The sequence below is a fragment of the Peromyscus eremicus genome, chromosome 2, assembly GCF_949786415.1.
Source record: "Peromyscus eremicus chromosome 2, PerEre_H2_v1, whole genome shotgun sequence".
NCBI lineage: Eukaryota > Metazoa > Chordata > Mammalia > Rodentia > Cricetidae > Peromyscus > Peromyscus eremicus.
In genome coordinates, this window is record NC_081417.1 from 93,934,765 (window position 1) to 94,006,853 (window position 72,089).

General features: G+C 36.6%; 1 long non-coding RNA gene across 1 annotated transcript; it reads left to right on the forward strand.

The window, feature by feature from the left end:
* Window positions 1-12,034: 12,034 nt before the first annotated feature.
* On the forward strand, window positions 12,035-51,089 carry LOC131903729 (uncharacterized). The gene is made up of 5 exons (XR_009377575.1): window positions 12,035-12,102; window positions 28,729-28,844; window positions 31,452-31,511; window positions 47,146-47,261; window positions 50,735-51,089. It is a non-coding gene; the product is annotated as an uncharacterized LOC131903729 (long non-coding RNA).
* Window positions 51,090-72,089: the final 21,000 nt, after the last annotated feature.

Sequence of the window (72,089 nt, forward strand, 5' to 3'; positions counted from 1 at the left end):
TTATGAATAATATATTTTATATTCAATTCATTATAAGAAGAGTTTTTATTTACATAAAATCTTAATAATAGAGGATAGCTTCAATCAAGATACTCATATATATATATATATGAAATTTTCAAAGGATAAAGAAATTTTAAAGAAAACATGTTCTCCATTCCTCCACCCCATTTTTCCATCTTTCCCTATGTCTTTTCCTTCCTTTTCATAGAGCTATTCCTCCAAATAATGTACAATTAATAGTGAAATACAGTAAGAAATAAACACAAAATACTATGTTTTTGAAAGCATCACAATAAGCAGGAAAACACTGTTTTATCAAGAAAAACTTGAAGTGCAAAGCGCTGATCACATAGATTTTCTGGGAATCAGTGATCCATGAGAATAAAATAACGCATGCTGCATCTAGTTCAGCGTAATCAAAGAACTAAAAGTGGGATGATGTGCGGAGCGTGGGAGACCATGGAACACTGAGTCCTAAAGGGATGTCTCCATCCATCCCTCCATGGAGGGCTCAGGCAACATGATGTCTTAGGAAGTTGAAAGATTGTGAGAGTGAAGTGGGATGGAAGACACCAAAGAAACAATGCTGTATAAACACAGTTGGACCTGCATATACATGAACCAACAGAGACTATGGCAGCATACACAGGGCCTGTATGTATGTATGTATGTGTGTATGTATGTATGTATGTATGTATGTATGTATGTACGGGCCTGATGGAGTCCCAGTGCTGAGAGGAGAAATGGACAGTAGCCCCTATCTCCAACACAGAGGCTATCTCCAATTGACAGCAATTCACAAATGAAAAAATTAGTTTTCTCCAAGGGAAAATTTACCAAGTGGGTTTACAAACCACTCTTAAGGCCAGGTCCCATGCCTAACAGTAGATGGCCAATACAAAACAAACCCAAAGATACATTTGGACTTTTTGGTCTCAATGCTTTGTGTGGGTACTTTTTTTTTTTTTTTAATACTTCGGGTCATTTGCTTACATATATGATGGTTTCTGAACTTGTCTTCACAAGGGATTTCTGTGTTTGCCAATGTATGTCTCTGTGTCTGTGTGTCTCGAGCTTTCGCTTTAGCCTTTTGTTTTTCTGTTCATTCATTTGTTTTGTCCTATTCAGATTTGTTATTTTTTATATCACATCTTGTTTTACTATTATTTTTTTTTCTTTTTAGTCTGTTATTTTTAGATGTTTTCTCAGGAGAGGAAGAGCAAGAAATGGTGTGGATTTGGATGGTCAGACAGGTGGAGGGGATCTGAAAGAAATTAGGGGAGGAAAAAACATAATCAGAATATAGTGTTTGAAAAATTTTTCGATTAAAAAAATGGGAGCAAAATGGTTTTGAAAATAGCTTTCAAATGCACTTCTAAACTAATATATATACATATATATATGTATATATATATATATGTATGTATATTCTAAGAAATTTTGTTTTTAGCTCCTGTGTGAGGAGAGTTCAGCAGGTTCCTGAAAACAGAGCAGTTGGGAGAGATCTGAAGCAGTCAGCGAATCCTTTCTAAACTGATAGCTGCCTAGAAGACAGGGGGCCTTTATTCAAAGGGACGCTAGTGTTAAACACAATGAAATTGGATGTTTCAGAAAATTGAGACATTAGTGAAATGTTCTATGCAAAAATATTCAGTTATGGCAAGTAAACATTTTGAAAATTGAAATATGAATATAGATCTATTCAGTCTATTTCTAGAACCCTTTCTCTAGTTCAAATCCAAACTTCCATTCCTTTCAGAATTCTATTTCTACACAATACACATCAAGTTTATTAAATTGTTTTGCAATTGTGGTAGTCCAGAATAATTTTATCATCTTTATCAGTCTGAAAAATGCACTTCGCACTTTATAAATAGTTTTTCACAGGTAGACTTCACACTTAGATCGCTACTCCAAGGGAGTTGGCATATGGTACCACGTTAAAAATTCACATACTGCTTAAAATAGCAAGAAATTAGTCTGTATTTCAATTAAAATCACTTAAAATGCAGGATATTAAACCAAGTAAATATGAAGATTTAGTTAAATATATTGAATACAGTTGAATTATATACTTTACATGCTCTAAATTTTATATCATGGATAATTACGTGTTTTTTTCTGGCATTTTTAACCATATATCACCATGTTAAAAACATCTTACTTTTTTCTTTAGTGGTAAAGATGTTTTTCTGAAACTGCCACCATTTTAAGAATTTTGTTAGCACAGGAAACACACTTTGATTTTGCTGCAATATCAAGAATTCATTTAACACCAGGTTTCCCTTGCAAAAGCAGAATCATCAGTTCAATATTACTCAAGTTTTCAACATAGCACTTGACTCTAGCCAATCACTTCCTGACCCAATCATACTTTTATTATCGTAAAATGGGGCAAACACATTTCCACAAAGCCTCAGTACAGAGTGAGAGTTTTTGCAGTGTGATCTAGACTCCACACTAATTTCTGTTCACTCAATTCTGCCACAGGAGACCAGGGAATACTAACACTAATGAGGGACCATTCTTTGTCTCTTTCTTTTCTAATCCAAGAAAATAACATGTTATTTATTTCATATAAGATTCTTTGGTTCTGTGTAGTCTCATATATGTATCACAAAGGTGTGGGAAAAAGATTTTATATCATACATAATGTTTTATTTATAGTGGTTAGGTATTTTCCTGGTGGAAGATAACTTCACCTCTCTTGTTTTCAAAGAAAAGGTTAACCACATACATGAATCCAAAGGTTACTCACATATTTAAACCATATAAAATTATTTACTCTGTATTTATCATTTCAAGGGACATTACTATTTTCCAGGTTTATAGGCAAACAACTTAAACATTTTTGTGTCTTCCATCTCTTTTTTCCTTCAAATCCAGTAAACCACCTAATCACTCCAGTTCACCATCACTGTTTTAAACTGGCCTTTACTTGGTCTCAACACCTTACTGTGGGCTGATTCAATTATCTCCAGTGACATCAGGTTTATGTAATACCTACAACTAAATCCTCTCACTAACCTGTGTATTCCATATAAATCTGCACATGTCTAATGAAGCCTGTTTTTCAGAAAGCCTTCCCTTAAGGAAAAGTCTTTTTCCAAACTTATGTGTGTGTTCTTTCTTCTACAGACTGACAAATACACAGACACTGAAGTGTCTCCACACAAAGCTACTTACAGTCATTGCTGTGTGCTGAGTTATACTTTCATAGCACTGGTATCATCTTGTACGTTTCTGTCTGGATCTTATTAATTTCAGAACTCACTAGCTATTACTTTTTTAGGACTTGAGTTTCTAACTTATGTTTGAGTGCATGCATGTATATATGTTTACCATCTGCATGTCTCATATCCATGGAGGCCAAAAGAGCATCTGAGACCCTCAGGAACTGGAGTTACAGGCAGTTGTGAGCTGCCATGTGGGTGCTGGGAACCTGACTCAGATCTTCTGCAAAAACAGCAAGTTCTGAGCCATATCTTCAGCCTGTATTATTGATTGTTGATTCCAAAGAACGTATCACCTTGTCTATAGAAAGTTCTTCAAATATAGTCTGAATTTACCACTTCTGATATTGTATTGTAAAAGAGACTAAAAGTGAAATCATAATTTCCTCACCATCATGTATCAATCTGTAGTAATTCGTGTTATACACACTGAGCATTTTCTGTCCCCAGGAAAGAGTGTTTTTTAAATATTCTTATCCAAATACATCACAGGAATAATTCTAATTAGCAAAGAATGCAAATTGACAAAAGTCTGGGAAAATAAATGGGACCAGCTAACATTAATCTTCCTGAAGAAAATACTGACATTTGTCAAACATAGTATTCTTTGCACAAAATGGCAAGCACAAATATTGCTGTCACTTTCTCAATAATGGCTTTAAAGGACCTTCTGCAGGTTCACGAAACAAAGCTGAGATATGGAGTAGACATACAAATGTTCTCTCAGGAATGCTGAGCTTTTCAATACGATGGGACAGAAAGTAGCAAAGATAATTGAATAACCCCTATTAAAAACATCTCTTTTGTATCAATGGCATGGTAAGACCTCATGCCATTGGTCACATTGTATAACAACAGTCATACAAAGAGGAAGCATATAGATGTGTTTGAACAAGTTGTGTAGCTCTCTACTATGTTTATTTCTTTGGTTACCACTGAAAACACTCTCATGAAATAAAATGCTGGGTACTTATATATGTTAACATTAGTTAAGCACAAGAAACATATATTCCTTAAGAGCTAAGTGATTTTATGTGGCAGAGTGCACTGTTCATTAAATTTACTTTTACTAGTTTGTGTTCACAGTCACATATCCTGATTTTCTTTTCTTAGTGATAGCATTTGTCAATGAAGGCCACACTGTATTGCCTCCTTTCTTTATACGTCTATAATTGTTTGCAATGATAAATGCCAGGTAAAGTATCTGATTGACAGACTTATACATCATGTGAGATAGATTAAGGTTTTGGAACACAGTAAGTGGATGAATTGAACTCTTATTTTAATTCATTTTTCTTCTTAAAATTTGATGATGGATGATATATCATCAGTTTATTAAGTCACAGTATTGGCAGTGTTGCAATTTGGTGTGTGTTTCATCTGCATAATTTGTGACTCACAATTAATCACAAATGGCAAGATAAAATTTTTAGTAATAAGATTTAGGGGCACAGTTGTTCTATAGGCTTCAAAAGATACATGAGCATTGAAATGTATTGCTCAATTCAAGTTGGCATAATGGGGAGGGAGGCAGAACAGTCTGTCTTAGCCATCATCATCCACAAAACATGAAACCTAAACCACAATAACTGTAGCATAAACATAGCAGAGACTTTGTCTGTCTTACGAAAGTTAATGAGGTACTTAGCTGAACAAGGAAGCTTTAAAGCATTTAAATACTATCACAAGTAACTTAGATGATATTCACCATCATTAGTCTGCAATTCTAAGAATATACGCTTTCTTATTCTACATGATAATATAAAGATACAAAATGATAAAGAAAATATATTTTCAATAAAATCAAGTCTTTCAAAAATATGAGAATATTTTAAAATTATCAAGCACTTTAGTATCTTATTGCTTCAGAAAGCTGAAAATGGTTTTACCCAAGAGAATAAAGTACTTCACAATTTGTTATAAGAGATCTTTATTATAGACATGTTGGCTGTAATAGCTAAACTTGGCTGTCAAGTTGAGCACATCTGGAATCAATTAAAACCCAAGCATCTAGGCTTGCCTATCAAGGAGTTTCTTGACTGAGTCATTTGAAGTGAAAATATCCACCCAAAATCTGCAACACATCTTTGGATGGCAGCCCATGTGAAAGGATATGCAAGGTGAAAGCTTTTGCCATTTCCCTACTCGCCCTCACCATCACTAGCAAGTTCATGGATCCTGCTCCTGAGTCATCTCTTCCCTGGTCTTAGAACTTAGTTATTTGGGATGCCTATGTAAACTGAAGACAGTCAGCTCTCTAGAAACTCGTTGGGACTCCACTGACAGATGTAGGTATTGCCAAGGCATACAGTTTCATGGACTAAACAACTGCCAGATCCTTGACCTATCTATCAGAAGAGAGCCATTATTTGACAACTTAGGCCACAGCCTGTAAGCCACTCTAATAACCCTCATATATATAAAATCAAGCACTTTGCTGTCCTATCACTTCAAAAAGCTGAAAACTCTAATTGTCTATGTGTGTGTACATATATATATATGTGTGTGTGTGTGTGTGTGTGTGTGTGTGTGTGTGCCTGTGTGTAAACATATATGTATATAATAAATATGTAGTTATATGTATATTCACTATATCAGTTCTAATCCCTTAGAAAACTCTAATACAGTGCTTTATAACTGTGATATCAGCACTCAGGAGGCAGAGGCCGAGGCAGAAGAATCTTTATGAACTCAAGGCCAGGCCAGGGAAAATATAAAACCCTCTTTCAAAACTCAAACAAACAAACAAATAAAATTGTGTAAATTAAAATTGAAAGAAGATAAAGTTTAGTCAATGACTGTTATAAAGGAGTAATAAAAGTTGCCAAAGTTTCCCTGTTTTGTTTTTTGAAATGTATATTTATTTGACATGTAGTAATCGTGTTTGAGGCTCAGTATAGCGTTTCAATGACCAGCAGGTGTGGTGCATTTTTCATTGTAGATATTTTCAGTTTGAGGGTATGTTCGTAATGGAGTTAAATTCAAAAGCAAAATGCCTTAACAGTACACAATGAAAATGTGGAAACTTTGAAAATAAATGGGTAGTCACTAATTTACTCCAAGTAAAAGGCTCTTTTCTATTAATTTTGAATTTAAAAATCCCAAAAGATAACTTTATTCCTATTAAAGTTTTGCTACTTTTGTTGTTTTATCACATAACTCAAGTTGTTATTCTAAGTTTCAAATATGGCTCCTACTGGGATTTGAATAGCAATCATCACTCCCAGATCCTTGGTCACTGGTTATGTCAGGAACTCTTAATGTGGTTTCAACTTTCTCAACTGCTCTGCTCACCATTGCATGTCCTGTGGACTAATTTTCAACAAACCAGAACTTCATCTTCCATTTCTTTAAGTCAAATATTGCATATACTAAGAAATTAACCAGAAATACACCTTTTCAAAAATAGCTTTCCACTATAGCCAGAAAAAGCTCATCATTGTTGTGTTTATAACTGGGGATGGACCAGGCATGTTTTCCTGTTCTTGTTGTACTTAGTTTGCATGTGAAGGTGCATCTTATCTCTTCTAATAATTGTTAAGCTCCTTAGGAAGAATTAACATCTAATTAATAGTTATTTCTTCCCAAAGCCTCCAGCATGTCCTCACAGCAGGATGCTCAAATGTGTAAATGATGAAAACATAGCATATCATTCATTTATTCAGAGCAAGTGCCAGAAAACCAAGAAAAAAAGTGGCACATTTACTCACATGTTAATATAAATAAAGTCAAAGAATATAAGCTCTATCTTTGGCTTCAATATATTTTCCTAAAACAAAGCCATCCTATAATTACTGAACATGAAGGGCTGTTTGTTATAGAAACCTTAAATGCTGGCAAATTAATCCCTCTCAGCCTCAGCTCATTCACATACAAAATATAATTATACTCTACTTATCATTCATTGCAAAGGGTAAACTCCAACTACAGAGGATTTCAGTGTCATGCCTGATATGTAAAGGTATCTTGCAGGAGCTTATGGGGGGCCAATAATGTGAACACTATTTGTTTTCTTTAAAGAAAAGATTGTGTCAACAATAGTATTCTCACAGTTGGAAATTTTAATTCTATATCAGATATGGCCTGGTAAGGAGATCACATTTGGCTTTTTATAATAGTGTGTTTTATACAAATATCTGTCTCTGTATCTGAGTTAGCATAATACTTTAACTGACTTTTTTTTATAAATTTTTAAACTATGGGCTCTAATTTGAAAATTCATAGGATATAATTTACTACTTGGACTTTCTGTTTCATAGGATGCCTTTGATATGAAAAAAAAATGTGATGAGGCAGGTTCAGACTCAAACTCCAAGTGAGTTTATATGTTTTCCTTGTCTTTGTGAAAGAACAGATATACAAAAAGATCTCTTTAGCGAAATGAACATATTTTTCTGTAGAAATAGGAATTTCCTCTCAGCAGTACATTGTACTAAACTGAATATTTTGGTCTCTTGGATCTGTTACTGTTTGGCTTAACTACTATACAGGAATCTCTTTGAGTTCCCCTTTCCATCATCAGTGTTTGTCTTCTGGTGTTGGGGACATAACCAAGTGACTGAAGATGAGATAAATTTGGTTTTTCTGCCCACCAATCTATAACGAAAAGAACACTACATTTTAGGGAACCAAATTCACTCCATTAGAAGGAAGAATCTCCTTGGTTGACTTCAAATTTAGGGTCTACAGCATCTTTCCTGTATTTAATAATTCTGGAGTGAAGCCTCAGGTCTAACTTTGCATTACATTTAAGCACATTTGAGGCCATTTCTGCTATTTCAGCTGAGCTACTTGGTAATAGCCAATGAATTCAGTAGAACAAAAATTAATTGAAAAGAACTCCATCAAATATTAAGTCTAAACTCTCTGGAGTACAGGGGGAATTTCATTCATTCGTTTACCCAGTTGCTCATTCAGGCAACAAAGCTGATCAAACACGTGATTCGAATATATACACTGAAAACGTGATGGGTACTATTTATTTTCTCAAAGCTTTCATGGATTAAGAGGGAATTGGAGTGAATATAAACTATACTGTTATATTATAGATGCTATAATGTGGCAGGGAAAGGACAGGGAAAATAGAAACAGAGAAAAGTGTGATCCAAATGCTCTTAGTTGTTAGCTATATATAGAATCTGGACTCCAGTATAATTATTCTCATCTGAGGTGGGAAGGAAGTGCATCCTGAGCTAAAATGATTGCAAAGAAACAAGCTTCCTGACTAAGGAATGCACGTCTGCATTTCTTGGCAGGAGGAATGGCAAAATATGTAGACTCAAGCAGAGGTTTGACTGTAGTAGATGCTTAATGAATACTTGCAGACTGAATCTCTAAATGGATAATTAGCAAAAAAAAAAAAAATAGCTGATGGTGCCTAAATGATGGTGCTAATTACAGACACTAATAAACACATGCATTTTGAAGTAATTTATAATTATAGTTAGGAAGAAAAGTCTTGTATTGAATTTGCTTGACAAGTGTGGTGAAGATGAGAAAGAGAAACAGTGGCTTTGTCCTTAGAAACTTCCTTTCCACCCTAGCCAGCAGGGTCCCAGTCTTGCCTTTGGTCAGTGTGACCTTGGCCAGGTTACTCGACCTTGCTAAATGTGTTTGCTGCTGGCTAACTGAGAATGAAGGGAAGTTAGCCTTTTGAAATATGTAGTAGCAAACCTAGAATTTAGTAAGTACTCTGTTAATGTTAACACTTACAATAACTATTGATATGTATTATCCAACTAGAAGAGCTTTTAAATAGCAAATAAGACTACAGAATAGCTGGTAGCTATAACCTGGAAAAAGTAACTCCAATATAATTGTTATTATAAGTGATCCCAGTGGAGTAATCAGTTCATGTAATTTTTATCCCATATGTTTATGTCAACGAAATGGAACATGGCCAAAGAGTTTCAAATAACTGTGTAAAATTGCTTCTGTTATGTAAAATTAGTCGAGGGCTTGCTCCAGCATCTGTTCTATCTACACACAGGCTGCAAACCCTATTAAACAGACTTATAACCATATAATCAGGTTGTTTTCACATATTACCTTGTGTTATCACAATGAACGACTTACAAATAATCATGACTTCCTTAAAGTATTATTGATATGTGGTTCTCCCAGTATGAGAATTACAGCCTAGTAATAGATCTGGTATTTGAGATATTACATGATCTGTTATCGAAATGCTATTTAAATGTAACATTACAAGCTATTACAAAAACAACACACATTTTGATTCACTTGGCGTCTACTGAAACTACTCATTTGCACTGCTCATGCGCTCACAGCGGTTGATATGACCTTCATAAGTTCCATTTCCTCACACAGGCAATTCTCCTATAAATAAATGCACTGTGTTCACAAATGGCAAAGGGCATTATTGCATATACATCACAGCATAGTAATTATTTCTGCAGTAAAAATAAAAAAATCAACATCCAAATGGTTTAAAGACTTACAATCAAAATTACAGACCATGGTAGTAAACCTTGCTTTGGAGGCACACCCTGGACTGTTTACCCAAAATGACCTGCATCCTCCTTTACATCCTTATCATTGTAAAATTCCACGCAAAACCTTAATCATATTCAAGGGAGGCTTTCAAATCCCCTGTGTAATTTATTATTTTGTTTTAATTTCATTTGACTTGAAGGAAATTTTTAAATTTATTTCTTTTATTATTTGAAATTAAAAGATAACTATACCATTTCCCCCTTTCTCTTGCCTTCTTTCAAGTCCTGTCATATATACCTCCTTGCTCTCTTTCAAATTCATGGCACCCTTTTTGCTCAATTGTTTAAATATATTAACTATTAAGTATACTATATTCATAGTAATATATAGTAATATAACATATAATTATAATATGTAATTATTAGTATATCTATATTTCTAAAAAGAAAAATATACCCTGCTCTGTCTCTATACAGTTACTTTTATGTATGTTTTCATCAATGGCCATTTACTATTGGATAACCAATTGGTGTGCACTTCCCAGGGGAAACTTATTTCTCCTGTTTGCTGCATTCCTTAGTTGGTTATAGTTTTTCCAACAGGACTTTCCCTGGTTTATTTTAACATGTCTAGTGTTGAAAAATATTTTTGAAGAAGAAGACAGATGGAATTCACTATTGCTGAAAGGGCTTTTGGTCTACAGCCTTTGGTATAAATTACAAGGATCTATCAGTTTTAAGGTTATTGTACAACCAATTTTTAATAAATTTAATTTTTTCTTTTTTTACTTAAGAATACTTTGTAAGCTGAAAATTATAATCATATTTTGTATGAATACCTCCAAAGAAAATATGAACTAAAATATAATTCTATGTGTTGGGGACATTATATGCAACATAGCTAAAATTCAATGTAATTTTATACATACCATTTGATTAAAAACAAATAATTTTATAAATGTTTATAATGTTTCTAAGGTTCTCACTCAGGATATTAGTCTGTAGTCTTATACGCTGTTGGTTCCTTGACTTTTACCCTATCCCTTCCATCCATGCATGCTCAATGCAGATATATCTGAAGTCCAAGTTAGGTTCTCTAGGCACCCTCATTCTTCCTATTCTAGAAATTAACCCATGAAGGTTTGATTACCTCACATTGGGTTGAAGTAACTGAAAAATATCAGTGAAAGAAAATGAGTAGAAGAAGAAGTATCTTTGCCACTGAGTTTGGCATAATAATAAACATGTTAATACCAATGCTCATATAGTATCTGAAAACAAAGATAATCCCAAAAGAGTGGTGGGTATTTGACACTCAAACTAAAGAGAACTTCTTGGAAGATTGAAAATGACTTGATTTTTGCCTTTAGGCCATAATCTCTGAGATGGAACAGAATTATGTCTTTAAGGTGGGAAAATAATTGCAAGAAAGGGCATTTCTTAAGGTGAATATTTATGAAAACACAGCACATTCTCCAGAGCAGGTTGTCTCACAGACTCATTTGCATCTGATTTATTCACATGATGCATGTCACCAGTTCTAAACTTAGGACTAAATTAAGTGTTTTATGTTTTAAGACATTTAACATTGACATTACTATTGTTCTATGGTTGTTATTGTTGTTTTCTGTCTTAGGAGCAGAGAAACAAATTCTCCAATGTTTTATAAATTATTACTCCATGGTCAAAACCAGTCCTTGCCCCTGGCCAGAACCTAGCAAAGTTGATCAAGTTTGGTTTATAGGCTTCAATGGAGGAAAATGGTTCTTGTATGACAGACGTTTCCTACAGAGACTCAACAAACACATGTCTACTTACTCCAGAAAGGAAGCCCATGACAGACCAAAATACTGACACCACTAAAGTCCAATTTTGTGAACCAATAAATATTACTGGACTTTCTTATAGGAATATGTGTGAGGGGTTACTTAAAGGAGCAGAATTTGCAAAGACACCGGTATAACTCAAAGCCCTTCCCAGCACAGATGACAGCTCTTGAGAGCTGGAGACCTGGAGCACACTGTGTAGCCTGCAGGCAGCTCAACAGGTTGGAGAAGGTCCTCACCTGGTAGCTCAATGGGTCTGATTCTCTTACAGGCACTTAGGCGAGTCTCTGCCTCTTTGAGGCTGTCACAGGAAACTCTGCTTATCTGAGACTTCTTGGCAGCTTTCCTCTCTGAGCTTGACGTGCAGCAATCTTTACTGTTTATATACCCTTGGGGAGCAAGAGCCCTAGAGAATTTGGTCAGTTTTAGGGACATCCTGAAGGTATTTTCAGTTGTTTACTTCCTGTGTTACGGAGCTTCCATGTAGGATGGAATGTTTCAGTCATCCTAGGAACTGCTACAAAACAATGGTCTCCTTGGTTAATGTGTGGCCTTCTAGTAAACGGTTGTTAGAAAGGACTTAAGGTACTGTTGACTTGTTTGTGTTTTGTCTTGAGCCATCATAATCATACAGTGGTCTGGGTGATCCTGATCTTCTATCACATGGCTTGTGCTCCTTAGGACATCACGCCCTAAATTTGAGAGTGTGTTGTTAGGGAGTAGCCTTGAATACCCACCTTTCTTTATCTGCAACAGCCCACTGCCTTTCTTCACAGAGAAGATAGTTATACTTGCCTAACAGTAAAGCCCTGTGAGCAGTCTCTTTAAAGTGTGCTCTGAACATGGTCACTTATCAAAGTTTCCTAGATACAATACTCATCTGATTCAACATTATTGACTATATGGATTTCTGCTTCTAGTAAGTTTCTGATCATCTGTGTGTTATCACTACTCAGCAGATACCATGGTCTTTTCCAATACAAATCAGATCATAAAACTCTCCCATGCAAAGATAGCTTCCCATAACCTCTAGGCCAGGATCCAAAATCTTTACTATTATCTCACTCTTAGCTACTTCTCAGACATGTTCCACCACTGGACAAGCCATATACTTGTTTAAACCTTGATCAAGAGCACTTTCCAGAATATTGTTGGGATCTAACATGATGGGGAAGACTTCCTTCAATATTGCTCTGCCTCTTCTCCTTCCACCAAGCTCCCACTTTAAATAGTCTTTTTCACTAATGTATTTGCACTTTTTAGCTCTGTGTTTTTTATTATCTGTTCCTCTCCAGAAAAGTAACTTCACTGAGATGTGGAGCTGTAGTTAATTGGCTATCATTGTAGCTCAATGCTGAGTATATTTTCTAGGAGATAGTAATAGTAATTCGTTGTAAATTCTATATTTACTACAAATTCAGTTACTAGCCATACAAACTTAAGTTAATTCTATGATAAGCTGGTTTCATATATGAAAATTAGTATCTTCTGTAGTCAAAGTTTTTATTAAATATTGAGTATTTTATTTCCTTTCTACACTTAAGAACTCAGGATTACCGAGCATCAGGAGAATTTATCCCCATTCTGAAACAGACAAACTTGAGTAATTAACATTGCACTACATGAAGTGTATTTCATCTATAAATTTACTCACGATTTAATATAACAATGCTATTCACAATCTACTACCTGCATTTTATGAAATAATACATCTAGCATAAAGATATATCAGACAAAATTTTATGGAGGTATGTCCCTGTATTCTTTTTCTTTTTCTTTTTTTTATTTGATTTAATATAAGTTAGAGCCATCTGACAAGAGGAAATCTGAATTGAGAAAATGTATCTGTAAGATTGGCCTGTACATAGTGGCAACCAGCCTGGACTGCAGTTGAGGGCCATATCTGAGTCTGCAGCCCTAATACAGCCAGGGTTTATGCTGTTTCCTGTGGCTACTGATACCTTTGAAGGCCACACCAATGTCAGGGTTCTGGGCCACCACCTGGGGCCATGTTGGTGTCCACAAGTTATGCTGCCACTTAAGCTGTGTTGATCTGAGTGACCTGTGCTGCCACCTGGGGCCATGGTGACATCTGAACCAGTCTGCTGCTGAGGATCATGTCTAGGTCCATAGTCCTACCATAGCTGAAGTCTGTGTTGATGTCTGTGGTCCATGTTGCCACCAAAGGCCCTAGAGATGCCCAGAATCTAGATTGCAACCTGTGGTCATGTTGATGTCCTCAAGGTAGTGCTGTCACCAGAGCCATGCTGATGTGAGTGGTCTGCACTGCAACAAGAGGCCATGGTGTTGTCTGGGCCCAGGATGCTGCCAAAGGTCATGTCTGGGTATAGGCCCTACAATAGCCTGGGTCTGAGTTGATGTCCATGTCTCCTGTTACCAAAGATGGCTATGCAGATGCCCAGAATCTGGTCAGCCATCTGAGATCACATTGATGTTTGAGGGCCATGCTGCCACTGGGACCATGGTGATATCTGGGATGAGCTGCTACCGAGGACTGTGTCAAGGTCTGTGGTCCTGTTGCAGCTGGGGTCTGTGTTGATGTCTATGGCCCACGTTACTAAAGAGGGTCATAGGAACTGTATGAGCTGAGCTGGCCCCTCATAATATCTCATAATATGTGTGTGTGTGTGTGTGTGTGTGTGTGTGTGTGTGTGTGTGTGTGATTGGCCTATAGGAATCCTGGTGCAGAGAGAGGGAAGTCCTTACTAACCCTCATCCTTAATCAATAAGCTATCTGCAACTGACAACCACTTGCAAAGGAAAAGTTAATTGTCTTCAATGGAGTATTATTGGGTATATTAAGAACACTGAAAAAATAGGCCCCATACCCAGCAGTAGATATCCAACACGAAATGAACTTAATGATATTTTTGTAGACTTGTTTCATATGGATTTGCTTTGGCATTGCTTTGCCTTATTGGTCTTTAGCTTGTATATTGTGGTTCTGATTTTGTGTTTTCATTGTGTACATGCTTGTGTGTATGTTTTTTTATATATTGTTTTGTTCTGTTTTATAATGGTTTGTTTTGTTGTTGTTTGCCTTTTGGTTTGATTTCCTAAGAGAGAGAGAAAATCAAAGGGCATGGAGTTAAGGGGGTTAGAAGGTGGGAATGATCTGGGAGGATTTGGGAGAGAGGAAATCATGATCAGAATATATTGTACAAAAGCATATTTTTACAATTAAAAAGTGAATAAGATTTAAAAAAAGAGTGGCCTATAGGAAAGTCAGTGTACATTGTTTTGATTAACAGTTTATTTGAGAGCACTCAGCTCATCATGGTTGGTGTTACTTCTGGGCAGTTGGGTCTCAGGTATATGAAAGTAGACTGAGCAATTGATGATGAGCAGTGTTCCTTCTTGGTCTCCTCATTTATTGCCTCCTGGTTCCTGCCTTGGGTTCCTATGCTGACTTCCTTTTGTAGTAGACTGTCACCTGGACATGTAAGATGAAGTAAACCCTTTTTTCCCCAATTTACTTTTAGTCATGGTGGTTTATCACAGCATTAGAAATTCTAATTAAGACAAATTAGAAGGAACAGTACCAACCCACTGTCTTCACTGGGACTCTAGTCAAATCAAACCCCAGTGACAACTAGACCTGGTAGCCATTGGGAAATAATTGTGAGAAGCCTGATCTCAGTCTGAGATGAGAAATGGCTCCTTTCAAAAGCAGGCAAGGTTGGTCCAAGGTCTGACTGCCCCTGAAGTGAGTATCTGTTGGAGTTAGCTGCAGTTTTGGTGGAACATAACTAGGTGGAGTTCATGTAAGAGTTCCTGGTACAAAAGTGATTTGAATGTTGTTGTAGCAGCCAGCTACTGTTCCAGCTTCCAGGAACAAATTGTGTCTTGGTGCCCTTCCAACATCTGAACATGTGCTTCCTGATCTTGCCTTGGCAAGAAGCAAATCAGCAACTAACCTGGTTGGGGACCCTTTTGAAGAGTGTAGGTCTCCTGGCACTCCAAGTTTAATAAGTCCTTCTTGATTGATTATATCCTAGTCTCATTTGCAAAAATACATCCAACCAGAGTGATCTGCTTTCCAAATAGTGGGGTACACACAGCTTTTTTGTCAGTCTGTCTCCAAGTAGGAGTCTTGATCTTAGCCAGCTCCCATTTAAAGTGAGGGGTCTGATTCCTGTGTATCCCCTTGCTTCTTTTTGAATATCTCTATCCCACCAAAGTCCTGCTGAGCAAAGCAGCTAGTCTCTGACAGACAGTTAAAATCAATTAGCATAGCTGATGCTCTTAGGTCTCAGAAGTTAGATGTGTAGAATGAATGAAATCAATTCTTCTTCCACCCTTGATGCTGAAATGTTACTCTTTGCTTCAATTTCCTTTCATGGAAAATTGCCCAACTGAAGGTTTCTTGAACAAAATGACATTTACTAGAAGGCTTTCTGACCAAACTCTGTCCACTAACTAGGATATTGGATATAGATCTGTACTGTTCCCTCATCTGTCTTCTAGCTTTCTATCAAATGTCACTTGACCCAAAACAATGTCTTACTGCCTTGTTCTATGGCCATTATCCTTTTGGGCTGGTGGTAGCCATACCATGTGCAGTAAGTATGCCATAGATCCTATGAATTGCTATGCTGTTCTAAATCCCAGCAGGTATATGGTGGTCACATAATAGGGAATGTGATGGGACACAGTGATGTTATGAGCTCCATGCTATGAGGTGGCTTCTCTTCTAAACAGAGGATCCAGAAGAGGGTTATGAATTTTGTAAGCTAAGGTCAAAGTTATACAACAGTGGTGGTGATGCAAGACTGTATTCTTGAGACACACATGCTCCTTCTCCTTCAAAGACATAGGATTTTTCTTGGAGCTTTATTTTTCACAATCTAAGGCTAGGGTGACAATGAAGGATAATAATTGGTTGAATGTGAGTCCATGAGAACCACCTTCAGAGACTATGAGGTTTCTGTTCCCAGTACAATTATTTCTATGGTAATGATTTGGTATGAGAGACTGACAAGAAAACTAATATTTCCCAAATTGTTATAGAATTTATAATCTCTCTCATCTGGTTTCATTTGTAAAGGAATTATGTTTTTGCATTAAACATGTGTTAAATTTGTTTTCATGACTCAAGTCTGGTGACTTTCCAGATACTTTGCTATGGTTCTCTCTAAAAATTCATTTCTGATTAGTGTTGTACATGACACAGAGGATAGGTTCTTTAAGCATCACCAGGTGATGGGTCTATGAGTGCATTGTGTGTAGTGTTATTGGACCGGCTGTTGTTTCCTGGAGCTAATATTAAGATTGATCAGTCTTTTGGGAGGCTATTTCTAACGAGGATTTCAAGTGAAGGTGTTTTGTTTTGGGAAGGCCAGTGTGAAGTATACTCCACCAATATTTGTTCTGTCATTTCCCTCAGGAGATTGACAGGCTTATCTTAATGTTCCTCTTTAACCAAGAGATCAGGTATTTTGTAAGACCTACCAATAAACTACCCAATGACAAAGACCAGTTTTCAGATAGGACCTAACAGGGGCCAATGCCCATTAACCATCTAACAGATATATGAAAGGTCACTTACAGGAGTCTTCTTAAAGAAGGGAATGGGAATCATAGAATTAGGCATAGTGAACAATCTGGTCAGGGAGACCCTAATTTTTTTTTTTAATGATGATAAACTATACATTGCAAAAAAGCAATTTCTTCAGCAAATGGTACTGGACAGCCGGGAAGGTAAATGTGGAGGAATGAGTCTAGAACCTTATCTCTCTTGGATCAAAATTTAACCCCCAAAGTATCAAGTATCTGAATTTAAGACTTCATATTCTGAAGCAGCTATAAGAAAAAGCAGAGAGTGCACTTATAGGTAAGGACTTTCAAAATATGGTTCTGATTGCACAGGAATTGAGATGGACAGATAATTTATGAGTAGTACCACATAAACCTAAAAAGCTTCTGCACACGTAAGGACACCATCAATAAAATAAAGAAGCAACTTACAGATTGGTAGAAAACGAATATTCATCAATTATATCTCTGACAAAGTTTTGGTGTCTAAAATATACAAAGCACTCAGAAAAATAAATATTAAGAAAATATATACATTTATTATACTAAAAAGTTTAAATAGAATTATGCTATACAGTATGTTAATGCTTTACCTAAAGGCCATAGACTATCAAATAAATAAATAAAAATAGCCAAGTGCCAAATATGAATTACTTTTTTTTTGAATTTTTGATCATATGTGTCCTAAAGACCTCCATAATATACTATGCTAATGCAATTGTTCTTTGCTTTTTCAGAACTTGATGGTAAGACTGAGTTGCTAAGGAGATCATATACTTGGGTCATAGGACATGGGGAAATAAATCTGGTGATGATTTGAAAGCTTTATCCTTTCTCAGTGCTGGAAGGTGCTATGCATGCTAGTTGTTGGGAAAAGTAATCAAAAGCTTTAACGAGCTTTGAAACTTATGAGCATATTTACAATGGGCCTCCCAAGATATTTCTAGTAATGCATGTGTGTTAAGGGAGTAACCAATCACTTTCAGCTTATATTTAAAGCCCACCCCACAAGAAGGAACTGTTGCCAAAAACTGTCAACTCTGACAATAACTGGTGTGAGAATAGATCATAGGCTCTATAGGAAACTGTATTATTTGTTACTATTCCTCTATTACTCTAGTAAACATAGATTAAAATTGCCTTTAAAAACTTAACCATAGTTGAGTGCATCTCACAGTCTTTAACAGAGAAGCATCTGTTTCAGTAGACGCTAATACAGAAGCTCACAAATGATCAATTTATAGAAAATAAGAGACTGTGGAGTGGTCAGTATAGTATAAATGAGGCATCTATAGCATAGTTCTTCCTCCCAAGGCACATTTTTCATGGAAGTGGTGTTGGGAAGATTGTAAGAGCCAGATGTATGGAAGACTGTTGCAAAACACTGTTTCATGAGTATGAATGGCCCATTGCACATATAAACTCACAGAGGCCTTGACTGCATGAAGATTTATAGAAGATCAAGCCCCAAAGTTCATAGCATGGGGGGGCTTACAAAGTCCCTCCCCTATATGAGGATATTTACAATTAATGGTTAGGGCAGAAAGAGTACATTTTCTTCAAGATTATAACTCCTGCTAGGCTACTTATTTTTCAGTGGACAATCCTCCTCCCATGAGCTTACTAGTAGCACAAAGTGGTCTCAGTGGGTTTAAAAGAATATATAAAACCAGGATGTAAAAATGGTAAGAGGAGTTGGAAAGGGGGAAGTGTAAGATGGGTTTAAGCAAACATATTATATGCATCTATGAAATTTTCAGACAATTAAAAAAAAACTTCAACTAAAACCAATAATGAATTAACCAGGGGAATCTACAACTTAAATTCCTTGTAAATTTTGGATCACAGAGGAACTGCACTGTGAGGCAGAAAACGCCAGGAAAAACTGAATGATCAGGCTAGGCAATATGCCATTTAATCCTTCAAGAGCTATTGGTCTTCTGCAATCAAATTGTGGGGCAGGGCTATAAAACATGTTGATTATTTAGGATCTAATTATCTGAATTATTAATCATTCTTTCCCCTCACCCCCCAAGTACTATTCTGCTGCCAATTCTCTCAAAAATAGCTCTAATTCTATTAATCTCTTTGCCAGATTCTGGGAAAAGAATTACAGAGACACTGAAATCGCAATCAATCTATCCAACTACCTCTTATCCACCTAGTAAGAGATTTGGTGGAAATAAGGGAAAAGTGATGTCTTAATGCGATTTGGGAAATAACTGTGGATTTCATTTATGTCTGCTCAACCTGACTAATAGGCGAGTACACATAACAATTGTCTGTAATGCAATACTGAGTAAAACCTGCTGATTTTCCCCAGGGACACTGTAACTGTTCATTACTTTACACTGCAGTATAAATTGGCCCAGTGGGGAGGCAGGCATAGATTGAAGGGAGCTGAGAACTAAATTACATAGCTAATGCTACAGGGAAATCCCCCACACTTGAAGCCCTGGAAATAAAGTTCTGATACTTATATTCAACATGTACATATTTCATTTATGTCAAATACAAATCTCTGATCCTCCCAGCTCCCTCACCTAGTTATGTGTTAGGAGAAACTAGAACCAGGCATAGAATTATCTGGAATATAGCTTGGAAGTAAATAAACTGAACATCATAAAGCAACTATGGTCCAGAAAATATTCATCTTTTTAATAGAAATTTACAGTTTGTTATATATTTAGAGATGCAGCAAAGATAAATTAAAAATATCTACAAGAACTGTCTTATATTTGCACCACAGACATACCAGTGAATACCTGTATGACTTGTTATACATTCATTGTTCCCATCATGGAGTCATTTTCATAGCTGAGTGATGAACATGATACCAGCACACGCATTTCTTGTGCAGTCTTCTAAGATGTGAATGTCCCTGTTAGTAACCAGGGTATGAAAGCTCTATCTTTGCTACATAGCATCTTTGTTATTGTTATTACACTGTCATAATTCTGACCTCAGTTCTTCTACTTTGGGAGAAGGGACTAAGAGCAAAGGGAATATAAAAGTATTAAAATTGGCATAGTTTTAAAACTGTAACTATTAAAAACCATAACAAGCCCAGCTTTAATACTATTTACAAGGATCAATTAGCAACAGGTAAAAATGTTAACAACAATTGAACTTGGAAATACTTTTCATTATTCTAACATGTCTTGAGTTTGAAAGTATTTGAGGATATACAAGTTCTCTTCCAGATAATTTGTTGTTGTTGTTGTTGTTGTTGTTGCTGGAGAGTAAGGAAGTATAAGCCCCAGTTACTCTTTGTGATGTTGTGAATTAATTGTGTGTATATGCGTGTGTATGTATGAAGATCATTGAGTCAGAATAGGACATTTGTTGTCTCCTTTTATCACTCTCTGTCATATGTCCCTTAGAAAGAATATTTCATTAAACCTAGAGCTAGGCTGGTGTCTAGTAAGCCACAGCAGATCACCTATTTGTGTTTTCCACTACCCTGGGGTTACAATTACTAAGACCCTGAGCATAAAATGGACAAAGTGAGCTGAACCCAAGAAGCCATCACTGTCTGCTTCCTAGTTTTGGTCACCTTGTGACCAACTACCTTACACCCCTGATTTCTTGACTTCCTGTCATGATAGAGGTATCTGCAAACAAATAAATCCTTTCTCCATCCCTTATCTCTCCTACCCCTTTCTTTCTATCTTCTTTTTAAGTTGGACTAAAAATAAGTCGTTTATCAAATCAACAAGGAAAGTAAGTAATACAGGGCATAATGGGAAGCAATTAGTTCTACCTGATTGTAACCTTGCTTTAGACAGATTTTAGAAGTGAGATGGGATATGGTCTAATTTTGAAAGTGTTTAAAAATATGTAGGCACATAGATAAGTGAAAAGCTATCCCATGCTGTGAGAATATTAGAAAGAACAAGATATGTTTAGTATTATTAAAATTCTTCAGTGTTTCCACACTGAGACCTTGCAGAAATAAGAAATGTTTGAACAAGAAAATATAAAAGAATTCATAGGGTTAAATCTCCAAGGGTCTTGTGTACCCTTAAAGGAACATTTAGAAGTTCGAATCCTTGCAAGTGAAACAATGCCATTAGATTATTTTATAGTATTATTCTTTTAAAATTACATTTAGTTGAAAATGTATTCCTGTTGCACACAGCAGAATCTGGCACAATGCCTATGTGTGTGTTTCTCAGAAGGCTGAGGAATGTGATCACCTGCCCAGTCCTCCTTGTCTCCTCCACTTGGGTGCTAGCTGTGTCCTTGGCGGTCAGTTCAAACATTCACAAGTCTGTGTTCTCACTTCTAAAAAGATTATGTTCTCAAATATTCTTTTAAGATTCATTGAGGTAACACATATTAAATATTTAGAGAAAGTATTAGATAAATATTCATTATTAATGTGGTTATTATATAGTATTATTTCCTCTAACCAATAATATGTGTTTGTTAAATTGTAATTTCTCATATAGTGTGTTGATTTATTTTCTTTTTAATAATATAACCCTTTGCTTTTATAAGTTAATAACCGGTAAGCTAAATATGACACTACAAGTAATAATGTACTTTGTAGTACTCTTACAGGAAATCAAAGTAAAAGATGAAATAAATCTACAAAAATCAGCTTCATATTTGCATCCCCCACAAACTAAGAAACACTAAGGAGAATATTGATAAGTCCTTAACAATGTTAAAATGATTAGTCAAAACTTCCCTCAACTAAATTTTCAAATTAAATTAATTTGAAGCTTATGATTAATGCAATAATTGAAAATCCATCTTCTTCTGTTTATATATATATATGAATATTCATTTATTCTGAACATTATTCTAAAATCTTATTAAATAGGTAATTGCTAATTAGTTCATATTTACTTCATTAAAGACCCTCCTTCACCTAACTCCTGTCTTTAATTTATATACATGCAGAACCATCCAAAGTCTACTGACTCACTTCTGCTTAATGCAATTTCTATTCTGCTCAAAACCTAAGGAAAAACATTGATTCCTGTTTCCTTTAATCCAGAGATTTAATTTAGGTATTACATAAAAAACCACAGTTTAATTCAATATTAATAATCAATTTGTCACCCTACTTCACACCCATCTTCTCTTCTCTTGTTGATGCCCATTGACCACTCTGTTTTTTGATGAGTTCATCATATACAGCATATCTGAGATATATTAATATGGTATTAAAATATTGTTAATTGGGCAAGTAAATACAAACATCTCTTGAATGAATTATGAACAGAAAAGAGACTGAGAAACATTGGCTTTAGATAAATTAAGAGGAAGAAATCCTCCCTCTCTTCCTTTACCTCCTGTATACCTTTAATGTGATACTCAGTTTAATTAGCAGAATAAAAATTACATGTGTCCTACTGACATATGAGCATATGTAACATAGACCTATCTTAATTTCTCTAAAGTTTGATTCAAATTTTACCCTAATATATTTAATTCTAAGACTAATATTTTGTATCTTATTTGTTCCATATGTAATTTTTTAAAAAAATTTTGCAGTTGGGAGGATGAAGTAGGGTAAGCATGGGAGGATTTATCCAAAATATATTACATACACATATGAAATTCTTAAGGAATAAATAAAATATATTCTAAAACAAATAAGACAAAATTAATTATTTCCCATAAATGTAGACCTAGAAAGAACATAGTATACTATACTATATTCAGCACTAAAATGGGATTGTTAAAAATGTTCAAATTTGAGCCAGAGATGCATATAATCACTCTAGGTTGGAAAAAAGAAATACAAAGGAATCTAATATTCCTAAGATACTCAAGTTTATTGCTGCACTATTGACAACAGCAGAGATGTAAAACCTAGATCTAATGATTGATGAGTAGAACAAGAACATCTGGTATTGGCACTCAGTGGAGGTTTATTCCACTGTAAAGAAGAATGAAATCATGGCAGATTTGATCAGGTTATGATCAAGCCAGATTCAGAAAAGAATTGCACTTTTTCTCTCACACACAAGTCTGGGGTGACAATTACATGCACACACATACACACATATTTGTCTACCCAAGGCAATGAAACCATGCATGGGTTTCAAAGAAAAGAAGTGTTTCCCACATAATGTGACTCTCTTTGAGACCATAGGAAACTCACTTTCAATGAAATGAGATGAGAATATAGAGCTTACAAGGTACTTCATTTATTTTATTTAGTTTCTTGATATAAATTAAAGGAATAAAATATATATATTCTTGTCAGAATAACACAATTTACTCCTTTCAAGTACTAATATGTGCTTTTTTTTCTTTGAAACCCATGCATGGTTTCATTACCTAGGGTTGGAGGAGCAGGCTGCCTGTATTCACTTTACCCCCACACAGGCATGCTTATCCCACAATACTTATGTCCCACTTCCACACAGCAAATTAAGTAACCAGACCTCAGAAACTACTAAGGAAAATGTCTTGAAAAAGCAAACTGTAGTTTAAGCCCTTCACATTAATACATAAATGTGCATTTTCACAGTCAGAGAAACAAACATACACTGACATACATGTTCAAAAAGGGGAGATGGTTATACAAACAAGGAAATCACCAGAGGACGGTACATTCTTTTCCTATTTGTACCAGCTTTTATTTTCATATTACTTATTATGTGTGTATATGTGCATTTTCAGAAAAAAATACACAGGGAGACTAAGCTGCTAAAGGATAAGCATGTATTTACATAACAGTTGAAATATCAAGTTATAATTTAAGTTGATATAATTTAGAAACTTAGTTAATTTAAATTATGTAAAACTATAAAGTTCAGAATTGTTTTTAAGTGGGCAAAACTCACACATATTAGAGTCGCCAAGGCAGAAGCCTGACACTGTCATATATTGGTCAGGCTGTAGCTGTAGATAAGCCCAAACTTTGTTTATTACCTATGGGAGTATAAACTGGTAAGAGTTTTGTAATTCCTGAAAACACTAACCCCACACTGCCCATATTATCCAATAAGTCTCATATTTAGTATTTACTTAAGAAAATCCTGCACAAGGATGTATAAAAGCTTCACATTATCAAAACATAGTAGAAAACACTAATTCTCTTAATATTTGGATAGAAAAAATAATCTGTGGCATGGGCTATCAAAAACTGCTCCACATCAAAAAAGTGAGTCACAAAACCACAAAAAGACAGTGAACATGAGTGAACACTTTTAGTAAAGCCTAATTTGAAAAGCATCCAAACTGTGATTTCATGTATATTGTGTTTTGGAAAGAAAAACTCTGGAGATAGGAAAAGATGTTGGAGAGAGAGGAGGATAAATAAGCAGGACTATAGCAGACTTTAGGGTGGTAAAATACTCTATATGACTATGAAATACAGACACATATCATTATATATGGATCTAAAGCCCCAGAATGGTTTTTGGCACAATGCCCAAAGTGACCCATGATGTACATAATGTATTAATGTAGGCTTATCAATAATAAACAAGTGAATCTCTGTGGTGAGGTTCATTGACAGCAGGGGGTTGTGTATGATGGGGCAGGCTGTAGATGAAATCTCTATACTTATGGTGCTGTTTTGCAAGGAAACAAACTACTTTTAAAATTAAATCACCTTTTAAAGCATGAATCAACAAAAGATAAAAGGAGAAATAGGTGGGGAGGTGAAGGGAAGGGAGGGGAAGGGAGGGGAGCAGAGGAGAGGAGAGGAGAAGAAGGGGGAGGGGAGAAGAGGGGAGGGGAGGGGAGGAGAGGAGAGGAGAGGGGAGAAAAGTAAAGAAAAAACAAAAAAGAAAATGAAGTTACTAGCCAGGGTTTCAAAGAAGAGCATAGTTACACATTTCTGTCAAGTCTTATTTTAGATCCCATTTCTTAGCCTATTAGTGTAAATGCCAAATACATGCTTAAGTGACTCTTTAGACTTTTTGAGAGAATGTTCAAATTTTCATACATATTTTTATGTAGTGTAAAACTCTGGCAAAGATATAATTAAGAATTATTAGATGCATTCTTAATTTTGATTATTTTAGATCTCAGTCTATACTGTTTCAAAATTATGTATTTGCTCAGAAATTATGCTAATTTAACAGTTGGCATGGTGATAGTCCTGAAGTGATGCTTTAGGCTAAGTGCAGTTCTAAATTTAGACCATCCTTATGTCAACAGTCAACAATGAGGAAAAATACTAAGCAGTGCTTAAGGAGCATTGAAGTCTCAAAGTTGTATGGTATTATAGCCTTTTGTCATTTGGAATATCAAACTAGGCTAATAAAATATTTCTATGAAACATCTCATCTTCAAAACAATAGTCTTCCACATCTGTATAAGGAAACAGCTATATGTTTCATGTCAAGTTCATATCCCTAGTCCTGACAGAGACACTAGTTGGTTTTATATAGAAGCATAAGGGGACCCTGTACCTGACTGAAGTAAACTAAAACTTGATTTTTTCCCTTACTGTCTGAAGGAGGGTTGACAGGTCAATGAGAGGATTTTCATAGTCAAGTGCATGTTGATCTCACCTTGCATGTCACATGTGAAACCTGATAGCAATGTCAAAACCCACTGTTGACTAACCCAATGTCATCGCCTCTCCTCTAGGAACCATTAGAAGAGCAGTCACTTGTCTAAATGACAGTGGAGAGTTTCACTTTTTCTCAAAATCTATTAACCACAAAGGTAAACTTTCATGACTTGGAAGAGAGAAAATAAAAACAGATAAATAATATTGCATTCAGAATGACAAGACAAGGTTGGAAACAAAGTCACCACAGCAAAGTCTGTAAAACTGATGAATTTACTGATTAAGTAAAGGAAATAAAGGCAGCTGGTATAAGTTATTTTTTATCATTCCTTGATTATATGGTTTTGAATAGTCTCAAGGAATCATATTAGTATAACCAAAGAAAACAGCAACTGGACACACTGAAGAAATCAACAGATCACTGACTACAACATCACAGTCTTGCCTTTGTGCCTCAGGGAACATCAAAGGGAGGGAGGGAGAGAGAGAGAGAGAGAGAGAGAGAGAGAGAGAGAGAGAGAGAGAGAGAGAGAGAGAGAGAGCGCCTGAATACCAGAAGTGCCTACATAAACAAGACCAGAACAATGGCATATCAATGGAAGCATGGAAAACTCCCAGGCTCCTAGCCTAGGAAGAAACAAAAACAAACAAACAAAACAAAACAAAACAAAAACAGGCAATGAATCTAATGACTGCTGGGAGAAGGAGAATTAGCCTTTCCCAAGATTAGTCCCCATATTGGTTATCAAGTGCTGAGCAGTCAGCCTTGAAACTATACACTCAACAACAACAAAACAGGGTCAGCAGGTGGTATTTGCACATATTTGTACGAACACATACATACACACAAACACATATGTCCTATCTATGTAAATACAGTTATTTAAAAAAAGAGGCTATTAACATGAAAGTAGAGGAACCTTTGGAGGAGTTGAAAGGAGGGTAACTAGGAGGAACTCAGGGGAGGACAGGAAAGGGTAAATGGCATAATTCTGTTTTAATTAATAACATTTAAAAATTGTAAAAAGCTGCATTTTACAAATAATTTCGTTAAGTTTAACAAAATATAAATCGACATCAATTATCAACTCAGAGTAAGACTTTTGCATGGAGACCATTCCTTAAAGGATTGTTTTATCTGATATTCCATAAGTAAGATCTAATGTATGCATGTGTTCCTCAAATACACACATGTAGAAGTATATGTAGTTAGACAAGTACAAAAGAGCATTCTAGTCTGGTGATGATCTTTAGTGATGTAAAATCAATTATGTTAAAATAATCTCTGATTAAGGAAAACTCTTGGATATTTTAATGTAAGTGGTTTTTAAATAGATATTCACTAAAATATATAGATGTAGCTGATATAAGTGCTTCAGCTGTCTTGCTCTTTCCAGGTTCTATAGCCCTTGTCACAAAATTACTTACAATTTACAAACAGGCAGTGACTTGCCTGTGTTGGTGGCTTTATTGTGTGTTTCTTCTGCCTTTTTTTTTTTTACTCCTTCCTCAAAGCAGCTAGGATCCCTGAAATAATTTGGTAGTGTTAAGTCTCTCAGCATCAAGCTTGTGGGCTGGATACTGATTATCACATTCTCTGCTCATTCCTTAGAAGTTCATCCCATGACCTTTGGAGTCAGCATGCCATATAAGGCCTTTCACTATGCTCACCTAGGAGCAAAGAGCTGATGATTCCTGATGAAAGCATCTTAGAGGAATTCACTTCATATGATATGTAATCGCATCTTAGTGACTATCAGTGACTCTACACATCCATTCACTAGAAACCAAAGGGAAGCTGGACAGCTGGATTTTCAGCTGATGGTAGTTCATCCTCCATGTCTAAAAGTGCCATTATCCTTAGCAGTTCATCTTGACTCTTTCGTCTGATAACATCTTGATTTTTTGTTCCCTTTTACATACTATATGTCAGGGGAAGAAAAATGGCTACATATTTTATTTGAGTATTAGTGTTTTTTTGTTTCTTGCCTAATTACTGGCATCTAATCATTAGCCTTGGGTAGGTTACATATTACTTATATTATTATAAACACTTGGGTAGGTTACATATTATTTCATTGATTTAGAGCTCCCTTCTGAGTTCATAGATGGTAGACCATTTTGGTAATGACAGAGATAATGTCAAATGATCACAAGATGCTGGGAAATTTCCGTGCACAAAACATGTTAGTATGAGGTTCATTCATATTAGCAGTCACAGTGTGTTCTGACTATAAAGTTGCTCAACAGCTTGATGCTAAACATTAATATTAAACTAAATTAAACACAAGAACATAGATCAAGGACTAACAAATTGCCATTGATGGTCCATATCTTCCTGGTGCCTGTGCTATACCAACACCATGCTAATAATGGATTGAAGGCATTGATACTAATATGCAGCATAACCTGTCTATTTGCTACATTAACTAAAATACCAACTCTGTAGTATTAGTCATAAATTTTCCAATCCCTGCTTAAAATAATCTGTAAACTATGAATTTACATTAGAAGGAGAGAATATATATATATTTCTGTCAAATAACCCTTAGAAAAGCAACCAGGTTCATGTTGATAAATGTTCTGTATTAATTAGCACATTTATACAATTTATAAAGCATAGTAACCCTTTAGGCAAGTATTGATGAGGTACCATTATGTAGTTTCTCCATTTAATTCATTCTTTAAATCAAGGTCATACTATAATAATTATCAAACAGAATGAATTTATCATATCACCCCATTACTCAAAGTTACATATCATAAATATAATTAAAATAAAGAATCAAGTTTAGTCCTCTTAGTTTCTTACTTTTGATACTGTTCTCTACATTTCCAACATTTATATGCAATAGCAGTCATATTGCACAACAAAGAACACTGTAACAGATCAGACGGACCCAAATCTCTCTAAGGACACATGATAAAGGGTAAAAACTTGTTCAGTACTGTTAACAATGTTAATTCACTAGATTTTTAGTGTAAGCAGCCTTTATTTCATGAGGATGTTCAAGTATGTGTGTGCTTCATTTCTTTCTGTGTTTGTGCAAATGTGTATTAATGAACACAATAAGGCAGGACAATTGGACCTTTGACTAATAGCTAAGAGACCTTTCTGTGATGCCTGGATGCCTAAAAGTTTTTATGTGTCCTTTATTTGACAGCTGTTTTTAATTATATTACCACTGTGCAGTAATTTGACTTCAGCTGAGGACCACTTCAACTACCACTGATGCTGAAGCCCCAACACCTGCTTCCTGTACCTTCTTCAGCCAGAACAGTTAGTGGCATCTTGAACAGCTTTGAAAGACTCTACTGTAGATGTGGCAAGCCTTAGTGGTGAGCTTTTGATGTCTTTTCCCACTCAACTTTCTCTAGTGACTAGCAAAAGGCATAACTGATATAAAGCAAGCTTTGTGATTTCTTCATGTCTGTGAGTAGTGCTGAAAACAAGATGGAATGAGAAATTGAATACATAGGAGGCTACAACCGGTACAAGCTTACTATATTCCCTTTCCAGCCATATAAACCAGCTTTCCTCAGCCTTGATCTGTTGGTCCTGGAAGCTTCACCTATATATTTCTTCCTAGTGTTACATTATTCCTCATAAAGGGCTTCAGAAAGATTATTGATCTCTGTCTCATGGTATTTATTTCACATAGAATAGGTTGAGCTGGCCATACTAAGAAAAAAAGGAAACCTTAGCTTCCATACTCAGGCCCCTGAGAGTAACACATACAAAGACAAAGAAAAGTGGCTTGGAGGCTGGGCTAGGTTACAAGATGCTTGGATCTGTAAACTTTTGGTTTCTACACAAGTACAAGGGCGATAAAGAAATCTAGAGCCTGGCTCAGAAAAGAAATGGTGGATATTACAATTGAGAGAATGAAAAAAATGGTGAGAAGCAATGGAGGTTAAGACCAAAGAAATGAAAAATACTATGAAGAACCAAGACACTGAGCAATGGTTATGGACAGAGGTTCACAGTGTTACAAGTTAAAAAGCTCATACTTAACACTCAGGTCCAATTATACTGGTTACTGTGAAGATCCAGGATGCCTGACAGGTTGGGACTAATGTTCTCCGCCAGGAACAGGGCTTCTGGCCTGAAGGATTATAACGTGTTCTGACATGAGTACATAGAGCTACATGTCTGTAGCTTTGAGATCTCTGAGCAAAAAGGCTGTAGTTTCCAGGTACTAGCACTAAGACGATGCTGGGGTCTGAAAATCCAGCCTACAAGCCTAGGGCATTTAAAACCTCAAGGGTGACAATTCTGATGATGTTATTCCTGACATTTCTCCAACTAGAGAAAAAGAGAATACTGGTCAACCCTTTGTGAAAAGTTTACATCTATGCACATACACTGTTCAAATATTACCACATAATTTCAGCACTTCAAAGATTGTAACGAAATTCCCCTTTGTGGGGGTAGTTTATTGAGTAGCTTATTTTTTGGCTTTTGTTCTCCTTCTTACCACTTATCTTGAGGAGATCAGCTGTTATTTATTGAAGACACTAGAGTGGTCCACACAGGGAAGATATGAGCCCACCTCTTAGCATCTCATCATTCTTGTTGCCTAGCTTGGAATCGGATAGTTCAGGCCCTGTAAGACTTCAGATCACCACAACCCAGCAAATCCTTGATTATGAGCTTTAAAGAAAACATGAGACAGAATTGTCCATCTACTCAGGGCCCAAATTGTTCACTAACTAAAAGTGTGAAGTCAATCAATGTTTATTGCTGCCTTTAAGACTCCAATTTTGTTGGTAATGTACTATACAGCACTTAGGTTAAAAACAAAATATGTATTTTATAATTCCACTGGAGGGCCAGAATTCTATTTTACCTTCTTTTATGGAAACTTTTCTTCTGTGAAAATCCAACAAATTACAATTTCAGTTACATAAAATACTCTAACTAGCAGGAAACTAACTGTATATATTTTATGCCCATATTTTCCATATCTCTAGTTCTCTGCATTTGTAGCTTGCTTGTACAACCAGAGTAGTTCACAAAGATCAGGCCATCATATATAGCCAAAGAATACATCAGGATGCCCACCCCATAATTTGGCTTTGGTAGTTATTCTTACAGTATACATTTAAAGGCAAGGAGAGATTGGTGCGTAGTGAGAGCCTTACACTTCACAGCACTCAATATGAAAACAATAAAAATTGTTAAATCATCCTTTAAACATCTACAGCTTCTTAATCACATTAAACAGAAAGAACTGAACAAAAATTATTTTTACTGTATGATAAAATAGGGAAGAATCACTGCTTATCTGATTTAAACAAAGATATATCCTTAAATTAAACCACTGTCCCAAAAATAATGAATATGAAGTATGTATGTATGAAAACACAGGATGCTGTCCAGGATTCTCTCTGGTGCAATGTCAATGCCAACTGCAGTTCACAAACTATTTACCTAACTTTGTCAGTGACTGGTTAACAGTGTGTTTGAAGACTAAGTTGGCCACAGTTTTAAACAGTAAAACATTTGTTAGGAAGTTTGTCTTGAAAGTTGCTCAGTCTTTGCAAGCTTCAATTTCTACTATACACTACTGGTTCTTGTTTCTAGCCCCACCCTAAGGAATAAACTAGAAATAGTGTGTCAGCCACTAGCTTATGACATAGTTGATTGTAGAAGAGTAAATATTTTCAATAATAATATTTCATTATCTATATTGTTCTTTAGAAGAAAGTTGACAGTCGACACTTATGATTAAGATAGACTTGATAATACAAATTTGCCAGTTCTTTTATGGAATTAACTTCGTAATATTTTATCCATAACCATTCTTCACATTTCCATATAAGCAGTGATGGTAACCTGGTAACCTGGATATCTTCTTTTTTTGTTGTTGTTTTTTTGAGACAGGGCCAGCTTCAAACTCACAGAGATCCACATAGCTCTGCTTCCTAAGTGCTGGGATTAAAGGTGTGGGTCACCACTGCCCTGCAACCTGGATATCTTTTGATGAATACTGGTTTGGAAGGTGGTATCCAAAATCTTGTAGTTTTTACAAAACAGACTAAATTTGTCTTCACAGGGAGAGAATTTCTTGCCCCAATTTAAAATAATAAAATTGTCTTTCAACTCCATTTTAATGAAATGTACTGAAATAGTAAAATTTTTCTTAAAAAGAAGATTTTGATTCTGACTTTCTGGTGTCTGCTGTCCATGAGAGTGGGCTTGGGAAACAAGAGTGGCTTAGGAAACCATACTGAAGTTGGCAATATTATCACCAAATATGGCTCCAAAGCAAAGCTTTGGATGGGAACAATTTACCGGTGACTTTGTTGTGTTTGAATATTCAAATAGTTGAGAAATGAATTTCATTTTATTATACTGATCCTTGCTTTCTTAGTGATCATGGTACAGTAGGATCACAGGTAAGTGTAGTAGCTACAGTGTCATATGGGTGACTAAGCTGAGAATTATTACATGTTAAGAAAACCAGAGGAACATACAGAAAAGTATCTTCAGTGATACGAATAGAGAGAGTATGAAAGTTTTTGCTTAGCATGTGCAAGGCCCTGAGTTCAATTACCAACATGCTACCCTCCCTGCAAAAGAAGAAAACTATACATATCCTGTGAGCATCACATATAGTCACACATTTATAGATAAATGAGTTCCAGATGAAATTATATAAAAAAAGATTCGTGATGCAAGTCAACAATGCATATAGATAAGATTCTTTAAAGTATACTTAATTTAGCCATAACCTTGATCTGTCTTCAGCACAATTTTAGACAGTTGAGTACATAATTAAGGCATGTATTTTTGATAGCCAATATTCATTTAAGGACATATTTTTATGTGTGATGTGTGTGTATGATATGCATGTATATGTGGGTAAGTACAGTTTTGGTCCTTGTTCTCCACCTTGTTGGAGACAGGAACTCTTTCACTATTGTTGGTTGCTGCTGTGTGCCCGGTTTGGTGACTCAGAAGCCTCCCATTCCCACTTGTCCTTCTTTGATGTATCATATCCATGGCAAATGGTACAGTTTATTGGAAAGATGTTGAAAAAGAAAAAAAAAAGAATTGAAGCCAAATAGGAATGGAAATGCATTACCAGCCTAGGAAGATGGCTTAGCAGGTAAAGGTGTTACCTGCTGTTGCAAGCCTGGTAACCTTAGTTTGCTATCAGATTGATGGAGATAACACAGAGTAGTTCTCTGATCTGTTGTGACATGTGCACGTACACACACACACACACACACACACACACACACACATACACACTTACATTATTTCAAAAATTTTGAAAGAAAATCAATTCTTGCCTTAATAAATAATCTGAATAAATCAAATAACTTATCTATGATTTATTTAGATTTTTTGAAAGAATTGTGATTAAGCTCTTTTCCTCGATCCTTCTCTGACTTCTCTCCCATGTCCCCTCTCTCTCCTCTCTTTGCCCTTTTTCTTCTCACATCCCTCTCTCTTCTCTTCTTTACCCTCTCTTTCCTCTACATTGTCTCTCATCTTTCCTTTTCCCCATATCTCCCTTCAAAAACTAATTTAAATAAATAAAATGGTATTAAAATCATACAGGTCATTGTTCCTGTGAAGACTGCACAAGATATCCTATATAAACAAACATATACACGGCCAAATGTTATAACTCTTCATCGTGTCCCTCAAAGAGTAAGATTATTTATACTCCAGGCACACACATGCACCCAGTCTTCTTGCTGCTAAATTTTTGGCAATGCTTTATTAGATGAGCCTTGAACCATGTATATTAGTGACTAAACAAGTTACTGATCTTTAGCAGAAACCACTGAAGTGGTTACATTTTAATGTTTTATAAAAATTAAATCAGTCCCAAGAAGCCAAGTGAGAGTGACTTTCTAGAAAGACATGTTGGTGAACATGTCTTCTGTATGTGGTTTTGTGTTATTTCCTATTTGCTGTTACTCTTACATATAGAAAAAATTCATAGATTTAGCAAAATTTTAAAGGCAACAATTATCCTTAAAAGCAGTGTGTAGAGTTATTGGATTTGAAACAAATCATAAACTAATAAATTAATGACAGTGAAGCCATGAAAGCAAGTGTGTCTACTTTTTGTATTTTCTCTAATTATTTAGTAGGAAGTAAGAGGCAACAGAAATGGTTTCAGCTAAGGTTAGAAGTGTGAAAAGTAAGCTTAATTAAGAGGTAGGTATTAAATATACAAGGAAAGACTATATCAGTGTATTAAAAAGAAGACACTGTAAAAACTAGAAAGAATAATGGACAAAACTCACAGTGCAAATACAATCTATGGGAAGAAAACGTACATGCAGGAGGCATTCCAGGTCACACAACTCCAAGATAAGTGATTTTTTCAAAATAGCTTTATTGAGTTAAAATTCTAAGATTAATCATGAAGATAATTCTAGATCTGATTATACACACCTGTAATCACAACATTTAGGAGGTTGAGGAAGGGGGGTCAGAAGTTTATTGTCATACTTGGCAACTGTAGATTTTGCCTAGAAAGCGAAAGAAAATAAAAAAGGATGGGGGGAAAAAGAGCTTATCTTAGAGCAAGTCACTAAGGAGCACATAATGTTCTAATTCATCCCTGTCAGTACAGTCACCGAGAAGATGCCACCACACAGCTATTCATATAACAATTGCCAATCTCACTGTCAGCTAAAGCAGACCAGATCTCTACTCAGGCTTCACTGTGTCACCAAGTGAGGCCAGGGTCAAGCTATTCATGAGGTGGAGACTCTTGCTTCAGGTGACTCTCCATCTTGCAGGAATATGATCAGATTAGGCTAACTGCTTTATAGCCATGCAGGACTAACACTCACAGGAAGCAGAGGATTTTAAGGGCAGGATTGAAGGGCCTTGGAAAATTATTACTTGATTCCACTGAAAGTAGCAATGCCTGATGATCCCTTACATGGGGTTCCTAAGACATCCTTAAAACTGACTTAAGTGTTTCACCAATTACTGCTTCCTTGAATAATAAGATGGTGATTAAGCCAGTAGAATGAGAATCTTACCTTAATACAGAGAGTAACCAGTAACTCCACTCCATTATTTTTCTTTTTGTTTACAGAAATTTAGACTTTATTTTCTTTTTATTCCAGCTCCTCCCATGTACCACTCCCTCCTTGCTCTCTTTCAAATACATGGCTTCTTTTTCTTTGTTTTTGCATGTGCATGCATGCTTGTGTGTGTATGTGTGTATGCAAATGTGCATTGTGTGTTTTTACTAAATATATAAATACAACCTGTTTTATCCTTATAATTTTTTTGTATGTATATGTTTTCTGGGCTGAACATTTACTAATCTGAACCAGATATGCTTCAGATATAAATAGAAGGAATCCCTCTCCTAAGAAAGCATGATTTTGAATGAAAATCATTCAGCTCTAATCAATCAAACCTTATTAAAAAGGTATTTTAAAATTTTCCTATCTATCTTATATTTGTAAGTTTAAGGTTTTATATCTAACTTATCTTTTATTATAACTAAGGAAAATTGTAAGTATCTAGTCTTTAACCACATCAAAGACCTCAGAAGGATATACTACTACCTGAGAAATGGAGAAGGATATAAGCAACTTTTAGGAGTCTTGTAGGGTAGACAGAGACAGCTGGCAGCCTGGACAGTCATTCAAAGTTCTCTTGTAAAGTTGGGGCATCTGTCTTCAGCCCACAGGCCTAGAGTCTCTTATTCACTTTTCTCTGTGTCCTGTAGAATGTCTGGCAGTTTTCTCTGCAAAGTAGGAACCTGAAGGACCATTTTGTCAAGCAAAGTTTAGTGGTCACCTTTGTATGGGTCCTGCATGTCCAGTTGATCAGGCAGTCCAGGCAAGAACAGTTTCTTGCCCAAATGGCTATTTTTGTCAAGGTGAAGATAAACTCCGTATGGAGTGTCTTCGATGCCCATCCTCCTCTCTGAAGTAAATCGGTGCTGTCAGGAGCAGACATGTCTCACTGTCCAGAAAGTCTAAATTTTTAAAACATTTTAAATGCCATATTCTGTAGGTCTTTGAAGTGTTTGAAGACTACCTATCTATCTGAAATATAACTATGTATACCTAGAAGACTTAACTAACATGGCTACAAATATGATTATCATAGATGACTAATTATTAATCTATTTTTTAATTATCCATTATAATTTTAAATGAGTTATATAAACATAATACCTCAAACAAGAATAGAAATATATATACAGTATAACAAAATTAAGTTTAAACTTGTATCAATAAACTAAAATCTATAGCTATGTAAAACATTTTAAACAAGTTGTTACTCTTTAAAAGTAGGTTCATTAATCTACCCTTTCATCCTATCATATCTAAACTATCCCCTTTTTTTCTTTAGAAAGAGATTGTATTTATAATCAACCTGCTTTAAATAAAAATATTGGTTTTTCTCTGTCCCACACCAGAGGGCTCTTCTGATTTGGGACACAAGAATCTCTTAACCATTTTTTTTTTTTGAGCAATATGTCTGGGTTTTATAAGATAGATAGGATCTCTTCTTTAATATTGTAACTGTAATTCTTGCTTGATAATTGTTTTGTTATATGTAATTTTACTATGTTAAAGTTAAAACCTTCCTTTTTAAGAAAAGAAAAGGGGAAGTGCTGTGGGATGGTCTGTATGTCAAGTGTGTTGCTGATTGGTCAGTAAATAAATCACTGATTGGCCATTGGCTAGGCAGGAAGTATAGGCGGGACAAGGAAAAGAATTCTGGGAAGTGGAAGGCTGAGGGGGAGACACTGCCAGCCGCCATCAGGACAAGGAAGATGTAAGGTACCAGTAAGCCATGAGCCATGTGGCAAAGTAAAGATTAATAGAAATGGGCTAAATATAAGAGTAAGAGCTAGACAATAACAGGCCTGAGCTAATGGCCAAGCAGTTTAAATAATGTAAAAAAAAAAAAAAATTTTCAAAACATACCATATTCAATAACATCACAGTGCACTATGTTCACACTCAAAAGTTGAATTTATTGTAAATGAAGTTTTTAATTTGGCTTTTGCTATTTTCCCTTCTTCATGGCTAATATGTCCCATGCCTGACAACCATGACTCATGGATCTTTCCTCATGATCCTCAGATCTCAATGGCTAATATGTTCCTTAACCTGACCTTACAAATGTGGTACATGGTTCTTTATTTATGATAATAATTATAGAAAGTATGATGTCATTTTACCAAGAAGTTATATTTTTACATTTCAGCTGAAAACAACTGTTTACAGTTAATAGTAAATATAGTAATGTAAAAACTTCATATAAAAACTAATGGAAGAAAATCAATTTAGGTCTTGAAGCATTTGGTAATTCATGTTATTAGTTAATAAATCAATGCTGCATAGTTTTCAATTTAAACTGAAAGACAATAGAGGCAAGGGAGACACATGGGGTGCCTGGTCCCCAAGACAAGTAGCTCAGAGTGCAACCACCATAAGCTGAACCCTAAAGAGAGGTGCTAGTGTGCACTGTTTACACATACTAATCTGCACCAGACTGCCAGCAACACTGCAGTTTAGTGTAGCTTCAAGACTCCATTAAGTGAATCTAGATAATTTTGCTTTTTTCAACTTTTGAAACATTTATATTGTGAATATATCATTATTCTTATTTATTGAGTTTCAACGATTAGTTAATGACATCTCCTAAAGCAGAAAGGGGAATAAATGAGAAAGAACCTAGGAAAGACAAATGACTAAGTTAAGTAGATTGTTTTTTATTAAAACTACAGGCAGGTTGAAATATACTGTGCTTGTTTTAAAAGGCAATGGGAATAAAGAAAGCACAATAATGGTGTAATTATAAATCTTTTAATTTACTTAGTGGCTAAAAGCATTAAATTTATTAATGCAGAAAGAGTGCTCATATCTGCCTCAAGATTAATACATTAACATTTCATAGCTGTGTAATTTAAATAATTGTAAAGAGAAAAAAAATACTATAACAGTGGTTTATTTTTCTAGATGACCCACTGGCCTTGGACAATTAAGCAGGACAAAAAAAAAAAAAAAGGCTTTGAGGGAGTTTTACACAGAGTCTGTTCTTTCTTGACTATAACATTTAAAATACACATTTTACACACACACACACACACACACACACACACACACACACACACACACTTGTTTTCTCTGCCATGTAGGCTTGCTTTTGTTGTTTTACACTTATTTATTTTTTATTTACTGCATGGTATATGTTTGTGAGACTGTGTGGAGGTGGGGATTGAACTCAGTCCTCACGCTTGGTGGCATTTGCTCTCACCTGTTGACCTGTCAGCCCTGCTGTAGTCTCCTCCACTATCGCCATCACCATCCGGCACACATCTAATATTTGTTATGACTTGTCAGTTAAATGCTGTGTTCCAATCCCCCACATCACGGAAGGATCTAAAGAATATAACAGAGGAACACGGTTCCATCCCTTGTCTTATTCCTAGGACTAGGAACTGCGCTCACCACACACCGGTTCTCCTTAGTAGTATTTGCAGGAACAAAGACAGAAGAAAGGAAGGGAAATAGGCAAAGAAAGAAATCATTGCTAAGAGTGGATATTACAGGCATGTGGCCCAAAGCAGAATGAGACTCCTAAGTGCCTGTGGATGTGAGTCCCTACATCTCCTGAGCCTTGCTGTATGAGAAGGAACTATAGCCTCTGGTTGGATCCTTCCTCTAAACACTTCTTGCTTCACTTGATCCCCACAGTGTATATTTCTGAAGATGTACTTTATACTGGGAAGATGTATATGAGGACTTGTGGAGAAACTCAAGGATGGCACTAAGCTAGGCTATGTGGACTATATTAGCCCTGCATATTCAGAAAACTGTCTAGGAAGAGAACAATGGTATAGTTTACTACAGGGGTGGACTGAAGCTAAGAAGGGGTTGAAGCATGCCTAAACCCCCATATTTTCTCATCCTGAGAGCAGCAGAAGTTTAACTGCTTCCCTAGCAGACAGGCTTCCTTGGGCACAGATGTGCTCTAGTGCATGTAGCAATGATAAGCTCATGCACCTCCAAGGCTACAGTGACTGGTTGCTCTTTATCTGACTGCTGAAACATCCCTAGCTAGACTTCCTTCCTTTTCTTTCTTTTTTCTTTCCTTTTTTTTTTCAGGTATATTTGTTTATTTAAAGTTTTTTTTCCCTTTCATTTTACATACTGCCCAATGTTCCCCCTCCCTCCTCTTCCCTGCTCCCCTCCACATCCCCCCATCTCACCCCCACCCACTCCTAAAAGAGGGTAAGGCCTCCTTTGGGTATTCAACATAGGCTGGCATACCATGTTGGTTCGGACTCAAGCCCCTCCCCCCTGCATCAAGGCTGAGTAAGGCATGACATCATTGGAATGGGTACTAAAAAAGCCAGTTTGTGTACTTGGGATGACTCCTGGTCCAATTGCCATGGGACTTACAAACAGATTAAGTCACAGATCTGTCACCCTCATTCAAAGGGCCTAGTGCAGTCCCATGCCAGCTTCCCAGCTGTCAGTCCAGAGTCTGTGGCTCCCACTAGCTTGGGTCAGCTGTCTCCGTGATTTTTTCCCATCATGATCTTTCCCCCCTTGCTCTTATAGTCCCTCCTCCCACTCTTCAACTGAACTCCAGGAGCTTGGCCAAGTGCTTGGCTGTGGGTCTCTGCCTCTGCTTCCATCGGTTGCTGGATGTGGGATCTATGATGACAGTTAGGGTGGTCACCTATCTGAGTACAGGAGAAGGCTAGTCCAAACACCCTATCCACCAATGCTATGAGTCTTAGCTTGGGATATCCTTGTAGGTTCCTGGGGATTTCCCTAGCACCAGATTTCTCCGTAACCCCATAATGGCTCACTCTGTCAAGATATCTCTTTTCATTGTTCTCCCTCTCTGTCCCTCCCTGAACTCAGCCATCTCAAGCCCTCATGTTCCTACCTCCCATCCTTTACTCCTCCCTCCCAGTTTACTCAGAAGATCTCAACTCTTTCTCCTTGCTGGGGCAATCCATGCACATGCCTCTCAGGATCCTCCACTTTACCTAGCTTCTCTGAGGTTATGGGCTATTTTCTTGCCTCAACCAATAACCACATGGATCTAACTGGCCATTCTTCCAGCTGGCCTCTGACAGAGTTTCCTTTGTGTTCCATATCTTGTATTCACTGCTGCTCAGGAGCCTCCTTAATCCTCAGCTGTTCTTGCCCCCCAGCTGTTTACCATCTCATCATCTATCCATCTATCTGGGATTTGAGATAAAAACCTCCTTGTAATAAAGCAACCAACCATTAGAATCTCTATGACAAGTGAGCTCTATGTTGAAATTCTAGGACTTGTTTCTTAGACCTGAATGAAGTTCTGTGAGATCCTCACTAACCAGTTTCCTACAAGCCCTTTGTGATTTTGATTCTCATGATACTGAACTCAACTGTTGTGTGGGTAATGCTCGGTATCCTGTCTATGTACTGCTTGCTAACATTTAATTTTCTACCAGACATTTTTTTTTTTTTTTTTTTTTTTTTTTTTTTAGTTCCTACCCAAATCACATAAACTAAAAAGGAATCACACTGGGCCTAGGAAAGTGACACATTTCTGTAGCCACAGTTAGTTGGGAAGCTGGGATAGGACAGCAAGATGAATGAGACCTGGAGCCCACTAGGTGGCGCAGGGAGATTGTGGTAGTTTGAATGTAATTGACCCTGATAATCTCATAGGGAGTGGCACTATAAGGAGGTGTGGTCTTGTTGAAGTAGGTGTGGCCTTGTTGGAGGAAGTGTGTCACTGTGAGGTCTTTGGGCTTTGAGGTCTCCTATGCTCAAGCTACTCCCAGTGAGACAGACCATTTCCTGTTGCCTGCAAGATGTAGGACTCTTAGCTACTTCTCCAGCACTATATCTGCCTTCATGGACCCATGTTCCACAATGATGATAATGGACTGAACCTCTGAACTATATGTGAGCCACTCAAATTAAATGTTTTCCTTTATAAGAGTCACTGTGGTCATGGTGTCTCTTCACAGCAATAGAAACCATAAGACAGAAGTAGGTACCAGGGATTGGGGTATTGTTGTGATATTCCTGACCATGTTTTTGTTTGGAGGCATTTGGACTTTGGTGCTTTAGATTAGAAAAGCTGTTGAATACTTTAAGCACTCCTTAATGGGCCATATTACTAGAAACATGGAAGACGATGGTGCTGAGAATGATTTGAACTGGGGTATCTGGCTCAAGAAGTTTCAGAGGAGAAGAATTTTAGTATGTTGCCTAGAGATCATTCTTGTGATATTTTCATGAAGAAAGTGGCTGCTTTTTGCCCTTGTCCAAAGACTCTACCTGAGGCAAAGGTAAGGAGATTTGTATTAATTCCATTGACAGAGGAAATCTCAAAACAGCTTAGTTTTGACTCTGTTGTGCAGTTATTACTGGTCACACTTCTAGAGATTTACAATGAAAAGGAGTAAAAAAATGTAAAAGTTGAGGGAAAAAGGAACACCAGGAAGTAGAATGGAGGTAAATCCTGTGTTCAAGGAAATAAACAGATTAAGAAATTGACTAAAGGGAGTGGTGACCTCAGGGCATAATCCCACACAGCTAATTGTCCAACTAGTGAAAAGGAATCAAATAAAAGTTTAGAGCAATGTGTGGTGGTACATGACTCTACTCCCAGCACTGGGAAGACAGAAGCTGGTGGATCTCTGAATTTGAGGCCAATCTGGTCTATAGAGCAAGTTGGAAAAGCCAAGATTTTTAGGCAGGGAAGGTAATGATCTAAAATAGAAAGCTGGTGAAGATCTAATTGTAAGATGTCTGAGTTCAAGGCCAGCTTGGTTTACAGATCCATTTTCAGGACAGCCAAACTTAGATAGTGAAGGTAATCAGTGAAAACAGGAAGCTGGTGAGGGCATAATTTCCAACCTCAGAAAGCAGCAGATCTTGGCAGCTTCCACCACATGATACTGGCTTTAGAGTCAGGGATAGAAGAAACAGGTTGTGGGATTTGCCCCATCAACTAAGGAAAACAGCTGAAACCAGGCATGTGGCAGGGGTGTCCCTGAATAGAGGCCTGAAGAGGCCATTGCATGAAACTGTGAAGCTGAAGCCTGATTTGTTCTGGAGACCCTAAGATGTTGGCAATGCCAGAGCTGTGAGATATTAGCTGAGAAAAGCTGCTAACAGGGAGTAGAATTTGCCAAAGAGAAAGAAGTGTGTTGCAACCAACAAAGCTGAAAAGAGTTGGAGATCTGAACAGTGGTTTGACATCAAACATGGAAAAAGAGAGTTTAGAGTTTTCCCAGCTTATTTTTTTGTCTTGCTTTGGTTCAGTAATTCCTCACTCTGCTCCCTTCCCTACGTTATGCAACAGTAATGTATATCCTGTGTCATTATATGTTGGAAATCTGTGATCTATTTTTTGATTTTGATTTTATAGGGGATTATAGTTAAGAGATTGTTCGCATCTCAGCAGAGACTTTGAACTTTGGATTTTAAACATTGTTGAGACTGTGATAGACTAAGGGGACTTTTGAAGTTGGGCTAAATGCATTTTGCATTATGATATTGTTACAAGCTTATGGAGGCCAAGGAGTGGAATTTGGTAGTTTGAATGTAATTGGCTCCCATTGTAGCTGAAAGTTTTCTTGTGTCCCACCCAGTCCTGCAGCTGCTCAGATCCAACTAAACACACAGAGGCTTTTATAAATTACAAATTGTATGGCCATAGCCTATGGCTCAATTTTCTTACTAGCTAGCTCTTATAATTAACTCAGCCCATTTCTATTAATCTATCTGTTGTCATATGTTTTGTGGCTTTTCCTGTGTGCCATTTCATGCTGCTCTCTGGATGGCAGGATAGTGTCTCTTCCCTTCTCATTTTTTCTTCCTGTCTATCTGCTTGTATTTCCTGCCTGCCTCTAAGCTGCATTGCCATAGGCCAGTACAGCTTTATTTATCAACCAATCAGAGCAACACATATTCACAGCATGCAGAAAGACATCCCACAGCACTCCATAATCTCATAGAGAGTGGCACTATTAGGAGGAATAGCCTTATTGGAGGAAGTGTGTCACTGTGGGGTCAGGCTTTAAGGTTTCCTATGCTCAAGATATTCCTAGTGAGACAGACCACTTCCTGTTGCCTGCAAGATGAAGTATTCTAAGCTACTTCTCCAGCACCATGGCTGCTTGCATGCTGCCATGTCCTACCGTGATGATAATGGATTGAACCTCTAAACTGTAAGTGAGCCACCCCAATCAAATGTATTCCTTTATAGGAGTTGCAGTGCTCATGATGTCTCTTCACAACAATAGAAACCCTAATTAAAACAGAGACCCTAACTCCAAAGAAAGAACAAAAAAAGCATTTGGGGTTTGAGGCTTTGGAAGATGGAGTCATAGTAAACTGCTGGATGTACAAGCTTGAAGATCTTAGTTTGGATCCCCAGCATCCAAGTCAAAGCCAGACATGGTAGCTTGCATCTCTTCTTTGGTATTGTGGTGGAGGCTTGTGGCCAGTCATTCTAGCAAAAACAGTGAGCTCCAGATTCAGCGAGAGAACCCTTTTCAAAGACAAGAATTGATTATATCCTCCCAAAGTAATTATTAAGTCTCCCTCCCAATGATGTTAATCCCCATCCTCAAAACCAGCCTTACATCTATTGTTATATGTTTTATCTTAATATGTGACCCAATCAATTTCATCAGTACTAATGATATTAACAGGTACACAGGTATAAAAGTGATATAACAAAACCTATTGTTATGGATAACAAATTTACACTTTTAAATACATTGAAAAAAAAAAAGGCCTAAACCTCATATCATATTGTCAAAGATGGATTTTTTTTTTTTTTTTTTTTTTGTTTTTGTTTTTTGAGACAGGGTTTCTCTGTGTAGTTTTGCGCCTTTCCTGGAACTCACTTGGTAGTCCAGGCTGGCCTCGAACTCACAGAGATCCAACTGGCTCTGCCTCCCGAGTGCTGGGATTAAAGGCGTGCGCCACCACCGCCCGGCCAAAGATGGATTTTGCAGAAGTGGTGTAGGAATGTTCTGTTTTGTTCTTGCCCAAATGGCCACAATGAATGAATCTTTATCTCCTATTCCAATAAATTGTGTGTAGGGAGTAATAGAGTAAGACAAAGACTGATGTTGATCTGTGGCCTTCACAGGTGCAAGAACAGATGAATGCAATCACAGACACAATCAAAAACATATGCTAACACAAAATAATAAAAGGATCATTATAGAAAATAATTAAGGTAATAATAGGACAGCAGTATGCTTAATCCTACCTAATTGCAATGACTTTATGTTAGCATTAATAAATGAAATAGTACAAAATATATTCTTTGATAAAGATTTATTGTTAATGATATTGAATGAGTCCATATTTCTAATAATTCTTTTCATAATTGAAAAGCATCTTTTGACTGATCACAAGATGACTTTCATTTCATTAAGTAGTGATGAAAGAACCAAGTGAGAAGGCTGAGGGTTTAGATGTCCTCTTTTCCAGAGTTCCTAGGCATCATTATCATTTTATCCAATCTGATGCTTCTTCATATTAATATCATCAGTTCATTCAGAGAAGGGTATCTTAGTTAAAACTAGAAAGTTCTGTAGTAACTCGAGTTCATTTATTATTATTTATTTGTAAAAGTCTTATTCTCAGCCAGTCCTATGACATCTCAGCTTTGTACCCTAATACAGTTTATACAATTTTCTTTACATGATGATTTCTTGATTATAAACAGTTGACACATGTTCTACTTTCAACATCTTTGCATTAAGTTTTAACTTTCTCATTTTGACAGTGAAAGTGATCAAGTAGTACTAACAATATAGACAAAAGGAGGAAGAGAGAAGGAAGGCAATCAGAAGAGAGTAAGCTTTAGAGGACACATTATAATCTGTTAGGATTCCAGGGCAGCAAATTAGAAGTCAGTGTTTCGCCTCTATTCTAGCTGTAAAGGAGTACACTTTGAGAACAAGCGCTCTGCAGACTACCACTGAGAACTTTCTCAAGTCTCATGGTAGCTTCACTTCATGCGAAGCACTGGAGATATTTCATTTATTAACTAGCAGGTCCAGCTATGCTGTCTGGCTTCCTCTGTATAAATCCTGACTCTGCTCATAGTAACAGCCACTATGCTTCATCTATTGTCTTTGCAGTGGCGATCACAGCATGTACTTTACGAGGTCACTGTGAAGACCATATACATACACATACATATACATGAATATGATTATATTTAATTGATGCTGTCATCATTGTCATATGTTGGGACATCATGGATGATAATACATTGACTTATAAGAAGGTAGTACATACAATACTTATTATACCGAGTTCGTCATGATGAGTTAATTAAATAATAAACACTACCTAATATAATATCTAAATCAAAATAGCTATAAATAAGTCTTAATATTACTGTATCCCTTTTTCTCCTCTAGGCACTATGAGATTGTTATTATATTCTTAGTTAAGTGCTCAGAAGCCTTGTTCCCACAACAGCAGTGGTGCTCATAAATGGGTCCCTGTGGCAATGATTCATCACAGAAATTTTCTATCAGCATTTTAACATGAGGGGCAGAGAAGACACATTTGCAAAAGAAATAACCCATTAGCAGTCAGAGAAGAGGGTATCAATGTAGACATGGGCACTTACTTATCCTCTTTCTATGCTTTTCTCACACAGGACAAGTGGGTAACAAATGAGAGCACCATGGTCTATCTAAAGAAACTAAGAATAAGTTAAAGGGTTTGGTAACTTGAGTCTGTGAGTTCATAATGTTCACAAAAAGTAAATAAGAATCATTAGAAGGATTTATGTACTAAACACTCAGTGCTTGTTTTTCCTTAAAAACCCCAGTGAAATAAATTAAAATGTAAGAGATACTACTATTACTTCTGTGCAGCATGATGATCTTGCTTTCTTAATAATTTCCTTCTAGCTATTATATGAATGCTCTTATGACAATCATCCAATGCAAAATAAGAGGGATTTTTGAGTTATGGTACTTTGGTTCCTCCATTCCAAGTTCAAATATAGAAACACAGTGAATACTTCATTTTCTGTGGCATTAATGGAAATAGCATACCTATATAAAGACCACATCATCTTATATAGTAACACATATAATTCTTAATAGTATAAAGTGAAGCATGTTGTTGAGTTTCAGGATGCTCATACTATAAATAAAACCAACTCCAGAGACCACTGGTAATTTTCTAGTAAATAAAGAATGGCTGCTGAGCTTGCTGGCAGCTTACCGTCAGCTCATTAAATATTTGCTTTATAAAGGAATTGCTGAAGTACTTTCTTACTAAAGAAAGCAAAGTTTAGTCATGCACTTCTCTAAGCCTTGCATGAAGTATATCATATTAAATGAAATATGTACTTCTTGTATTTCACATCAAAGTGACCACAACATAGTTTACTCCATGCTTGCGCATCTATGTATGCCATTTAGTAAACCCCTCCCTTTCCTTCCCCATCTCTTCTGTTATCTGTAAAATGCTACACTTCTCTCTACCCACTAAGGAGCAAGACAATAGAATACCATCTATTTAAATAGATTTTGCCCATTTCATGGTCAGTTACATCTGGCTCATAGTAAACTTGTTTTAAACAAAATTCTAATCACCTTTAGATTGTGCAGTTTTCCCACAAGTAAAAACTAAAAATTGTTTTTAGTCTGCTGAGAGATGTTCATCAGATGTACATTTTCCTTCTCATTACAGAACTTTAAAATGAGCCACACTTCACAGCTCAAAGTGTGGAAGATGTCATTAAACCAGCAACCTAATCAAGAAGGTGTAAAAAATTTAATTAAACTAATAGCAGGCTGACTCAATTATTCCAAAATATATTAAAAGGCATGCTGTATATGTGATTGCAATCGTAATTCATATACAATTTTTATTTACAGTTTTGATCATCATCTAAACTTATACTGTTTTAGAGACATATTCAAAATACATAAGCACATAGACACATTTAAACACATATGGAGTTGTATATTCACACACTCATAATTGTAAATACCAAAGTGGCCATAAGTAAACATTTTGAATACAGGTCATCACACTTTATCCTGTATGGTTACAATTTGCTGGTAAATCCACATTTCAGGATATCCCTGTGTACCTCCCCACACATTATGAATAACGACTTCACAATTTTTATATGGTATTACTGTTAAATTCAACTACTCTTTGTTCTAATGCTAAAATCATCTTATTGAAAAATAATTCTGAATGAAATTATATATTTTTTCTATAGTAAGCATTTTTTTAATCAAGTAACCTCAATTCTCTGAGTTACTCTCGTTTCCATGTACAATGACCACACCCTTGTTTTTCTCTCTTTGACTTATCTCACACACGTCTGCTTCAAAAGCCCAAGCACCTTTAAAGGAATTATACGTATGATTCTGTATGATTTTGAAATATGTGTGTTACTGTTACCTGTGGCATAAAAATAACATATCCTCCATTGTTGTTATTTTCCCTATGAAAACTGCACAGGGCTGTGTTAGAGTCACCACTGCCTGTCTTTGCTCCTTCATCAGTTTCTGCATTGGTTTCTGTTCTTGCCCCTATTGCAGAGAGTTGACAGAAGAAACTTAAAGAAAGACAGCCATGCTTTGGCTTATGACTTCACAGGATTTTAGTCCATCATAGTGCTACAAGCATAATTGAAAAGCAGCGTAGAGAAGTGAAGGTGAGTGTCAGCAGGCCTTGAAACAGAGAAAAAGCCTGCTATCAGAACTAGAATATACAACTCTTAAATGTCAAAAACCTAGTGGCTTAGGAGCAGCTAACATCCATAAAGTGCTCAACAATCCCCCTCCCCCACAGTGCCAACAGCTGGGGATAGGGTGTTCAAACACATGAGCTGTTTGACATTCAAACTGTCACTTTTCACCCCAGCATGGGTTCCATAGTCTCAATAAAAAAAAAAAAACACATTAAGCCCAACATTAAGAGTATCATGCATTTCATATTCTCAAGTGTCCAATAATCTAAAACCACTTTTGATTCCCAACTGTCAGCCCTAGTAAAATCAAAATCTAATTACCAACATCTATATTTTCTTTCCAAAATAGAGTGGCACATAGTGCATGTTCTCATTGCAAAAGAGAGAAAGTAGGGAGAGGTCACAGCAAGGAAATACCAGAAGAAAATAAAATTATAACCCTGAAAGAATTGGGGTGAGTGACAGAATGTCAGACATCAAATCCTATAGCTCTATGTCCAACTGTAGGACTCATGTAGCATCACCTGGGCTGTAACATAGGCAAACAGTCCTGTTTCTGCAGACTTGATGACTGAAACATACTTGGGATATCTCTTTGCATGGCTCAAAATCAGTACCCCAAAGTTTCTTCCTTAGACATCACACATTCTTGGCATTTCTAGCGTTTTGTTGTTGTTGCTGTTTGTTTGTTTGTTTCTGCTATACATTCTAACTCAGGCTTCACAGTTGCACACACATAATCAGGGGCTCATATAGAAAATCTGAACCCACTACACATTTCCTTGGAAGATTTTCCTTGAAAGCCTAGTGCATACTTCAGTGATGCTTTACTCCTGATTTTTATGTTCCTCCAATACCGAACCTACATAGAAGATGCCAAGTTCTGCTGCCCGCACAAGATATAGCTGGCCTTCCTTGGCATATGGCTGTATCAGCCTTTGAATATCTGTGTAGCTGAACCTAAGGGAACACATTCCTAGGAGGCACCCCTATAGCAACATTCTTTTCAAATGAAAGTCTTTCAAATGCAAATGAATTTTAAACACTGAAGCCTTCAATGGCTGGGTTCTTGTCTTTAAAGTACCTTCCATGTAGTCCATCCATTTCATGCAAGTGTTTGTCTTCTTTTTCTGGTCAAACTGCCCATCATCTCCCTGTCTTGCTCTTCTATATGAAAAATATAGCTAAAAGCAGAGAGTAATCACTATTCCACTGTCTGCATGCTATGTTGTCTTAAATCTCCCTTCACAAAAATAAATTCGTCTACTAGTTTTGGATTTGGCCTTAGTCAATTTATCAGGACGTGGAGATACTGTTGGATAGCCTTATTTTTCCCCCATAATTCAGCACATATGGACTCTAGCTCAATTTCCAAAACAGACTGTGCTCTGGAATTTCATAGACAAAGCCTTTATTTCCACGTTTCGGTCAAGGTGATTCCTCCTAGAATGCTGCAAGTAGAACCTTCAAGTCACTCTGGAGGGTGTATGGAGAGCAGAATGCTGACCACCAAGTGTTTAAATCAAATGAGCCTATGTGTTCATTTCCCATTCAAACCACACTGGATTCTTATTGAGATGACCTTCTAGTATTGATTTCCCCAAATGTGTTAATTATATTACTGTATATCTCTTGTTTGTGAAGTCTTAAAAAAGAACTTCAATGTGAACCTATATTTTAAATGCCCTTTTAACAACTGCCATATATATAACAACCCATAGTCGGGAATTTGATGAGCATTTATAGTACCCTTTAATTTATGAATATATCCCAGATAAAACTATGCATGAATGCCTCAAAAAGAAACTTTAAGATATGACTATGCCTTACTCAGTGAATATAGCATATGTTCTAATGAAAAATATCCTTTCATCCATACAATTATAAGTCGTGATTGCTAAGGTTTACTTAGGTTTTCATGTAGGAGTTTCAAACTATGTACCAGTGGCCACTGGCTCTAACCTGTACCACTGAGAGATATTCAAACTGCTTAGTAAGCAGTATTCCAGATAGCCCAATGGCAGCTGAAAGTAACTCTTCTCATAACAGCATGTGGTCTGTGGATAGTTGACAACTGTCATTTAATCAAAACATATCAGCCGGGCGGTGGTGGCGCACGCCTTTAATCCCAGCACTCGGAAGCGAGAGGCAGGTGGATCTCTGTGAGTTCGAGGCCAGCCTGGACTACCAAGTGAGTTCCAGGAAAGGCGCAAAGCTACACAGAGAAACCCTGTCTTGAAAAAAAAAACAAAAAGAAAAACAAAAAACAAAAAAAAACAAACAAAACAAAACAAAAAACAAAAAACAAAACAAAAACAACAACAAAAAACATATCAGATCGACATAGCAATCATATAAAAAAAAAAGACTCACTGGGAAAAGGATCAAAATCTGAGCTGACATACTGTCTCTCCTGGTGTTATATTGAATAAGTTCAAATTCACTGAAAATATCCCTTTGTATTATAATAAATAAATAGATGAAACATTGCAAGAAGTCAGCCATTGGAATTGAAAATACTTCCTAATTATGATATGTGGAGTGAGGTTTTGTAAACTAAAATAAAAATTCACATAGTTTTTGAAAAATTTAACTATCATAATATTAAAGAAAATATAGAGTCAATGAAAATGCTTTTAGTTGTATACATTCTCTAAAGATGCTTACTATGGGGCTAGTGAAAGGGTTCAGTGGGTTATAGTACTTGACATAATGCCTTATAATGTGATTTCAATCTTCAAGAACTTCATGGTAGGACAAAACTCCTAACTCATGCCCACAATTAGTCTTCTGATCTCCACACTTGGACAGTGACACACACACACCCTCAAACATAATAAATGTAAATATAATTTTAAAAGTTAAAACTATAATAATAATAACCTTAGGAGGCACTAAGAAGATAACTACATGGTTAAAGTACTTGCCACAAAAGTATAAAATCCACAATTTCTATGTGTCCTTTCTAGAAGGGTTAAGTGAATGGGGAAGACCATTCTCTAAAGTAGATTTCTGTCTAGCACTAGCCCAGTATATGGAGAGCTTTTGCTAACTGCCCTTTGCCTCCTGATGGCAAATCAATCTAATTCTTTGTAGCATAGAATGAACACCAGTGGCTCTTCAAGAACCTTCCTGACCCTAAGTGCCAAATTAGTACCACTGAGGCAACCAGCTTTGTGGACTGAGTGGCTCTCTCATCCTTAGTCACCCTCATGTGAAGACAGCTATTTGTAAACTGCCCAGGCTATATCTTGTAAGTCAATATAATGAATATGACTTCAATATCTACCCATTTTATTGGTTCTTCTATTCTATAGAACCCTGATTAACAGAAGGAGAATGCACAGAGTGCCATTAAATTTTCCCAGTAAACTTTCAGTTTTAGGAGTGATTAAGTCCCTGAACATGTTCTTATGACATACATCTGCTTATAACAGGCATAATCCTGGGAAATGAACTTCTAAGAAGCAGACATCCATTTCCTGAAAGTGTCTACCCTGGGGAGTCCCTGAAGAGAGGATAAAATGGAGATTAGAAATACAAGCCTCATGCTTGAAAGGAATAGGGGACACAGCTGCTGACTTCAGCCCGCTCTTTCTTTTCATGCTTCTTTGTTTGATCTAATTGTCTCATTTCAATTCTCTTTCAACACCACAAGAAGCAAGACTGCTGATAGGGTCAGATTATGCTAGACACCACCCATGACCAGAAGACCCTGTGATGGGGTAGAAACACAGTGTTTACAGAAAGAAAATAAAAGACTGTTTATTCTTGACCAAATAATGAGTAAACATAGACAGAGGTCACAAGCTTAACTTCTATAAAAAAAAAATTCTAACATGGTCACAGTTTCATGATTTCTTATGAGAATACTACAAATTTCAAACATATTGGTGAAACATCAGCTATATACGTTAGATCAAATTTGGCAAACATCTACTATAGAACTTAGATACTATTTAACAGCATTCTTAGACTTTGGTTGGTGGAAGCCAGGAACCCTTTTGAACTTTACAAAAGGACTTAATTAATAGATATGAAGATGCTAGATCATACATATAGATGAATAATAAATGGTTCTTTAGGGAGCTAAGGTAGTATAAGATAGAACATGTAGCTGCAAGTTTTCCTGTGTCTCACCCTGTCCTGCAGCTGCTCAGACCCAAATAAACACACAGAGGCTTATATTATTTTCAAACTATATGGCCTAATGGCTCAGGCTTCTCACTAGCTAGCTCTGACACCTTAAATTAACCTTTTTCTAGAAATCAATACTTTGCCATGTGGCTTGTGGCTTACCAGTACTTTACATCTTCCTTCTTCTGACAGCGGCTAGGAGCATATCCTCAGCTCTGCCTTTCTGTCTCTTGTCTACTCTTGCAAGACTCCCAAAAGTTGCTTGCATCCTTCTCCCATTTCTCAGGTATTATTATGTTCCTTCTCAGGTCTTTGATGGAATTCAAGACTAACAGTTATAGTTACAGCCTTCTTGTATCTTAGCTAGAACATATTAAGTATTAGATTCAGGTTCTTCAGGATCAAACACCTTTTAGAATGAGCTCTGTAATGTGTCATTTACATATGCTCCAGACTCCTCTAGATTTTAGTATGTGTTTCTTGTTTGGTGGTGTTTTTGTTGGCTGTAGTTCTATCTTGTCTAGGTCATTACCCTTTATCCCTCCTGGACAATATTTAATAATTGTTCCTACTGTATATATTTTTGTATTAGGTTAGAACTTTCTCATTTAGAAAAAAAGGGGGAGATGTAGTGGGAGGCTGTTCTAGATTTGATCTCAAAGCACTGCCCCTAGTGGGGAAACAAGTAACTTCCACACCTGCCTATCACCTGCCCCTGGGGTGTGGCTGAGACAGGTCCCTTTAAGACCCAAGATGTATACATGCTTGCCCCTCTTCATTACCTTTTGGTCTTTGATGCTGGTGCAAATCAGAGTAGAGCTCTCCGGAGAACAGTGCTGGACCGTACCTCAATCCCTACTTCCTGTAGTGTGAGTTTCCTGTATCATGAGTTAACTCCCTCCAAAAATCCTATAATCATTAAGCTATTTCCATGGATTGGTAGTGGTTTAATTGCAATATCAACATTCTAACATCTCCATAATCCTGCAGTTCCAACCAGTCACTCTGTTTTTTAGACTGTTTAATATAGGAACAACATTCAGGGAAACTTTAATTATCACATGTTAGCTCAAGCAGGAATTACGGTAATTACTACATAACATTTTAATACTTAATTGAAATAGATACAGAAGATGTTATATATTCACACATATAATAGAGTTATATTGAGTCATAAATAAAGTAGCTATGCCATTTAAAATAAAATGGATGGAGCTATAGATAATTCTGAATGTTAAGATTATGGCTCTCAAAATGTCAACTAATGTCATATTTTCACATTATGGAATTTGATGGATGGAAGGACATGAGAATAATATTTGCAAGAAAATGGAAAAGAATAAAGAATAGAAAAGTGGGGAAACAAGAAAGGGGGATAGAAGGGTAAATTCAGCCAAAGTACATCTTATATTTCATTTGTTGTATGAAATATGGCATTTTTCCTTTGGGCATGACATGTTCATTCATCTCCATCTTGGAGCAGAGATTACCTTGTCCAGATAGACATAGCTAGTTACATGCAGACCTCTACAGAGATGGAACTCTACAGAGATAGCCATGTCTGCACTGATGGTAATTGAAGTATTGACAAACACTATTGAAAACAGGAACAAAGTGTGAGGAGCCTTGCCTGGAATTGGAAATACCTCTCCTTCTTGACCCCAATGAGCTACAAGTGACTCTGAGAGACACTAGAATACAAAGCAGTTGAAGGTAAACTGAAAATGGGACTCTATGATGCAGTTCCAGAAGGACTAGAAGTAATTCAACATCTAATGTGGATTCAGTATATAATGTTAAGGAAATGTGTTTTTCAATATCATTAAATAGATGAGTGTATTAGTCAGGGCTCTTTAGATAAGACCACAGTCAATATAACGAATAAATTAATATATATTCATCAATATATATGTACATATGTGCATATATATTCATATAAAGAGGCTTTATTAGATTAATTTACATAATACAGTCAGAGTATATTCCAATAATGGCTTTCTCACATTAAAGAGGCCATGTTCCCAGTAGTTGCTCAGTCCAAGAAGAAGCTGGGTACCTCAGCAGTTCCGTTATGGCACCACAGGCCCAGAAGATTCTGAAAACCTTCTTATTTTCAGTCCATGTTGGAAGCAGAAGAAGATGATTGCAGTGTCCATGAAGGTGTCAGCCGTGTCAGCGACAGTATAGATGAACTCAAAATGAGAGTGAAGGCCAAGTGAACAAATGGTGGGGAGAAATTGCTGTGAAGATTTTCTCTTCTAGGGAAGAACATTTGTGGTTCCAAGAGACAGACATTTATCAGACTGTGATTGCTCCAAACCACAGAGGAGGCAAAAAAAAAAAAAAAAAAAAAAAAAAAAAAAAAAAAAAATCTGCAGGGAACCACGACCATGCCTAACAGTGACTTTGAAATCTTCAAAAAGATGACAGGATCCCACAATGATGATTCCACATGGACTATGGTAAAGCCATTAAGCCGATTAACAACACAGAAAGATCCACTTTGGACTACAAACTGGTCAGGACAATTTCGAGATGTCTAGCTGAGATGATCCAGCCTGACAGACTACTCAAACAAGGACTTGTGACAAGCCCTGAAATTTCCTATTATACAGAGACTGGATAAAAGATACAGGACTTGACAATCATAATGACAATATCCAAAACTCATTAAACAAGCAAAAACCTCCCATCCCACCTCTTGGGAATGTAGGCGTTGTTTTCTTAAAATGACTTCCTGCTTTCTGTTGGCGAAGACATCTTTAGGGAATCCTAAAAAGAAATTTTTGGGTTAATTGTCAAGTCCTATATCATTTGTCCAGTCGCTGCATAATGAGAAAGTGCAGGGCTTGTTTCAAGTCCTTGTTCAAGTAGTCTGTCAGGCTGGATCATCTCAGCTAGCCATATCAAAACTGTCTTGAGAAGTTTGTAGTCCAAAGTCGATCTTTCCATGGTGTTAATCAGCTTAAAGGCTTTACCATAGTCCTTGTAGAATCATCATTGTAGGGTCCCATCATCCTTTTGAAGATTTCAAAGTTGCTGTTAGGTGTGGCCATGGTTCCCGGCAGATTTTTTTTTTTTTTTTTTTTTTTTTTTGTGCATCCTCTGCAGTTTGGAGCAATCCACATAATTCCCACCTTTGTGCAATAAGGGGCAAGCACACATCTTGATATTCTTCTTACCCACATTTAATCAGGCATACATCCCACCTACATGCAGTCAAGCACACATCCAGCCTACATGCAGTCAAGGGCAAGCAAGTTTTAAAGAAGCAAAATCACAGCTTTGTTATTTTACATAAATATTTTTGTTAAAATTGTATAAGACCAGGCAATTATAGGAACAGTTCCCAAAATTCCAGGAAGTTATCTGTGCTTGGGCAAGTGGGGCTTACAGGTTAGATGCATTTTTGTTTTATAGTTCTCTTAAGCATAGTAGTTTAAAACTTAAACATAATGGTCATCACCACAGCTTCATATGTTTTTCAGAAAACCATAGAAGCCAAGACCTTACATAAGAAAAGAAACAACAAAACAAAATAACCACAGTACTTCCACACATTCCTCCAATATTGTGAGAGGTGGAGAGGATTGTTTATATGTTATTTTTCTGTGATAACTTATTTTTCTGTTTTAAAACCAAGGGCTCTTTCTGTGTTTATGAGTTTTATATCTTGACCAGCATTTCCACACTTTCCCCCAATATTGTGAGAGGTGGAGATTATTTTTTTTGTTTCAACACAGTTTTTATTTTATGTCCTTTGATTATTTTATACATGAGCACTATATTTACATCTTTGTCATCCATCTCTATCCCCCCAAATCCTCCTGTTTCCCCAATCCCTTTCAAATTCATGACCTCCTCTTCTTTAATTATCATTGGTATATACACACAACCAATTAAGTCCATGTAGTGTGACTCATACATACATGTGTTCATGAATGACCACCTGAAATTGGATAATCTATCAGTGGGCTCATTCCTGGAGAAAATTGACTCTCCCTCTCTGGGAATCTATATTATTTACATTTATTTTTTTCTGTGATAACTTATTTTTCTGTTTTAAAACCAAGGGATCTTTCTGTGCTTATGAGTTTTATATCTTGACTAGTTACGGCTTATAAACATCTACGGGTGCAGGCCTTCCCACTTGTTTACAATACTTCAATATTTGGACCCTGAGTATTTGTTGAGTGATAAATTCTCTGCCTTCCCTAAAGGTTCCAGAAGGATTAGGGATTTCATGTGAAGGGGGAACTAGAGAACATACACGAAAGTCTATCTTGACTTAAACACTAATTGGATCTTGGGAGGATATTATGTAGGTAACCATGCTCAATGTGTTCTGAAGAAGAGACTATCACTTCCAAGATTCACAGAAGTCACTGCAAGTTGACAGTGTTTGAACAAAGTCAAATAGGAGCTGAACAGGAGTGTGCATCCCTCAACAGGAGTCAATGAAAACACTATAGATGGAGAGACAGCAAAAGGAATGTAGCCATGGTCCAGAGTCCTTAGATCACTGGCCATCTGGCTACCTGTACCTCTCTCCCAAGAATCAGGCCATTTCTTACCCTGACCATCTGTTCCCAAATACCTAGCAGCTACTTCCCAAAGTACCACACAGAGGCTTATATTAATTGTAAATGCTCAGCCAATAGCTCAGGCTTGTTACTAACTGGCTCTTACAACTTAACCCATTTCTATTAATGCATATACTGCCCCAAGGCTCATGGCCTTTACCTCTATCCCATTTTGTGTGTCTGACTCCTTCTCTGTCTGTCTGGTGACTCCTCTCACTTCATCCATTTCCTTCCTAGTATTCTCAATATGGCTTTCCTGTCTAACTTTATCCTGTTCAGTTATTAGTCAGTCAGCTTCTTTATTAAACCAATCACAGCAACAAATCTCCACAGTATACAAAAGGATTATTTCACAACATCCCCCCTGTTGTCCTTCCCCTAAATAGGAATTGACTGCTATAGCATAGTGATATGTATGATTAAGAAAAACCCAACTCCTTCCTCTTGCTGTTGCATGATGAGTTTATAGCCTTGACTTGTACCTGCCTCAGTGCCTGCAGTTACCTAGGCTAAGACACATGGTCTGAAGTTTTCCATTCCCTCTGGAAAAGTGGAATAGTCAAAAGCCCTTTCCTTAGGGACCTATCATGCTGTACATGGTGTCCATACTTCTAATGGGACTCTACCTCTGTCCCAGGGACCTGCTTTGTGGTTTCTAGGCCTTGACACTAATAAAGCTCTACTGAAGAAGTTTGTGTTAGTGTCTTTCTAGAACTTGCTTTTATTTATTTCTAACACTATCAATATCTTTAAAACATGAACAAGTTATTCTAGCGGATTTAGTAAAACTGAAGTTTGTGGGTGTATCAAAGCATGGCCATCCATTTGCACAGCTGTTCAGTATCTTCTGTTTTCCAGAAACAGAAGATTTCTTGAAAATCATCAGAAAGGCAGGCTAAATGCCTGGCTCTGGGTCTGTCAGTGAGGGGCAATGTTGTCATTGTCAATGACAATTGAACACTGTGTGCCTCATGATGCTGTTTTCTTACTCTACTACTTGGTCTATTTTCATATTTCAAATTGCCTATCACTACATTAAAATGCTATGGAGAATTCTTTTACATTATTATTACTAATATTTATTATCATTTTTATTTGTTGTATTTGCCCATTCCAAAATATTTAAAGAATTTAAAATAAAAAAGTAAAGATTACAGACAGGAAAATATGAATGTCTGGAACATAATGAATGGTTAGTCCTTCTTAAAGTAGGTTTTATGCTCTCAAGGTCACCCATTTCAGTTAAAAATCATTTCTTAGCTGGGGAAAGGGTCGGTGATTCATAAATTTTGCTCTATTAAAAAAAAAGTCAAGTATTCTGATGTGACTTTTTTGATGGTGTCCAGAGTATGAGTTTGACTTTCATTGCCATTGGTCTACTGAAAAGTGACTTGTAATATGTCACCCTTCAACCTGTCTCTGAGGAAAAAAAAAAAAAAACTATTCTTAGAACACATTAGAGAGGGGGAACACTCAAAAAATGAAAACATCTTTTTCTTGAAATAGTGTTTTATTGTCATTATGCAGAATTAATTCTTCTCTGTCCATTATGTGCAAACAGAATAGATATATATGTGAATACATGTGCACACAAATTAGTTTAAATCACACACATAAATTGATTTCTGTGTTCACATAGGAGTGAAAATAATAGAAATGTAAAATAATTTTACTCCACATCTACTTTTACTCAATATTAGCAACTATTAGCTTCAATGCACAGGACAGTAATTAATGCACCTGATTTTGGAAACAGACTAAATCGAAGCTTCTTAAACTTTATCTTTTCACAAGCCCTTTTTGCCTGAGACATTTTTAGGAAAACCTGTACATATCAATATATAAAACAGAAATACAAACCAAATACTTACTGAAAATAAATCACAAAAGCAACCTATTTTGAAACAATTTTGTATGCATATAATTTTATAATGAATCCAAGACAAAAGCAAATTTGCATTAGGGATATTTCCTTGTTTATACATAAATATCTGATGCTATGGAACTTAGAGCATCTTCAATGTTCTTCACAGTTGATGCATGTTTTTGTTTTGTGATTGCCAATACTGCAAATGCTATTTCATAAAAATATATAATACAAAGCAGTAGGAGAATGATTAAGGCCATTTCAGATATCCATTGGAGGGGCTGGGGAGATAGCTCAGCTAGTAAAGTGCTTATTACTCAAGCATGAGCAATGAGTTCAGATACCCAGAGCCCATAATGCTGCTGTGCAAGTGTGCACCTGCAATTCTAGTGCTGAGGAGGAGAAAACAGACTGATCCCAGGAGCTTGCTGGCCAGCTAGCCCAGCTGAATTGTTGTGCTAAAATTTCACTGAGAGTCCTTGTCTTTAAAATAAGGCAGAGAGTGTTTGGAGAATTCTGATGTCAACCTCTGGCCTTGACATATGCAGTATACAGATGTATGTTTCTCTCTCTCTCTCTCTCTCTCTCTCTCTCTCTCTCTCTCTCTCTCTCTCTCTCTCTCACACACACACACACACACACACACACACACACACACACACACACACAGGCATTCTCATACAATACTGGAAAGTCTGTCATAATTTAAAACAAAATTGTTTTGAAGATTTTTTTTGAAATTCCTGTCAACAAGACAAACAATATTGTTTAAAATCAAGCATGCTAAAACACTAATTCAAAGAAATGCAAATGGTGATTAGAAAACATTAAAAGTTCTTGTTTTCCATACTCAAGCCATTATACCTCTAGAGGAACAGAAAACATTCACAAACAGTAAAGGCACTACAATCCTAGCATGCAATCATATAGCAGCTAGGTGGAGCTGCTTCAGGCCATGTTGGTTTGTGCTGTGTGCCTTGACAGCATTGATAATGAAAAGTGAACATGTGTATTCAGAAACAAGGCTCCAGTGAATGAGCATCTGGGAAACAGCTCAGGTTCAGCATGCCTTTGATTTTTAACATTAACCCACAAACTTAAATATTTGCATTTCCCAAATTCAGTTAGGTGACCTCATCTGGGGTCATGATGCACAGGTTAAGAAGTTACATACAAAATCATTATGAATATGCCAACCCATCTTTCATGAAATTTATGATTATAGAGAAGGAATTTTTAATATAAATATATACATATGTATGCACATAGTTTATAAGCCTATACTACATTAGCATCTATCTGTCCTTTTATAGTTTCATTTACATGTTGTTTAGCATGGTCCACAAATACTAAAGTGAAAATTCCTTAAGGACACAGTTGGTAAGTTTTTTTGTGACCTATCATTTGAAGTATCATGATGGAATCTCATGACATCCTCTTCTTTTCAACCCAGTATATGAATCATCCCTTTGTCAAACACATCTGGCCTATCTACTTACTATGGTTGGTTTTAATGAAAACTTGCCAGAAAAGTTTGAACAGGGATCCTCACACCGAAGAACTGTCCTGATGGCCTTTAAATGATGTTGTGTACCCAACCCGGTGGTTGTGGGTGGCACCTTCTTGGTTGTAGACCAGACAAAAAAGGTCGTGCATGGTCCTTCCTCTTACCACCAAGGTAATTTGCACTGTCACTATTGCTGCTGATTCCTTTGCCAATGTCAGAATCAGAGCTTTCGAACTTTCATAGTGGACTAGGGACCAGCAACTCTCCAGGAAAATTCTGGGTTTTCAGTACCAAACTGGTACCACTGAGGCATCCAGCCTTGTAGACTGTGGGACTACTGCTTCTCACATCTTCCTTCACGGAGGAACAACTATGGTAGCATTATTCTGACTGTTGAGGTGCTCAGCCTCAAGGACTGAGTAACTGTTGCATTCTTGTCTTCTGGTGTGAGTCTCTTGTTGTTACTATTTTAAAGCTAACCTAATACATTCTTCAGTATATATGTATCCTATTCCTTCTGGTGTTGTAGAGATCCATGACTAATACACCACTCACAGTCACTTAGTAACCCTTTTTTAGCTCATAATAATAGTACAATATGTTAACAGTATTGATGCTGCAAATTTGGATATGTTTAATAGGTGTAGTAAGAAGTGACTTTAGACAGAAAGCTGAAGGTTCTGGCAATAAAGAAGAAAAAGCAAATGCATTGTATGCTGAATTTGCTAAGGTTTCTATTATAGTGATGTCTTTTGACAGACAACAACAATATTAACTCAGTATGTTTTGACAATCTTTCTCTTGGTCTTTTATATTTGTCATTAATGTAAACACTAACCATTGATTGTGCAGGAAAGAAAATTAGCATGTGTACAAGGCTCAACACTAGCTGTGGTTTCAGGTGTCCTCTCTGGGAGTCTTGAAACACACTTGCCACAGAAGGGGAATTCATTGCTCCTACACAGACCTTTCCTAGAATCCCTTCCACTGTCTGAAATAAAACCAAGAGAAGAATAAACTACCTAAAATTTTAATCTCCATATAGTCTCTACCATTTCTTGTTTTACTTAGTAGAGATTTTCTATCCATAGGCCTGTCAAACAGGCTCCACAACTAAAATGTAGGAGTGGAGAACTGTGGCCTGAGGCTGAGTTCAGAACTTGGAAAACATTTGAAGAGATAATGTACTCAGGGAACTAAACATGAGCCAAATGTAGGTGCAAGATGTCCAGTTCCATGTACCGACTTGTCAGTTAAGTTTCAGTGTGTGGGCTGAGCTCAGCTGGGTGTCGTTTGGGAAGCAGTTTCCAAAGTGCTGATATAAGTAAGTGTCCAGCAGCTTGAGCCATTTTTACAGTCCCCTGTGTTTCCCTGTGGACAAATTGACAAGACCCACCAACCCTCCAAATGAGCTTTCTTCCATCGTTAGTGGTCCTTACAGGACTTGGTAGAAACTTAGATTTGCTATAGAATCCACAGTTCTGTCACAGATAGTCAATCTTTTTTAAGAGTGAGCATATTTAGAAGCAAGTTCATTTAAGAAAAACCCAGACAAAAATTAGCAATGAATCAGCTTCAATTTTTTTTTACATAAATTAGACTGCACAAACAAATATATTCAGAATATTCAAAATTTACAGCTATTTTTTTCTCTAAATTTTAAGATACTGTTTAAGATGATGCCGATTAAACCTAAGCAGCACTAATGAATTTCCAATTTGATTTTTCAGAACATGTAGCACAAAATCAACATGGAATGTCTAGCCCCAAAATTCACCAAGCTGGAGATTAGACATAACATCAAGGATGTTAGATACTGTGTGAATGGGGTCTGGTTTGCCTCAGAGTTGGAGCCACCTTCCGAAAGGTGTGGTGATTTTGCTCAGTGTTGTATTTGCTTTACTTCATTGTTCACAAGTGTGTCTCCAGCCCAGGACTCTGTGCTGGGCGGGGTTTTGTGCAATGGAAAGTGGATGCTTTCTAGCCTTACAACTGACACCTAAATGGACCTTTGGGTACACGTTTGAAATCTAAACACTCTTTCTTGCCAATTGGACTCCTGGAGCTCCACCTCGGGCCTGGCCATGGATCTCTGTATCCAGTTACCTCAGTCATTGGATAAGGTTTCTAGCATGACAATTAGGGTGTTTGGCCATCCTATTACCAGAGTAGGTCAGTTTGGGCTTTCTCTCAACCATTGCCAGTAGTCTATTGTGGAGGTATCTTTGTGGATTTCATGGGACCTCTCTAGCACTTTGCTTCTTCCTATTTTCACCTGGTCTTCGTTTATCATGGTCTCTTATTCCTTGTTCTCCCTCTCTGTACTTGATCCAGCTGGGATCTCCTGCTCCCCTAAGCTCTCTTTCCCTAGACCCTTGCCCTTCATTACCCCCACTCATGTCCAGGTTCTTCATGTAGATCTCATCCATTTCTCTGTCATTGGGTGATCCCTGTGTCTTTCTTGGGGTCCTGTTTCCTAGGTAGCCTCCCTGGAGTTGTGAGTAGCGTCTAGTCATCTTTGTTTTACATCAAGTACCCTCCTATGAGTGAGTACATAACATGTTTGTCTTTCTGAGTCTGGGTCACCTCACTCAGGATGATTTTTTTTTGTTGTTGTTGAGACCAAGATTGGAAAAAGCACAGGGACAAATAGCCAAACCAATGGAAACACATGAACTATGAACCAATAGCTGAGGAGCCCCCAACTGGATCAGGCCCTCTGGATAAGTGAGACAGTTGATTGGCCTGATCTGTTTGGGAGGCATCCAGGCAGTTGGACCAGGACCTGTCCTCAGTGCATGAGCTGGCTGTTTGGAACCTGGAGCTTATACAGGGACACTTGGCTCAGCCTGGGAGGAGGGGACTGGACCTGCCTGGACTGAATCTCCCAGGTTGAGCTGAATCCCCAGGGGAGTCTTTGCTCTGGAGGAGATGGGAATGTGGGGTGGGCTGAAGAGAAGGCGGGGCGGGGGGTGGGGCGCCGGAGGGGGGAGAACAAGGGAATCCGTGGCTGATATGTAAAATTAAATTAAATTATAAAATTAAAAAAAAGAAAGAAATCTAAACACTCAAGAGAAGAATGAGGTGGGAGAATGGTGTGAGATAGTTAACCTGAACTAGTCAGGAAGCCCCAGGCCAATCCAGTGGCTGGTAACAAGGATCTGTGCCCTCAGAAATAGAAAGAGAAAGGAGGAAAGTGAAAACCTGAGGAGTATGGAAAGGCAGCTCCACAGTTAAGAGGGCTCACTGCTCTTCGAGAGGACCTGAGTTTGGCTCTCACCATCTATTTTGGATGGCTTACACCTAACTGTAAATCTAGCTCTCAATTCTATGTTTCTGATTTCCTGGACACTCTCATGCATGTAAACATATCCCCCCCCCCCTCCACACACACACACACACAAACACAAAAAAATAATTAAGAATAAAATCCGGCCAGGCGGTGGTGACGCATGCCTTTAATCCCAGCACTCGGGAGACAGAGGCAGGCGGATCTCTGTGAGTTCGAGGCCAGCTTGGTCTCCGAAGTGAATTCCAGGAAAGGCACAAAGCTGGGAAACCTTGTCTCGAAAAAACAAAAACAAAAACAAACAAACAAAAAAAGAATAAAATAAAACAGGGTAAAGAAACTTTACATGTAAAACATATGATTGTTAAAGACTATGTAAAATGAAGGTAATGCTTTATAAGAAAAGATAAAAAAAATCAAGGTTAGAGAAGGACTTATTCAAAGTAACATTTACAAGTGGTAGGGTCAAAAATCAATGCAGACAGTTTATTTGTAATCAGTTAACATATTTAGTGCCTTGTCATTTACTTATAATTAATTTAATAATTAATTAAGCATCTTATAAGACTTAAGACAATTAAAGTAATACCATATGCTTATGTGTATTTGGACTTCCAGTAACTAATTTCTATTCTTCGTTCTGAAATTGGTTACTTTCATGTTATTACAATGGTTTTATATATGTTATTATTTTGCATGTTATTGATAATTAGTAATGTACTTCAGTATATCAGAAGATCTCTATGCTTACAATTAGGCAGAGTAATTGACATATACCAGGAATGATAAAATAAATGCTTTCATAATTTTCTACTATAAATGTTATGGAGTCAGTCTTGTAGTCAAGCATATAGGTTGTAGTCAAGCATATAGGTTGTCATCCTGTGTAGGAAACTCCCAGTGCTGCAGATTCTCTGCAGGGGCTTTTATGGCTGTTTTGTAGCTTAGTGCACTGCAACTCCCTTCTAGCTAAAAGGGGATAGATGGCATGCTTGAAGTCCTGCATATGTGAGAGAAACGGTCACAGGGAGTCTCATTTCTCCATATCCATGTACTTGTTGTGGCTGCACAGACCATGCAACTTGGTCCCTCATTGTAATGTCAACACGGTACACAAACAGAAATTTGAGAATATTTGCTCACTAGTGCTTGCACTCTTTAATGGCTAGAAAATCCTGTGCTACCATGCTTCAGTGCTCAACTTGTATAAGACCATGGCCTTAGTCTAAACTGTGGCATGGTTTTTTGCCTATAAAATACTTATCTGAGGTGATTTCTCATGGTTCATCTGTGGGTAAAGGCATTTTTCATCCTTGTCACTATACACTGTTAAGTGCACAGTGATGATAGCATCTGGTGTGGGGGACCTGGCAAGCTATGAAAAAATCAAACACAAAAAACTTCCCATTTAAATTACTTCTAATAAATTTTACTCAAAGGGAAAATTTAGCACAAACACTGTATAAACAAAGAGTTGTTTATTTATATAAAACCAGGGCATCTACTTACAAGGCAATGGGGATTTGATGCATATTTGAGGGTGAAGAAGATAATGAAAGACTTTTGAACACAAAGGCTTCACTGTCTGATTAGGTAGAAATTATGATTAGGAGCAAAGGAAAAATTAGCTTACTTCTATTAAAATATAAGTGAGTTTTTTTTTTTAAAAAAAAACAAGATAAAAAATTAATAAAGACAACTATCAGGGATTTTTCTACAGCATTTTTCTTTTCAATTCTCCTTTCTCTCTTATTTATTTTTATCTGTGATGTTGATGACAAGAGCAGAAATTCACATTTTTAATCATAAATATTTTTCATTTTGCTTTGAACTATGTTCACAACATACTTTTACTTTTAATATAACTTAATCTATAAATTGATTTAAATTTTGTAAGGGTGCACCTGTGATCGTTGGCTTGCTTTAATTAATTCAGAATAAAGTTACATTAACAGTTCCAAACATAAAGTTTGGATTTACTAAGTTTGACTTTATAATTGAGCTTTTCTACAATTAGTGAAATAGCCACCACTATTATTAGCAAACAAAAGGGAACTTAACAAATATATTGAATGCATTGTAGAAAATTAAAACTATTTTTGATTTATAGTATCAAATATTCCCTTATATTCTCAATACATTATTTCTAAGATTTTTACCATCTTTATTATTGTGTCATGTGAATTATTCAATCAAGTGGTATAAATTTTAAGGAGATAATCTTTAAAACATAATTGCCATAAATATATAGTATTCTATAAACAACATCAATATAAACTTGCAAATTTCAGTGATTTTAAGCAATGACAGGGGACTTGCTGATAACCCACATTATAAAGAGCAAGCAGTCAGGAAAAGCAGAAGGAAGAGGAATGAATAAAAAAAGGAGAAAGATTTAGAAAGGAGATACAGGAAATGATAAGACAAAAATAGTAAGTGGTGGCTAGCTGGATGAAGCTAACACCAGGAGCCTGGCAAAAGAAAGATATTAGTTATGCTTAGCAAACTGCACAGCATGGTAATCAGTTGGAACAGACCACATCACTTCAACAATCAATCCTAAGAAATAGGTGAAGAGAAGTTCTGAAGATAACGTGTATAAAGCTACAGAATTACAAATACCCCATGGAGATTTGTTTTCCTTAGCACCAATCCTCACCCTGATCAATCTGTCCAAGCATGCTAGGTTACAAATGGAATAATTTCATTCTGTAAGACGGACATAATATTTAGGAGTTGAAAATCAAATCTGCAGAAGAGATCTGTATTGATCTCTTCTGAGAGCAGGACTCATTGCCTAGAGATTCCCTGACCACTAAGGAATAAAAACTGGATATGGTATCTACTAACTGAGTCAAGGTAGCACATTCAACTCACACTCAAACCATGGCAGTTGATGAGAGTAAATACATCTGTTGATATTACCTAAGAGAAATAGTGCTTGGTAATAACTAACTGGGGAAAAAGTTGGGAAATTTTTTATTAGTTATTTTTTTTATTGAAGCATATGCTTAATATAAATGTGCTAAGGCCTTAGACAATCAATAATTCCTGCTGATTATCTGACAAAAATTGAAACTGTTTCAACTTTTGAGCTTAGTCAGCTCCAGCTGACTTGTGCTCAGTATCCTCAACTTCAAAGCTCTGACAGCAGCACCACTTATTGGTGACATACTTAGAATTTGTTTTCAATACCTACATTTTGACAAGAACTGAATCGTTCAGAAGAATGACAAAATGCAGTCCTTTCTTTTTAAGGCAAAAAAACAAGGAAGTGAAGTAGTAGTGAGGTGAAGAGTTTTCAGTAAGTATGGATATTTTGAGTTGTGCATGCCAATCTAACCTCATCCTTCAGAAGCTACAAGTGTGAAGCCAGTAGATTATGAAACCGTAAAAATTAACATAGGGATCTCTGATTTGCTTATATTTTCCCCAAATAGGTAAAATACCCAAATCAGGTCTAAATAGGACCTGATAGAGTATAGTCTGGGAAATGGGATATAGAGGTTGGATTTCATTTTGTTTGTTTGTTTGTTTCCATTTGTTTGTCTGGTCCGCTTAACACAAGTCAGAGTCAACCTGAAAGAGGGAACTTAAATTGAGAAAATATCTCTATCAGATTGGCATGTAGACATGACTTTTGACATTTTCATGATTAAGGATTGATGTGGGAGGGGCCACTCTACTTTGAGTGGTGCCAGATTTGGGCAGATGATCATGAGTTGTATAAGAAAGTAGGCTAAGTAAGTCTTGGGGAGCAAGTCAGGAAGAAATACTTTTCTATGGCCATTGCTTCAGTTCCTGCCTTCAGATTACTGCCTTGAGTTCCTGCCTTGCCTTTCCTTCACAATGGACTATCATCAGAATGTGTAAGCCAAATAAAGGCTCTTCTTCTCAAATTAATTTGGGCCATGGTGTTTATCACAGCAACAGAAGACTATGTACAACCTGAGCTCATTGGCTAGATTCACTGGGTGATTCTTCTTAAAAAGCATCAGTTTAAGTTTACTGACTTTTTTCCATAGATGTAATAGGAAAATTACACAGTGACAGGATTATCAGAAAGGAATCATGGTTGTGTGACAGGTGATTTGAGAGACGAGGCTAATTTTTTTGTTTTGTTGCACTGTCTGGCAATGGAACCCAGGCTGACCCAAACTCATGACAATCCTGGCTCAGCTACCTTAGAGCCACTTTGATCAGCTCAGTACTGCTTCCTTCTAGAATAAGAGGTAATTTTACCATTTACTGTAGCAGCTAAAAACATATACTAGATCTACAGTTGGTAAAGAAATAACAGCCAGTATGGCAAAGAACTATTTTAAAAGTCCCTAGGTTAATATTTTTACATGCATGTCTGATTGCTAAATGTAATAGAAATGAATGCATAAATATCTATTTTGATGTTTATATCAGATAAATGATCAAGTAGAATTGTTTCCAGCTTCATGAATTTCTATACCATAAGATCGCTAGGAAAAGTAATGTAGAAATAGAATGTATGCAATCTATGACCCAGATTCTCAAAATATACTTAACATTTATAAAAGACCATTATATGTGCATGTGAGCTGTTGGAAATAAAGTGAGTCCACAAGAAAGTATTCATATTAAGGCTGTACATTCTGAGAATCTTGTCTCACATGCCAAAAAATTAATGAAACCTGCAGCATAATTTTTCTACCTTGTGGACCTATGTGATAAAGTAATGTCAGATGATAAATTAGGTTTATGGTGAGCTGCTAGATTCAATCTATGGTAGTAAATCTTCTAAACTAACTTCCCATCGTCTGCAAGCCAGAGTCAATGTAGTGTTCACCAACTGTCCTGTGAATCAAGCTCAATTTGACATACTAGTAACTCAGTGTAAAATTTTTCTTTTATATGAGGTCACATAAAGTTCACAATAATACTGAGAGAAGAACTTCTATATAAAGTAATTGAAATTCTCTCTCAAATATATTCCATTACTTCAATATATACCCCTTTATACCTTAAATTTATATCACTTGATGCCTTAAGGATTTTTCCTTTGCTCAGAATACAGATAGATAGTTCCAAATCAAGTGAGATTTATTACTAAATGGTTTTTCCACGAGGTTTACTTGCTGCTCCTTTAGGAATTCTCAATCATCCATTAGTTCCTAAATACAATTCTGCTTCATGAAGTGCTTGGCATCAGATGATGAAAATTATAAAGAGCATAAAGTTTAAATTATATAAAGCTTTAAAAAACCACAATCACACATGAGTGAATGTTTTTACAACCTGTTATGTGAAGTCTCAAACTCGGGTTTATGTTAGTTAGCTTGGCATCTCTTGTGAGCTGCTTTCTGCTATTTATATTAATAGATCAGACTGAATCCTAAATGGGATGTTCTTTATGCTAGCTGCTCAAAATTCATATTCCAGCCAATTTCATATTATACAAACTGAGGTCAAGGGTCAATATTAATCTATTGACAACCAGTATTCACACACATTTCTATCTTAGATGCTAGAAAAGGATAAGAAAAAGAACATATGAAATTTATCAGTTCACATTAATACCTGTTATCGTCTGCTCTAACTCCTTACTCTGATTCCTTCTGTCTTGTTTTTCTTTTTGAAAACATTTTATTTTCTATAAGATTTACCTATATAATATATGAGGAGGCTTTTTAAAGAGGAAATAATAAAGATCTCTAATGGGATGCCCAAAAACTCACAAAGGGAACTTTCACCTATTCAAGTAATAGGTAGATCCATGGTAGTGATTTAGTGAAAGACCTTCACAGATATATTTCATTATCAATGTTTAATAAATCAATGTTTTTCTTATATATTAAAGGCCAACTATGAAATGTAACTTTTCTCTCATAAAATGTAGCTAAATATATTTTCTTCTATATAGATGGACAAGGTAAAGGGCAGAAGACACATATTTTCTTAAGAAAAGTATGACTCTATTATTGCCATTGGGAAAATGATAATAATCCATTTGAGAAGATCAGCTAAGACTATATAGGATTCAGGATTTCCAATATTTAATACCAATTAAGCACAATGATGAGAAACAGTTTCTCAATAAACAGTAAGGGACAGTGAACACAGAATTTCAGAAAGCAAGAGAATCTAGATATATAGAAAGGGACTTTAGCTAAGCACACAAGGATAAATTACAGGCAACTATAACATTTTCATGATTTTAGGAATCCCTTATATTCGAACTATTTACCTTTGGAAAACTTGGACAAAAGAAGAAAAATTACTGGGATTACATTTTGGCAGCTTCTGAGAGAAGGTAGACACTAGCAAACTAGTCAGAAAATCTCTTCAGTAGAAGCAGGGATTCCAATGACCAGGTAAACTACTGCTCTGTTGGCACACACATAAAGAGAAGGTACATTCTAAGCTTGCATTGAGCTAGGCTGGGAAGGCAGTAGTATGATGACATGCCTTCTACTGCCCAACACCCACAAAAAAGCTGAGCCTTGTGTCTGTAACCTCAGTGCTGGGTCAAGGAAGCAGAGTCAGCCAGATTCCAGAATTCTCCAACCAGCTAGTCTAGCTAATCAGGGACCTCTACATTGAATGAATGACTCTTCTTTAAAAAAATTGTTGTGAAGGCCTTCAAATACCCATGAATGGGTAAGCAGGCATGGACACACAGGCATACATCACAGATACACAAATATACACACAAACTAATACCAAATGTAGATATGTATATGTGACTCGAGAATTCAATAAAAGGAAAATTCATACCGTGCTTGAGTGTTTGGGGATGACTAATAGGAAAAATGGGGCCATTAAGATTGAAGAAATCGCCGGGTGTTAGTGGCACATGCCTTTAATCCCAGCACTTGGGAGGCAGAGCAAGGCGGATCTCTGTGAGTTCGAGGCCAGCCTGGGCTGCAGAGCAAGATCTAGGACAGGCACCAAAACTACACAGAGAAACCCTGTCTCAAAACAACAACAACAAAAAAATAGAATAAATCAGGTAAAAGGCTGAATGGAGGGGAGTTGAGAAGATATAACACAATTTAGAAAATATCAACATGAAAATCACAGACACACTTCACGGCCATACAATGAGTTTATAGCACAAAGTTAGTACAGGAGGAGTGTAAAAGCAAAAGATTATACATGCTCCCAAGAGCAGAGATAAAGAGTAAAAGAGAAACTTGCTGAAAAGTTGTAGGTTCTGGAGTTATTTCTTTTTCCTATTTAGCAACAGGCTAACTAAATCCAATTTATGTCAAGGTGAAAGAGACTAAACAGAATTGTCTGGGATCAAAGATTCAATAAAGGTTGGCATCAACTCATGATCCAGAGTCATTCCAGAATGTAAGGTCTGCACATCAGTAAGAAGAAAAAATTACTTTTCCCATCAATGAGAGAAAATGAAGGGAAAGTACAAGGTTATGCAGATAGTCTGAAGACAGAAAACCAAGGAGAGGCACATCTGATTACTTTGACCCAATATTATATGTGCAAATTACATTCATGGTAAAGAGTTGGAGTAATGGAGTTTTAAGAGAATGCAAGAGTTATGAAATGGTGGCTCTCTGGAATTTTCCAGAAAGTCAGGGAATGATGAATGTCAGAACTATGGCTGGGCTGGCTAAACTTTATTAAAGCAATTCTTTTTTCTGGAGAAGCTATCACAGTTAAATGGTGAATTATTTTGAAGTTGTCCTCTTGTAGTGGGAGCCATTTTATTTCCCAATAACTTTCAGAAAATCAAATATCAATAAAAAACCCTACACTTGATTAAAAATCACGAAGATGTTCTTTCTACAGAGAAACTCGGCATCAGTAAGTAAAAATATGGCCAAAGTGTGTTGAAGCAAGGCTATGAGATTTGTGTTCATGTCAAGAATTCAGTGTACTTGTATTTGATTCACTTGCAAGAAAGCCCACTGCCCTAGTTACCTCCAAACCTCGGGAGCCCTTTTTCCATCAAAGAGAAAAATTCCTTCAATATAATGTGTGTTTATAAGGAAACTAAATGTAGAGTTTGATTTCTTTAAAAAGTACTTCAGCAAAAGACTAAGAATCACTGGAGTCCAATCTTTATGCCATGGCATGTTGGTCAAGAATAACATACAACATTCTACCAGTTACATACAGTATATAGCAATTCTATACATTCAAATTCATAAACACATTTGCAGAATTCTGCCTGTGACAACAAAGAACCATTGAAGAACTATTCTCTGGTGGTCTAAGCACTCCTAAACAACACAAGAAGTAGTTCACATATGTACTGAGAATAAATAGCTCTTCCTATATTTCATCATATGTCTTAGAAACAGTTTCAGCCAAGACATTATCCTTCCAGAGCTCTGATGCCTAGCAAGGCATGCTGGGAATAAAAGTAGGAGGTCAATCTGAGTTTCTGCAGTAACATGATCAGCACCCAGCAGGAGCTAATTTAGCCATACATACCGACAGCATGGGTGGAAATTGGTATTAAATGCCAAAAATTTTGGGAGACCTCCCGACTTGTGTTAACCATATCCTCAAGTCTGGCCCACTCATTCACTTTTGTTTAGAGATACTATTGCACTTCCTGTCAGACTTAGGAAAAATCTTAACCTCTTTTAGCAAGTTTTATGCCAATATTTTCTGAAATCTGATCCTTATTCAAAACTGATGTGTTCTACATATGTCTTGGTTTGAGACGTTGAGAATCAACCAAATAACTAATCCTGCTATATGTAAGTATTTTACAGTTCTCATAGGGTTTGTGTAGCAGTTTCCTCTGAAATTAAAATCTTCTATCTTAGAGGGATGTGTTTTAAAATGCAGGTTGTTAAAGGGGAGATGAAAAGACAGGACATTCTACAGGGAGATGAAACACTCCATCCTACATCTTTAATTCAGCAGCAAACAAATCTGGCTTTAGCAAGTCCTGGAAAGTGATCATATTCACTAGGTCCCTGACTCCCCAGTCACATAAACTGTAAGGACTGTTGAATCACATTCCCAGACATGATGAAGTTGCCTAATAGAGGTACAGACAAGTCTAGCAGATTGGAGAAAAAAAGAGCTGTCCAGAACTGTCAAAGAGGTAGTGATCAGCTCAGCTGACTAGTAGAGGCTCAGATCAACTGAACTACCATTGGACACTCTCCAATCTGTTGAGCTGTCTCCAGCTAGTACAGTGTATTCTAGACTTCCAGCTTCTCTGAGCTATCACACTTATGCTGAGGTCAGGTTTGGTGATGCAGCTCCTTTGTTCTTGTTGTTGTTGTGTTCATTTCTGATACTCTGAGTAACCCCTCACTCAATTTTTTTGTAAGTAACCCCAATAAAACTCATTGATTCACCAAGCTGGTGGTATCTCTGTTATCTGCCATTGGTTCCCTATCTGATGTGAGAAGTTAGACAGTTGCTCAAATCTCCCCAGGAACAGTGTCAC